Genomic DNA, 72,089 nt, shown 5'->3' on the forward strand with positions numbered 1-72,089 from the left:
TCAAAGCAAAGGTGCAACAGTTTCTTGTGACAAAATGCTTGCTATCGCCCTGAACATGCTGCAGGTCTCCTACCTCTGTTGCTTGCAAAAGGCAGCGCTTGGACAGAAACTATTCCAGTATTGGCAAGTGCTTCTGGAGAAGGCTGATAGGGAAACATTTCCTCAGAAACTCTTACATTCTCCATCAGCACCTACAAATGAGGCCACCATGCAAGCGTGTTGCTGAGGGGGAGCAAGAAAGTTAAGGAAACTCACAAGAAATCTGGAAATTTCAGATAAAGGATGTTTATTGTATTCCAGGTTAGTAAGTGTTTATTTTATTTATTTAGTGTATGGCCTCTACAGAGGTGATGCAATCATTGATATAAAAATTTAGTTTAAATAAAGTATCAGCAAATATACTGCAGATGATAGGTAGGTAGGTAGGTAGGTAGGTAGGTAGGTAGGTAGGTAGATAGATGCACAGAACAATTTACAGTGAACTATGCATGTGCAGTCATTAAAATCTAAAATGGCGGCGGCTCAGCAGCAGCAAGAAAACTGGTTGGGGGGCATGCAGAGGTGGGTTCCTACCAGTTTGCAACTATTCGGTAGAACCGGTTCATCAAATCTACCGAACCAGTTAGAAGAGGTTCCACCAGTGGACCCGGAAAGCAGGCCACACCTACAGAAGAGGTTCCAAATTTTTTTGAAACCCACCAATGCATAGATAACATTCCGCAGTTATCTATGCATTAATAATGATCTAGTAATATTTCCTTATACATTTTAGGGACCTTTCCTTACATAATTGGTGTTTTCTTTCATACTTTTGGATTTCTAATTTCTGTTTCCGTTAGTTGGCAATTGCTAAAACCAATCCCAGGTGAAAAGGTATTCAAAGCCTTCTTGATTTTAATTATCAATTTATTTATTCCTGCAAATTGTAATATTTATTCATTTACATATCTCTGTTTTTCCACTGTTGTGCAAACACAATTCCAGCAATTGTTAACATGTGTAAAATTAAATATATATTATACTCCCTTTCAAATAGGCAACAAAATATTTCTGGTTTTAATTCCATATCTTGCTTTACGATTGCTTCTAACAAGTAACTTCTGAATAGCTACTTGGACCGACCTAAGTACTAATTCATAATTTCATATCCGGTCACATGGGCAGCAAGCCACTCCCATCCAGTCACATGGGTGGCAAGCCATTCCTACAAAGGAGGCCACACCCACAGAGTAGGTTCCAACAATTTTTGAAACCCACCACTGGGGGCATGACAGGCCTGGGTCGCTGCCGGTTCTATGAACCCAGGCCTGAATTTCATTACCGGCTCAGCCAAACTGGGCTGAACTTTGAACAACCCACCTCTGCCCCAAATATAAATATGCAAAGAAAATATTTAAGAAAAGCTAAAGTAGAAGTAAAATTCAACTCGGAGGGGGGGAGTGAATTTTAGTTCAGGAGCTATGCAGATTTCCTGTACCAAATCTATAGTGTGTGTGTGTGCGCGTGCGTGCGTGCGTGCATACCTGAGTGCTCAACTCATCTCTTCATTTGGTCTATAGGACAGAATGCTACCTTCAAACACATTAAGTATGATGTCACTTACAGGACATATATTTCAGCTATTATCTTTGCTTTTTTGACATGAGCAGAATTCAGAAATGTTTAACTAGGTAATACCCGGGTAGAACTTGTGATTGAAGTTAAAATAGTAATGCTGAGCTGTAAGGCACAGCAGGCTCATTTTTTTATGGTCATAGTCTTTGAAATTATTAATCCAGGCCTCATATTTAAGGGAAAAGACTCCTGAAGCTGCTCTTCAACCATAAAGCAACTTTAGCTCCTAGAAGGCTCAGCTCCTGAAGTTTCTGTGTACACATGGGCGTTGCTATATTGAATGCTTATAGTAATAATAATAGCACTTAGACTTATATATCACTCTACAGGGCTTTACAGCCCTTTTCAAGCAGTTTACAGAGTCAGCATAATGCCCCCACCAGTCTGGGTCCTCATTTTACTAATCCTGGAGGGATGAAATGCTGAGTAAACCTCGAACCCTGTCAAGATCAAACTTTAGGCTGCAGGCAGAACTTTAGGCTGTTAGCCATCACTGCCCTAGACAATACTTTATAGTTTTTAGGGGGGTAGCTACTACTGTACCATGCTGGCTCTTTTAAGATTTCACTCCTGTGCTGGCTCTTTCCTATTATAGACCTTGGTCCTGGGTCAAAGAAGGAAAAATGGCATATAAGAGAAGCCCGTAATCACACCAAAGTTCTCCGAATCTAATTCTTTGTTTTCTTTTCATCTTTCCCAAAATAGGTGAGTCATTTCAAAATTGTAATTAGTTTTGAAGGAAGGCTTAATTAATATGTGGTAGGCAATAGCTATATAAAGAAAGCAATCAGGGATAGTGATTAGCCCATTGATAAGTTCTGTTTCAAATCAGGATTCAAAACTAGACATTAATTCCAGGTAAGACAGGTGTGCATAACCTGTGTCCCATAATGTTTTTTAACTGAATTCTGAGTCCCTGAAAAGGGACTCTTGAAAATTGAGGTTGATTGATGGGGTATGTTCTCATATGGTGAATAGTTTTCTTTATGAGCCTGTTATTATTTATTTAGTGTATGATGAGAATATGACAGAACAGTAGTGAATACACACACACACACACACACAGTTCATGTAATTATAAGTAAAACTCCTATGGGGGTATGGCAGTGGTATGGGTTTGTGTACTTATTAACATAAACATATAAAAAAATCTCCCAAATAGCAAAGGCTGTGTTGGAAATGACTAGGAAACAGTCAATTTAAATTGGGGTACCTGGCACAGTTAACTGCTCTCTGTATAAATATGTATTCCTATGTATTCTTTATATTGTATGCAGTATGATATGCCATTTTTACACAAGTGATCATCTGCCTCTAGCATCCTCTTACATTACTGCTACCCAATATAGGTGTCTGCTTGCTGTATCTAGTTACCTGGATTCGGCCAAACTGGTCTGAATCAGTAGGAACTTACCACTGGTATATATATTCTTGCTCTCCTGATATTCTTTATTCAACATTTTCAGGAACTGCTCAATCAGAGCAAGATCTGGTTAAGGCGTGTCTTTTCAAGACTAAAACTCAGCAGATTATGAAGTATTGGGGTCCACCTATCTTGATCAATTTGTAAACTGGTGGGCCACCAGTTTGACACCCCCTGCTCTATGGCTTCGATTGGTAGATTCAGACTGGAGTTTCATTCCCAAGAGAAGCACTTGATCAAGCCATTTTCCCAGGTCTGTAATTGGTGTTCCATTTATCTGGACAATTTATTACAGAATGTATAGAAGTAAAAGTGCTGGACCATAACTGGAGATACTTAGATTGAGGTCTTGACGCAACCATCAAGCTTGTACGTCTAGTTTTGAATTGTTTATATTTAGCATAAGGGTAAAATACATTTTTAGAAGTAGTATTGTTTATAGTTTAACAATGTTTTCTAGTCAATCAGGTGCATACATAGTTGTCTCAAAAATGTTGAATTTCATGTTACACTATAAACCTATTCAACCATTATTTTAACTTTGCTTTCTGCAGTCATTCATTACATATTTTCCGTCTAAAACTTACTTGTCTGTGAGACTGGTGGACTATATAAATATTATGACTAAACAAAAAGTTAAATCAATAAAAACTTTTTGAAGACTGCCTGGAAGAAATTGCTTTGAAAAGTAATATATATATTTTTAAATAGTTATAAAAAGAAAAAGAAAACTGATACTCAGAGAACTTACTAGGCACTTTGGTTCCATTGCTGTGAATTTTATTATTTATATTCCTAATGTATTTGATGAGTATTAAGTCATAATAGGCTATGATAAAGAATATATTTGTAACTTTAATGTATTCAAATCTAATACTTGCTTTACAATGCAAACTAAGTTAATTAGTTATGTTAACATTCCTTTTCCCAAACCAAACCAAACCAAACTTCGCTTACTTACTCTGATGTGGGACTCCAGTCATAAACTCGTTCATTTGAACTCTGTGTTGTGAACTATTTGATATAATAATGCTATAACATAGCTCTGCTCATAGATAAAACTACTCCACCAAGTTAACCATGGTTTGTTGAAGTATTAACTAAACTATAATTAGGGATAGATAAATCAGGACAAACCAAAAACAAATAAACCTTATTATAAATTATGCTAAGTGTTGTCCAAGTACTGGTATCACATTCTTTCTCAAAAAATTATGCAAGTGTAGCATAATGCGTAGCATATAAAGTAAACATTTGTAGATTGTTCTTTTTTAAAGTGCTACACTCACTTTTTATCATTTTACAGCTTCCTGAATAACTGCAAGAGTACTGTTTTCTTTTTCAGCAAAACAAATGCTGTGCTGTGTAATTTATTGATTTGTTTTCACAAAGTGCTTTTGCAAAAGGACTCTAGCTTGCGAAGGAGATGACTGTGAGGGTTGTGCTGTCATCTTCATTTTCTTCCCAGGCAGCAATTATATTCGCTAGCATGTTTTATTTTCACAGCACACTAATGCTTTTAAAGCTTTTTCATGAGCGCTGCAACTGGCTTAATAATGCACAGAGGGGTAACTGGGAGGTACTATAGTAGAAGGGATGATATGACCAGACTGATGGGATGAAGTCGGTTTTTATGTTAGCTGGCCTGGAACTCAGGTATGATCTATGATGCATGGCCTCACACTTCAATATGCTGTCTGAACAGTAGGCTACACCATCTGTGACACTTTGTTTTGCCACCACAGTAGTTTATTTTCATTCTCTCCTGAACAGACATGGGTGTTCATAAGCAAGTTGTACAACTCTGGAACATATGGCAAGAAGGTCCAAAAAGTCCTAGGAAACATAAAAAATCTGCTTGGGATGAACTTAAAGACCAGAATGATTGACAATGCCTGATCTTAACTCAGTCAAGCTAGATAATAGCTCCTAGCCAACTTTGGCTGTTTTTCAAAAGCTTAATTAAATCAATCTAAGTGTTTGGACCAGAGGCCGTGAGGAAATAATGAAAATATAGATATACCAGGAAGTCAAAATTACCTCCTAAAAGCAAACAATTGCCATACAGTTTTGGAAAATTATATGGATGTGCCCATGAAATCAAGATTGGCTTGAAAAATTGCTTATTTAGGATTGGCTTCTAATCCTTATTTAGGATTGGCTATTTATTTAGTCACACACACACACACACACACACACACACACACACACATATTAATACTCTAGGGCAGGGGTGTCAAACTCAATTTCATTGAGGGCTGCATCAGGGTTGTGTTTGATCTGAGGGGGCCAAGGTGGGTGTGGCCAGCTCTACATCACTCATGTCGGGGGTGCCTGCGGTGGCCCGAGCGCTCTGCCAGTGAAAACGGGCTCCTGATCTCCATTTTTATCTGTGACGGCAACCTGCAACCCTCTGCCAGTGAAAACGGACCTTGGGAGGACTGCCTGTGACCCTCCCAAGCTCTGTTTTTGCTGACAGGAGCACTGTGGGCTGGTCCTTTGCTCCTTCCCGTGGGCCAGATCTATGCATCCCATGGGCTGAATCCGCCCCCTGGGCCTTGAGTTTAACACCCCTGCTCTAGAGGAATAGTGCACTTTCGGGAGCTCATCTGGGATTGGGAGTAGAAGGAGATCTAAGAGGAATGGAGGAGAGTTCTTTGTGTTAATAAAAGTCAGCATGTCTGCTACAGCCAATTTGTTTGATATATAGTCTTCAAAGAAATTAGAAGCTTGAATCAGCATAGAAAGTATCACAGACACAGAAAAGAAGCAAGATTCAAGCATACATGTAGTCGAGACCCAGAAATAGAGCTACTAGACTAAACTCATGAAGAACAAGACACATCACTGCAATAAATGACATACTATTGCAGTTAATATTGCTAGGCAGATTGTACATCTTTTTAAAGGACCCCTGTGCTATGAATGTGAGTGGCATGAATATTATTGAAAGTGAAAAGAAACAGACCACTTTTTTTGATAATGCTAGCACTGAACATGAATGGTCCTATGATATGTTTCTTACTTTTTATTTGAAGATCTGTAACATCAACATATGACATGAAAAATATTAGAGAAAATAATAATGCATGTTATTTGTAAGCATCCTGAAGACACTATTGCTGTCAATATTGCTGAAAGTCAGCATGTCTTCGCCAAAAGTGTGAGAAATAACTGCTGTGGAATTCTATAGGTATCATCTATCTTGATTTCAGGAAAACATTTGACAGGTTTCAGCAAAGCAATCTTAGTGATAAACTCTTAACATGCAATTGGATGGTACTGCAGTAAGGTCAATCCAAAACTACACCCAGATCAGATCAGATCAGATCTTCATTATGCTCATAAACTAGCATAAACTACACTTGAAGTGTCAGCATTAATAGCCATTAATAGAACTATATTAAGTTGGATAATAGTGTTATAGTGTATTGTATCTCTTTGACATAATCCAGAGGTGAACCAGATATAGAAATATATAAAGGGCTGTACAATTTAGATTTCCTACTGTTGAGACTCTAGAAAGAGTACAGAGAAGAGCAACTAAGATGATTGGGGGACTGGAGGCTAAAACATATAAAGAATGATTGCTGGAATTGAGCATGTCTAGTTTAATGAAAAGAAGGACTTGGGATGACATGATAGCAGTGTTCCAATATCTCAGGGGCTGCCACGAAGAAGAGAGAGTCAAAGCACCTGAAGAAGAGGGATTCTCCAATGCACCTGATAGCAGAACAAGAAGCAATGTAGGGAAACTAATCAAGGAGAGAAGCAACCTAGAACTAAGAAGAAATTTCCTGACAGTTAGAACAATTAATCAGTGGAACAACCTGCCTCCAGAAGTTGTGAATGCTCCAACACTGGAGGTTTTGAAGAAGAGAATGGACAATTATTTGTCTGAAATGGTATGGGGTTTCCTCCATGGGCAGGGGATTGGACTAGAAGACCTCCAAGGTCCCTTCCAACTCTGTTATTCTATATATTCTAATCTCATTCTCCACTGTCCCTTTCTCCTTTTACCTTCAATCTTTCCCAACACCAGGGTTTTAGGTGGTGAAAATATTCTCTTTAGGTGGTGAAAATATTTGAGCTTCAGCTTCAGCATCTGTCCTTCCAGGATCAATCTAATTTAGGATTGACTGATTTGATTTCCTTGCAGTCGAAGGGACTTTTAAGGGTCTTCTCTAGAAGCACAATAACCCTACTCTTAAATATACTATATGCATTCATTTTCAAAGCATGAGCTTCAACAATTCTCCCTAAGTTAATTACAGTCTCTCTCTCTCTCCCTCCCTCCCTCCCTCCTTCCCTCCCTCCCTCCCTCTCTCTCTCTTTCAATTTTATCAGAATTAGCTAGTTTTCAGTTCTACTCCTTAACATAAATTGTTGGGTAATAGTGCTGAGGGCTCTTAAACAGCTGTTAGATTTCACTTCAGAGCATGTAGCACCTCTGCGTAAGGTGAAGTGGTTTTCACATTTGAAGACACTAGGTGTTTTGGGACAATTGGAAATGAAAAAATGCAATATATATTCAAACTTCTTATATGACTCGTGGTAAAATTATATTATGCAATCAATGAAAACATCTGCTGTATTTTAAGACTCAGTGCACTTTATAGACATAGAAGCTGAAAAATAGTTAGTTACAGCTGGTGAAGAATTCTGTTAAAAATCTAAGGGTTTATATATGTGTGTGTATACAGTCTTCCTCACCCTCTCGATAAAATGGTTTTACCTGAGGAAAATTTAACATTTAAATGACTTCCTACAGATTGGCAAAATTATTAAAATAATATTAAAACATTAAAAAAGCCTTTGCCAATAGAAGCACACCAATAAAAATGCCATGTTTTATACGTAGCTATGGGGACAATATAAAGCAATCCAATAAATGTATCTAGATTTTATGCATTAAAATGTATAAATGGCTGGAGATTGAAGTGTGTTTTTGTCTGTGTGCATGGACACATGTGAATGTTCCTGAGAGCAGGAATCTGATCTGAGAAATTAGTAGAGAACCAGATTTTATAATTATAGGAGAAAAGAAATTTATATACAGGACATACACTAGGTAAAGTCTAATATCTAACTAACTACATCCTATCCAATGTTTAGGGTCCAAACAGCATGTACTGTATTGGTGCCTGGAAAAGTAGGTAGGACACGATCTCAGTTTAGCATCTTTTAGATGCAGAAGATGTGGAGTAATAAACAAAGAGTATGGACTTTTGGGTCAATAGGTCATGAGATGCTAAAAGAGTCACTGCTATTATTGGATTGGAACTCCAAACATAAATGAATAAATAAATATTTCAAATTCCTTTATGTGCCTCATCTGTTTATAAATCTCTAAAACCGACATCTAAAATCAGTCTCCAGACTAAGGCTGGGCAATATTTCTATGGGCCGGGATCAGCTATCAAACTGTTGCTTGGATATTTAGGGAAATGTTTTACGGGTAGGGACTTTCCTCATCCTAGAATTTCACCTCTGGGAGGGACTGAACTCCCTTTTCAGAATATAGAATAACAGAGTTGGAAAGGACCTTGGAGGTCTTCTAGTCCAATTCCCTGCTCAAGCCGGAGACTCAATACTATTTCAGACAAGTGATTGTCCAATCTAGTCTTAGAAACCTCTAGTGATGGCGCACCCACAACTTCTGTAGGTAGATATTGTTCTAACTATCAATAAATTTCTCCTTAGTTCTAGGTTGCTTCTTTCCTTGATTAGTTTCCGTCCATTACTTCTTGTCCTACTTTCAGGTGCTTCGGAGAATAGGTTGACCCTCTCTTCTTTATGACAGCCCCTGAGATATTGGGAACATTGCTATCATGTCACCCTTAGTCCTTCTTTTCATTAAATCAAGGGTAGTCAACCTTTTTATACCTACCGCCCACTTTTATCTCTGTTAGTAGTAAACATTTCTAAACGCCCACCAGTTCCACAGTAATGGTGATTTATAAAAGTAGGGAAGTAATTTTACTTTATAAAATTTATAAAGCAGAGTTACAGCAAACCCCTACCGCCCACCTTGAAAGCTGGAACGCCCACTAGTGGGCGCTAGGGACCAGGTTGACTACCACTGCATTAAATTAAACATACCCAATTCCTGCAATCAGTCTTCATATGTTTTAGCCTCCAGCCCTCTAAAGAAAGAATTGAGATTTTTTTTCTTTGCTGTAGTTTAAAGCTTAAATGTCAGCACTAAAATCTAACTATTTTACTACTTCAGGAATTTGGAGCAGCACTGGTTGGATGGGCATTATGTTCAGTTCAAGACCACAGAGTCTCCCTAGCAATAGTATTATGACTCAATATAATTGGTTTTTTTATTGCAAATGAAGAAACTGAGATACAAAGTAATTTTAAGGCAGAAATATAATCCATCCTGCCTTCCTCACTCTAGGATCAGGATGAATTTTGCTTGTCCTTCTCTGATCTTACCTCGCAATACACTATGAAGTAATTGTTAATAGTTAAACCTAACTACCCAATCATTCTTGCATTATATTAAACTGAATGTTCCTCATTTTTTATCCATGTATTTTCCCACACCTCCTTCTCTTAGCTGTTCTCTTTCCCTTTTCCTAATAACCATTATGCTAAGATTTATGTTTGTGCAGTCCTTACCACAAAACATTTTAACCAAGTGCCTTCTCCTATCCTGTGTTTCAAATGAGTTCACAAATCCTACTTAAGTGGAACTGACATTAACCATTGCTGAGATTGATACAAACATAAAGTCTGCAAAATAATAACTGGAGTACATGTAGTGCCACAGATAATTCGTGTGGACAAAGGAAGAGGCTTAAGAAATACAACACAGGGTTCCCAGCTGGTTGGCAAACTCTTTAACTTTTGTTTAAATACCTAGAATGCTGAGCCTTAAATTCACCGCAATAATGTGTTGTTATTCATTAAATGCTATTTTTAAAACCGAATGAGTTTTAAGAGTATGCACTAATACAAAGCAAAGACCATCCCTTTCATTTACCAGCCTTCTATTTATGTAATTTAACTAGAGGTGAATTTAGACTTTCATTGATTTCTTTTATATATTTTTTCCTTGTCTTTTTTCAATCTCTTGGGCTAAGTCCTTACAGGCGGGCTGCAAATTTTTATAGTTGAGTTATAACTCACTGAAAAACGGGGGTCTTTAAAATGGAAGGCCTGACAAAACTTTAAACTACAGTGTTGCAAATGGCATCACAATAATTTATAATCTACAGGCAGCTCTTGGGTTTATTATCGCAATGACAAATGCACTGTCACTGTTAATAGGATATTCCCAGCAAGGGCTTCTTGTTATGCAAGCCAGGTTCACTATGTCATGCAGCATGATAGCAATAAAGCCTACAAGAATTGGTAATGAACTTCAATTACTAATAGATTATGGTTAATGGGAAATATGTGCAATAAAGATATGGGTTTTTATATGTGCCTTCTGCTACTCTACAAGGCAAAGATTTATGCTACAATTTATGTTAACATTCTCCAGACCGGAAAGAAGGAGAGCGAAAGGAAGCAGGAGCCTAAATTGGTAGAAAGCTCCTCCATCCAGAACAAAATATTTAAGATAATTTTGGCACATTGTACAAATGAAGATATAAAATTAGATATTCATCCTTTTCATGAGATTGTGTATATTCTTATGAAACATTAAAGCTCCACCCTACTAATATATTGATATAGGGTGGAGCCTATGAAATAAAAACATGGTTATAATTAAATGAGTGCTGCTAGGTTCAGGGAAGAAAAAAGGGATTGGAGAAACCAGTTAATTTTCCTCAATATGCTTCTAGGACTTATTCAGTGGAAGAATAGGTGTGATAGGTCAAAGTTTAGGATGAGTAACTTAACGATTTCCAGTCAAATGAAAGGAGCATGGAGGGAAAATCTTGGATACCACTAACGACTCTGCAGCTTGATAAATTGAAAACAAAGTTATTTGGTGGACAATCCACGAGGGCTAGATCCAGGGGGAATTGTTGAGATAAAGGGAAAAGGCTGGGGTTCAGGAAAGAAGCCTGAGGCTAGTGATATGTCTAGCTTGCCTTCCACTTAACCACCCCATGGACAACATGCTCCACCATTAGGTAAAATTAATCCACCTCAAGTGGGTCCAAGAAAGTGTTATTTGTCCAAATATTGGCTTTTGAGGGCAACATCTTCAGGGTTAATACATTCTCCAGTTCCCAATCTAGCCAGGCTTTGTAGAGGGAATAGAAGGAGATCTGTCCTCTTATTCTTTGCTTCAGGCTGTAAAATATCTTAGGCTATTCTACACAAGTGTTCATCATAGCCTGAAGACATCTAGAGCATTATATCCAGTTTTGGGCATTGCCTTTTAAGAAGAATATTCACACACTGGAATGGAACCAAGAGAACAGAAACCATTATGATGGGAAAGTTGATGCATTCCTGTTAATAGTTGAAATATTGGCATCTATTTAAGCCAGGGAATGTAAATTAAAGGACAGATATCAGATATCTGGAATGGAGAAGATGAGTTGTGTTCTAGGGTTCAAAAGTACAAGTTTATTTCATGCTACCTATACGCAAGAATCTGAACTACTAACGTAGTTAGTACTAAACTAAACTACTAAATTGGTGGTAGATAAGAGTCAATGAAATTCACATGGGGGCTAGACTTAGATCTCTTGTGGGAGTGTAGTGACTCCAAACTGATGACTCATTTGACCCCACCCTTGGGCTCAGCCTGGTCATCTCCTATACACAGCTTCAAAAAGGGTGGATGGATTTTTTGTTAGCCAGCTCTCCAAAGGCTGCTAAACTATAACTCCCAGGATCTCTTAACATTGGCCATGCATGCTGGGGCTTTCAGGAGTTATCACTCAACAACTTCTAGATATCTCCTTTGCATGCAGAAGCAATAACTATTCACTTAAGGTTTTATTGCAAGGCAAAAGAAGAAAATAACAATAGTGCAACATTAGACAGCAATTAAAAAATAATCATGAGTATTGAAGAATATATATAATAAGAAAAAGAAAGATCCTGTGGCCCTTCTGCCAGTCAGGAAACCCAAGAGAAGCACCCACTCACACATGCACTTCAAGGTCTGCATCGAACTTCCATCCCATGGAGGCTTCTCACTAGGACAGTTCTATCTTATTTTGGCATGCTTTGTCCTCTTGCCAAGAATGACACCATCATGGCTGAAGAGTCCTTGTTTATATGAGGGGAGGAAAATGAGATTATGTTAAATCTGTTTCTCCAGATTAATTGGATTGAAGATGAGAAAGATCATCCTATTCTACACAGATGTCTCATCAAGGATAGGGCAAAACAAAATATTACTTTTAATGGCTAAAATAAATCTTTGCTTAATTCTGCAGTATATATTCAACAATTGTATGAGAATATCAAGATCTGTGTACTTTGTGCTTAAGGGAATGATGCGTACACTGTTATCCAATGCTCCCTCACCAATGGAACCGGCAGCACTACACTTTCAGATTTCTATTAATGAGAGAAATTTACAATGAAAAAGAACTATGAAAGTGGCCAACAGAATTTAACTGGAAGCAGAATTAGTAACTCTTCCTCTGTGTGTTTTGTGCTCATGTGTCCACATTCTTTTGCATCCATAGCAATAGCGAAACATTAAAGGTGGGAAATCAATCATAAAAGATTTTTTTTAATCCAGAAAAAAAGAGAAGAAATTACCCTCTCCTCCAGTAGACCATAAATGTCTTGTTGAAGGAATGCTTATTGTGTGGCTAAACAAATACTTTGTTCCCCACCTCCCTTGCCTGGGAATTTCCAAGATAGAAAATGTCAGCCACTTAGGAAACATCACCTATCAATGAATGGCAGAGCATGCAAATTGGCATACAGTCAAAATTTTCCTTTCTGGAAGAAGAACAACCCCTCCCCTTTCTTTGTGAACTAATCCATTTTGCCAAATCCTCCAAACAATTGAAGAATTTTGTATGCCCTTTAGGACACAACTGTTTCTACAGGAAGGCTTTCAAAAGTATAAACCTTCCCCTGACGATTTTAAAAATGTATCCTTTGAAGCTAATGTTGACTGCTCCACTGGTGGGCCTCATGATCTCAGATCACAAGATTCATATGTCCCACGATGAAGCTGAACCTGAATGGGTGGTTAGGCATTCTTATCTATCTCAGAACACAACGTCCTCCATAAAGGAAGGAATTATTCCTTTGACCAGACATCTAAGGAAACAGAATAACTTCAAGGTGGAAAAAAGCAGCCCAAGAACACAAGAAAATGATCAAACTATCATTGTCCTCCCAACAGCCCAACCACAGTTCTCATAAGAAAAAACACATTACATCCCAAAAGTAAAAGAATGACAAGGAAACCTACTATTTCATAAATACAAACCCTAAACAGAAACTAAACAACCAAATCAGAAAAACCCTCAACCACTTAATCATAATGTAACAAGTCATAAAATAAGAACAATAGCTCATGAAAAGAAAACAGATCCATGAACGTCAATTGAGAGTTAAAAGAAAACTCCTTGGTTTCACAGCACACTGATAATTTCAGCCGTATTTTCAATTGGGAAGCTAGACAACTTAGACCAAAAATGCAAGAAAATTCCTAGATGTTTTATGCTCTGTGAGTCAGCCATTAAGAGACATGTTGAGATAAGCTTAAGGTGACCAGACGTCCCACTTTTGGCGGGACACACCCGCTTTCCAATGCATTTTCCCGCGTCCCGCCCGCCTTTTTAAAAGGCAAGCTTCTTTTGGCGCTCGCAGCTCCCGCCCATCAGCTGCTAGCTTGCTGGGCTGGCTCATCGTTCTGTTGTCTATCCTACCAGATGAGCCAGCCCAGCAACCTAGCAGCTGATGGGCGGGAGCTGCGAGCGCCAAAAAAAGCGTGCTTTTAGCCTTTTACCTACTACCTACAAATTTAAGCCAGCCCAGCCTGCCGCTCACTGATTGGATTGGCCTGGACTCCAGCCAATCAGTGAGCTGGCTGGGATGGGAAATTTTCAGCACGCTTGCGCGAGTCTCCATTTCCTTTCGACAAAAGACGAAAGAGGTTGCAGCTGCGCTGACTGGTGAGTAATCTAATTCTAATCGAATTTTCTGCTCGCCGCGGCAGGAGGAGAGGGTGGGGGCAGCTGCAGCCGCCCACGGCAAAGAAGTTCCACGCGCTTCCGGGGCTCCCGCCGCTCGGCAGAAGCCCCTGAAGCACGTGGAAGTTGTCTGCGGGGCAGCTGCCAGCGCACCCACCTCTCCTCCTGCCTCTTCGTGAATGGGATCACCGCCTCCGAGAGCGTGGGAGCGGCCGCGAGGAGTCCGTTCGTGCAGCGCCCCCACCTTTCCTCCTGCCTCTTCGTGAATGGGATCGCCGCCTCCGAGAGCGTGGACGCAGCGGCAGCTGCCCGCAGACAACTTCCACGCTCTTCCGGGGCTCCTGCCGCTCGGCAGAAGCCCCTGAAGCGTGTGGAAGTTGTCTGTGGGGCAGCTGCCAGCGCACCCACCTCTCCTCCTGCCTCTTCGTGAATGGGATCGCTGCCTCCGAGAGCGTGGGAGCGGCCGCGAGGAGTCTGTTCGTGCAGCGCCCCCACCTCTCCTCCTGCCTCTTCGTGAATGGGATCGCCGCCTCCGAGAGCGTGGGAGCGGCCGCGAGGAGTCCGTTCGTGCAGCGCCCCCACCTCTCCTCCTGCCTCTTCGTGAATGGGATCGCCGCCTCCGAGAGTGTGGACGCAGCGGCAGCTGCCCGCAGACAACTTCCACGCGCTTCCGGGGCTCCTGCCGCTCGGCAGAAGCCCCTGAAGCGTGTGGAAGTTGTCTGCGGGGCAGCTGCCAGCGCACCCACCTCTCCTCCTGCCTCTTCGTGAATGGGATCACTGCCTCCAAGAGCGTGGGAGCGGCCGCGAGGAGTCCGTTCGTGCAGCGCCCCCACCTCTCCTCCTGCCTCTTCGTGAATGGGATCGCCGCCTCCGAGAGCGTGGGAGCGGCCGCGAGGAGTCCGTTCGTGCAGCGCCCCCACCTCTCCTCCTGCCTCTTCGTGAATGGGATCGCCGCCTCCGAGAGCGTGGACGCAGCGGCAGCTGCCCGCAGACAACTTCCACGCACTTCCGGGGCTCCTGCCGCTCGGCAGAAGCCCCTGAAGCTTGTGGAAGTTGTCTGCGGGGCAGCTGCCAGCGCACCCACCTCTCCTCCTGCCTCTTCGTGAATGGGATCGCTGCCTCCGAGAGCGTGGGAGCGGCCGCGAGGAGTCCGTTCGTGCAGCGCCCCCACCTCTCCTCCTGCCTCTTCATGAATGGGATCGCCGCCTCCGAGAGCGTGGACGCAGCGGCAGCTGCCCGCAGACAACTTCTACGCTCTTCCGGGGCGCCTGCCGCTCGGCAGCTGCCCGAGAAGTTGTCTGCGGGCAGCTGCCAGCGCACCCACCTCTCCTCCTGCCTCTTCGTGAATGGGATCGCTGCCTCCGAGAGCGTGGGAGCGGCCGCGAGGAGTCCGTTCGTGCAGCGCCCCCACCTCTCCTCCTGCCTCTTCATGAATGGGATTGCCGCCTCCGAGAGCGTCTCTTTGGTTCCCTTCTCCTCCTCCTCCTCCTCCTCCTCCTCCTTTCTGGCGCCCCTTCCTTAAAGATTTGGTACCAAAGCAATGGCGGTGAGGTCGTGAGGAAGTTGTGTCTTTTGGATTTTGCTGCACTGTTGTCTTTTCAATGGTTCTCAGACTGGTTGAACCTTTAGCAGTTGGGGTGATATTCTTTACTGTTAAGGTTACAATTGGATGTGTTGGACGAATCTTAAAAGATGAAACTTTTATTAAAACGTTTGACTTAACTAAAAACGTCTTCCTTTTTCTTCTTCTTCTTAAATATGATTTATTTATTTATTTTTACTTCAGAAGTTTGATGACTGTTGTACAAACTAATCCAACCTAAATGTAGAGGAGGAGAAGAAGGGGGGGGATTTAAAAAGAGCAGAGGAAAAAGAAAAGAAAGCATGAAGAAAACATAAAGAAAACATAAAGAAAGAGATGGGAGGGAGGGAAGGAAGGAAGGCACTTTATGTTGAAACAGAAAATATTATATAAGGAAGAAAATGGAAATAACTTAGGAAGGAAGGAAGGAAGGAAGGAAGGAAGGAAGGAAGGAAGGAAGGAAGGAAGGAAGGAAGGAAGGAAGGAAGGAATTGCACTTAATATTGAAGGAAAAGAGAATGAAGAAAAAGTATTGGAAGGATTGAAAGAAGGAAGGAGGAACAAAGAATTACACTTAATATTGAAATGGAAAAGAAAATATAATGAATGAAAGAAGAAGTATAGGAAGGAAGGGAAGGAAGGAAGGAGGGAAGGAAGGAAGAAACAAAGACTGTTGAAACAGAAAAGATAATATAAGGAAGAAAATGGAAAGACGTATAGGAAGGAAGGAAGGAAAAAAGGAAGACAATGTTGAAATGGAAAAGAATATAAGGAAGAAAATGGAAAAAATTATAGGAAGAAAGGAAGAAATGTACTTAATATTGAAACAGACAAGGGAATGAAGGAAAAAAATATTGGAAGGATTGAAAGAACAAGGTTTTCCTTGTATGGGATTGATAGTGTCATTCTTAAATTTATTCCCCAAAATTTTTCCCATTTGTCTAGTTCAATGTTATAGCCAAAGTTCTGTGCCCATTTTATCATTGGTTCTTTTACAGTTTCCAATTTCCTCTTCAAGAGGAATTTGTATATTTTCCCTATCATCTTTCTGTCCAGACTTTGAATAATTTTATTCAATTTGTGTAATTCTGTTTCAATACCATATATTTTAGTGTCTTTATTGTATTTAGTTTTAATTTGGAGGTAGGTTAGCCAGTCACCTTTCATATTCTGATCTGCCAATTCTTCAATTGTTTTTAAATTTCCCTGTCTGTCAATTAGATCTCTGTATCTTAGAATTTTGTTCCAATCTGTAAAATTTGGGTGTGTCGTTCTTTCTGTTGGTGATAGCCAATTTGGGGTTTTCACATAGTGGATTTTTTTAATTTTGAGCCATTGTTGCAGTAAAGTTCTAATTAAATGATTTTGAAAGTATTTGTGCGTTTTATGTTTGTCATTCATTCCATAAGAAATTATGCCAGCCTGCCTGCAGGTCATGGCCTTCTAAGATCAGAATTCTTTTATTCTTTAACTCAATCCAATCCTTCATCATTGTCATTGTTAGTGCAGTTGCGTATATATAGGCTCCCTGTGTGCTTCCATCCATCCCTACGAAGATCTGCTGACTCTGCCTGCCTGCTGGTAAGTGAGCTGGGTTTTTTCTTTTATTTTTTTAATGTATTTTAAAATAATATTTTATTTATTGTGCATATGATTTTTAAAAATAGTGTTATTCTGTGTTGATTCTTTTTTTAAATTGTCTTAAACTATTTAAAAAAAGATTCTATCCAAAATAAATTGAAACAAGCCATTTTAAAAATTTCTATGCACAATACTTTGAAATGGACTCAGGAGTCATGATTGACACTGAGTGAATTTGCACTTTTAATAATTAGGAAGATACAATAGCATTGAAAAAAGTGACTGATGACCATTTTTCACACTTAGCGACCGTTGCAGCATCCTCATGGTCACGTGATCAAAATTTTGTTTGGCAACAGATTCGTATTTATGCTGGTTTCAGTGTCCTGGGGTGACCATTTGACAAAAAAAAATTTTTTTTTAATCAAGCCCCTCCCCCCTCCCCCCCCCCGGTCAAGGGCGTCCCTCTTTTCCAATCTGAAAATCTGGTCACCTTAGATAAGCTCCAACCACAAACCATTCAAGAAAAGAAGTGAAGAAAAGTCAAGGAAAGAAGCAAATATCTACATATCTATCTATCTATGTTACATGAGAGGGATAGTGATTCACATGTATGTGATAATAAGAGCCATAAGAATCCATTGTCTTTGTTTTAAAAAATAATATAAGTATCTTTCAGAAAATACTTCTCTTTTGGTATTCAAAAATGGCTGACATGTTGCAAACACAGAGGGACTGGTAAGGGGACAGCCTTACCCCAGCAACCTGCAATCTTCGTTGCAGGTTTCCCCACTGATTTTCTGGGGAAGCTGGCAGGAAAAGTTACAAATATGATTACATGAAAGTTATAAATGGTGTTTAAACATGGTGATTACGTGATTGAGGGCACTGCAAATGCAAACTGGTTGTCAACCACACTTTCTTCATCAACCAGATGAATATAGATTTCTGTCTTTTCAAGACCTGATTCATCATCTCAACATAGGACCTTCACATAGGAATAATGATAGACATCCCAATAAAGTAACTTTTAATTTATTAATAAGGTGTCTATTTGCAAACACATACTGGTATTGATACTCTTAACAATGATAACTTGAGGCACAAAATATCCCACTTGGGTGTTTCTGTCTGTATTTGTCTCAGGTTTCACATACAACACAGTTATTAAAATATTAAACAAGTTCATAGAGATATTAGGTTTGTAAGTAAGTCTCTCCATTTTAATGTTCAATCATTATTGCGCTCAGGGTGTTATTAAAAAAATACTTGTCACCTCTCCTTTCACTGTATTCAGGCTTTTTAAGATCTTCAGTGAGTTCATTTTTTAGATCAAGAGGGGCAGTTTTACTGAAATTATAGGTTTCTGTCAAAAAATCAAGCAAAAGTTCCCCAGTTTTGTTCCCTTCAGTAAAACAATCTGTAATATCCATGTCTGATGGAAGTTCATAAGTCTGATACTTCAGTCCAGAACCGTCAAGCATCTCTTCAACGTCAACAGAAGAAATATATAAACACAGATCATTCGGAGGTAAACGAGGACCATATTTCCTCCACAATTTGGCCCAGCCACTGTGTCCTGTCAAATAAACAATATCACAAACATGTAAGTGATAAATCATTTGTATAATGCATGTTCCAATAGAAGAGAATATCTATAGCTCAGGATTGAACTGTCAGGTCCTTGGCTCTCTCTGAGCTTGCTGGTTTTTTTTCAGGCATTTCATAACCCAACTAGGTAATGTTAGATTCGCGGAAAGAACCAGGCGGGAGGTAACTGTAAGTCAACCAACGTTTTATTTACAGGCAATGCTAAACATCAGAAGTAGACCGGCACCCCCTCCCTGTCTGACAGCTATTTATACAGGAGCTGTCAGACAGGGAGCCAATGACCACGCGTCTGACAGCCCGGCAACCGCAGGTCGCGCCTGATTGGCTGCGGCGCGCCTGGCTGTTGCTGAGCTGTCAGTCGTAAGTCCGAGGACTTTACAGGTAACATCATAAGTTCTAGCAAGAAGTGGGAGTTTGCTCTCTGTTTGTATACTAGGAGCTTGCCCTGTCAGTGTTGATGGAAATAATGTTGGTGGTTCCTTGATTAAGCTGTTGTTTAATGTTTGTTTGTCTGGGTTATATAATTTGCAATGAATTGATTTCCTATATTTTAAACACAGGGCTTGAAATAGGACTAAAAATCAAAACAGTGAAATTTCATTCCATCAAATTCAATTTAGGTTCATTTTCCCCATGTTGTTCCCTTCAGATGTATTTGTATTGTAAGTCCCTAAATTGTTGGCAACCTTGTTCAGTGGCCATGCTCTTTGGAGATCTTTAAGAGTGATTATAATCCCACAGAAGAGAGAAAAACTGAGAAGCTAGTAAATAGTGTTGGGTTAGGCAGGTATACTAATTCTTAACTCGAAAAGATCGATTTTGGGGAGAAATCTGAGGAAAATCAATTCACCGCATTGGTTCAGGAGTGTCAGTGACAGTATGCACAGATTTAACATGAGGCAAAAATATGGGCAGAATGACAAGAAAAAGACTTTGGCAACTAGATATCAAGAAAAAAGAATGTGCCAGGCTGAACACATAGATGGTCTCAAATAAGAAAGTTGCCACATGCCTTGCCTTTTTGACACTTTTGCAGGCCACAAAAATCCCAAATCTAGGTCCAAGTTGGTTCAACACACAAACCAATTAGAGAGGCCATCTTTATGAACATTATCCATAGTAAACAGGGGTGGGATTATATATTTTGCAATTGGGGTGGTTATATATTTTAAAGGAGACCTCTTACTCTTTTCAATCTCTCTCAGTGCTGTTGTAGCTTTGTACATAATTTAGAAACTGAAGATCATTTCCAACCATGAATGGAAACATCACTGAGGCCAGAGCTGATCTCATGATTGACTCCTCACCACCCATACAAATAAATCAGAAACCGGTTGATAAATCTCCAAATCGTCTAGAAGAGCAGGTTTAGAGCTGGGCTGAAGAGCCACTTTGGAAGCAATTGCCCAAGGGGCTAGTGAAATCATTCTAGCAATGGAAGGCTATGATCACCACACGTAACTTTACATTTAAAATAAAATGTTTTTATTGGAAGAGGGAGAAGGATTTGGGCGTTTTCACAGTAATCTATCTCCTCTCTCTCTCTCTCTTTCTTTCTCTCTCTCTCTCTCTCTCTGTGTGTGGTGTGTGTGTGTCCTCTCCCCTCTCTTGACTTTGCCAAAGATAAATAACTATAGTTTACATTTATTCAAGTTTAAAGTCATCCTTTGAATCTGCAATCAGACAGACGTTCAGGGAAAGATATTGAGATAAGTGATTATGTAAATAATGATTGCCTTTTCTTAGGTATCTCATCATATAGTATCAAAATATATCCTTTCTGAAGGATGGGAAATTAATTTCTTACAATGATGGCTATTTATGTGTCTGGTAGAACAACAAGGACATGTGGAAATGTGTGTGTGTGTGTGTGTGTGTGTGTTTACCGAAGATATCCTGAACTTCAAAGCTGCATTCTCATTTCTACCTATTGGAAATACAGGTAGTCCTCGACTTACAATCAGTTACTTGAAGACTACAATGGACCTTCCTGGGGGTACTTACAATCCAGATTCAAAATTCCAATGTTTTGCTCTCCCATCACATGACTGTACCTCAGACACTTGGCCACCAGATTGCATTCACATGATCACATTTTACAATGGTTTTGCAAAAAACCAACATTTATGTCTGTTTTTGACAAAACTGCACCTTTAGTGAACCATTGCTTCACTTCATAATAACTGCAAAAAAAATCATAAAACTGGGTCAATCCCATGAGTCAGCCACTTTATGATTTTCGTGACTTATACCTGTGATGGGCAGGTGCCATTATGGTCATAATTCAAGGACCAGCTGTAATCCCTGTTTAACATACTCTGAATAAATCATTTTTAAAATGGGGTGCCCGTATTGTGTACTATCTTTCAAAATCTGAGGCAGAAATCTTATAAACAAATATTTGGATAGAGACTGTCAGTTTTCTCCCACCTGATGTTTTAGACTTTGATTTCCAAAATTATCAGGCACATCGAAAGTATATTAGAAAGCTAAAGGTTTGCGTAAATCCATTAAAGCAGGAAAATAGTACATTCAGCCTAATCCTGGTTGTTTACTAGAAAGGAAGTCCATTTAGTGCATGTACGCATCTAGGTACAGCTTCAATCATGATTAATTAAAGTCTAATTAACTTTCATATGATTTAGCTGAGAGATCGGCTTATATACTGTATGCTCCCAACATAGGCAATTGTAATTAATTCAGAAGCGTCCACAGAGACTGAGAAGCGAGAAAATACCAGTCTTCTGACAAAGGGTCATCCTGATTTACAGTAGGCCTAAAATAAGCCAGAGCTACATGCTTTATTTGTATTTGTATTTGTATTTTATTATTTGTATGCCGCCCTTCTCCGGGAGGACTCAGGACGGCGAACAATTCAAGGGGGAAAAGGGGGGAACATAAAAAGACAAAATACAAATAATAAAAGTAAACAACAGTCGCACAACCATACATGTCGAGAGGGGAGGGAACTCATCACCCCCAGGCCTGCCGGCAAAACCAGGTTTTGATGGCTTTTCGGAAGGCCTGGAGAGAGGTGAGGGTCCGAATCCCTGTGGGGAGTTCATTCCAGAGGGCCGGAGATGCCACAGAGAAGGCCCTCCCCTGGGTGATAGCCAGGTGGCATTGGCTGGTAGATGGCACCCGGAGGAGGCCAACCGTGTGAGATCTAATGGGTCTGTGGGAGGTAATTGGCAGCAGGCCGTCTCTCAAGTACCCAGATCATGGTATGGTACTTTGTGGTACTTTAATGTACCATAAAGTTGTATTAGAGTGACAGGATGGCAGGATAGGAGGCCTTCATTAGAATCATGAAATTCTAGTATAAAGATGTCCCAAATTATTCAAAATGTTTGGCAATCTTAGGTCACCCAGCTCACATCCCTTGCAGTGAGAAATGTGCTATTTTTATTTAAAAATTGTTTGCATGTTAGCTATACAGATATTACCACAGAGAGTGAGAGAGAGAAAGAGAGAGAAAAATATATTAGCAGGAACAGTAGGAAGGGGCACCAGGCTAATTCATTTATTTGGTACCCTTGGTGGCATGATTCAGCATTTCTGATGTGAATCATTTATAAAAAGCCAAAGCTCCTGGCCCCTTTGGATAGGAAAGCAATAAATTCAGGACTAATGAGGGCCTGCTGAGAAGTATGACTGCAAATCCCCCATGTTAATAAAGCTACTTGTCTGCCCCTTTTTTTTTGGAGGAGGAAAACAGTCAGTCTTTAAAGAGTTTCTTTCGGAAACATAAACATTGTCAGCTTTAAATGGATGCCGCACAACAAATTTGTGTTATTTATTCTTTCCCTGTCTCTCCCTCCCCCAGTGGTGGGAAATGAATGCCGAGCACTAATTGCAAGGAATGCGCTGGTGTCGGTGTTCTGTGACTCAATGCCATTTCTGAAACGGAGCAATTATACACTACCTGACTGGCACATTATTATAATCACTCCCTGTAGATGGAACATATGGTGCCAGACTGGTGTTTTTTAAGACTTTGTGGCAAACTGGCTGTGAGAGGAGGATATTATCTTTAAAAACAACCCTATATCTTTCTTCATAGCTGGCCTGGTTTCACTGACAACTGAAATATGGGCAGATCTGATGTCCCACGTGTTTCTTATCAGATTCCTACTCTCCATTTCACATGATTTTTTTTTTATTAGATGAGGAGGCAATGGCACACTGAGCACAACTCACTGGGAATCCCTCCTTAGGCAGGCTGCACTGCAAAGAACAGGTATGAGTAGCACCAGAGAGCTTTTGACATAAGACTTGGTACCAACGTGCTAGAGGTTGTTTTATTGACTACGTTCAAGAAAGTTTTATTTTAGCAAAGACTCCTTCTGTTCCTCTGCTCGTTCAACTCTTTTGATGTTTATCTACTCTGTTGTACCTCACACTATTCACTCTGAATGATGGAATGTGACATCCTTTCCTTAACTGATTGTCTTTGGTTGTCTTTTTTCTTTTGTTATCTTTTACTCAAGTGAGGAACGGCTGGCAGAAAAGAAATTGCACATGGATGTATCTCAGTTCCAATGGATGCCCCCATAAACATTTTCTGATAGGTGGCCTAGATTCAGTTAGCTTAGAGCAGGGGTGTGCGTGCTGGCTGGGGGATTCTGGGAGTTGAAGTCTACAGGTCTTCAAGTCACCAAGGTTGGACATCCCTGACTTAGCGTTTCTGCATACCTGCCTGTTGCATTCCTTGTGTCTGCTAAGTATGCTGGAGAAGAGATAAATGGTATAAAATTCAAAATGGAATAAGAGTGCCAGACTTGGGACAGAAAAATGTTTTGAGTTTTTAAAAAGTCTATAACTAAAAATATCCAAAATCAGGTCAGAGTAAATTTGCCCGTTTTTTTCTTTGCCCTTTTCTAATTTCTTGTAAATGTCCTCTTTCTCTTCAGATGCTTCAAGATGTACCAGCATAGGGTAGATAATCAATATAAAATTTGGCTTGTTGTATACATATGTTTTGCACCGAGGAACTTATAACTAATTATTCTGAAATACAGCTTTAAGATTATATTTCTCTTGTAAGTGTAAAGTCAGCACTTGATATCTAATATAGTTTTCTCCTTGATTAACTCGCTTTCAATATGCACATATTAAGAGAAAAGGGCATTCGATGATGTATCTTCTTTCCACAAAGATATAGCCCAGGCATATATTTGATGCATGAGATGTCTTGTTTCTTTAGGGTACCTCTTATGTATCCATATCTCTGTGGTTTGAATATAAGAATGCCCTTCATAATTTTTTATTGTATGTATATATGTGTGTTATTTTTTTAAGATTTAAAGAAATGTCCTTACTTTAGCAATAGCACTTAGCCTTATATACCACTTCAAAGTGCTTTACAGGTCTCTTTGAGCAGTTTACAGAGACAACATTTTGCTGCAACAATCTGGGTCCTCATTTTACCAACCTCAGAAGGATGGAAAGCTAAGTCAACCTTGAGCCAGTGAGAATCGAACTGCTGAACTGTTAGCAGTCGGCAGTCAGCAAATTAGCCTGCAATACTGCATTCTAACCACTGCACCTCTAATCATGGCTCCTTTATTTACAAGAATAACCATATTGCTAAAGTTGGTGAGATGAAATGAGAAATAATCCCTAATTTGGTCATTCAAGATTAAAGGGCAATGTTTTGCTACACGCTGAGCATTTGACAAAAATCTTGTTTTTGTTTTCACTGAAAAAATAACCAGATAAATAACTCTTTCAAAAATCTAGAAGGAAGTGTGTATTTGTGTTCATAAGCAGCCAGAAGTCCTATTGAGCTGGTTCTGTATTATTAGGCTGCTATTTTGTGAAAGGTATTTGATAAACCCAACTCTCTTTTCCATCCCTCCCCTTTTTCCTGTGTACATATTGTTCTATCCACAACATAAACCCGAGAGTAACAAATGCAAACTGTGAAATTAATGAAACCTGAAAGTGCTTAACTTTGGCTGCTTGTACCATAAGACTTGCATTAGGTACTAATCCTAAAAATATTATTTGCTTTGCTCACCCAGTGTCAGATAAAAACAAATGCTTCATTTTCGCAATCTTTGGTATTTTATTTTTCAGATAACCTGAATACATCTTTTTTTTTTCAGGTTTCAGACATAACCCTCCTAGTGTGGACTTTTTACCCAGTACCACAATATTGGATGAAATGAGGAGTTGTAACATGGAAAAAAGTCAGCCATATAGCTGGAGAGAACTTTCTAGCTATTTGCTTAATGCCACAGGCAGTCAGGTGTTATGGGTGCCATTCTGAAAAAATTGTAAACACATGAATGAATTCATTAATGGAAATTGGACTCCTTCCTCCTTCCCATGAGTTAAAGTGTTTCAGACCCTGTGCCTTTCCTCTTTTTTACTTCTGTTCAAAATAAATATAGTTTGAGTTCAATGGGACTATTGAATTTTGGGGGGTTATATTTATATTGATTGTCACTCTCTCTATATATTTTTGGTAGATCACTCTTTATATCCATAAAATGAAAAATCAGCAAATAAGTTCTAATATTTTAATATAATCTGTTTTTTTACTATGCACAGGGGGAACACAATTCCTGGTGACATATCTGAGTTTTATTTTCAAAGAAATAGCAACATGACTAAATGTAATATAAGGCAGAGAGCACATGGGGAAAAGCTGGCTGATTTCATATATCAGTTTCTGGATCAAAGTTTAAACAGTTGACAAATAGTTTTTACATATGTGTGTGCGTGCATTCATGCCTATGCACGTTCACAGGCCTATTGCTTCAGCCCTCCACAACAACCCCATGTTCTGATGTGGCCCCTTTGGAAAATGAATTGCTCAATCCTGTCATAGAATAACATCTGGTTATATGCACCTGATGATTCCCAAAGAGGTTGAAAGTGGTCCTACAGTGCCTCCTGGTGGCCAATATAATCTTTTTATAGGGTGGTCCACATTATGGACTACTTCAATACAGGTGGTTCTCAACTTACAACAGTTCATTTAGTGACTGCTCAAAGTTACAATTGTACTGAAAAAATGATTTATGACCATTTTTCACACTTATGACCATTGTAGCATCCCATGGTCACATGATCAAACTTCAGACACTTGGCAACTGACTCATATTGTGTCCTGAGGTCATGTGATCACTTTTTGCAACCATGTGAGAACTGCAATGATTTACCTTAACAACTATGGCAAGAAAGATCATAAAAATGGGGCAAAATTCATTTTAAAATGCCTCACTTAGCTACAGAGATGTTTGGCTGAATTATGGTAGTAAGCTGAGGACTACCTCTGGTACATAAATAATAAAATACTACAAATACACTAATCAGATGTTTTAGGATTCAGCTTTGAACCTACCTGAAACAAGAATAATGAGGAGTTTGGCCCCATCTTCCAAGAGGCTGTGAAAGAATCTAATGGTAGCAGGCATGTCTTTTACGTAATATAGCATCTAAAAATGAGAAGAATCATTTCAAGGTGAAATGGGTTTGCAGATTTCTTGGAATGTTTTGTTAAATCATTCAAATATTTTGCATATTTTGTAATTCAAATGTTTGCAAAATCTTCCTCTCTGTATGTTGAGTTATATCTCCCCCACCTCAGTCACTACAGAGCAGGATAACTATCAGGTCAGGAAGGTAAAACTACAGCGAGAGAAAATAGTTTATAAATAAAAAGAGCAAATTTGTAATATTGAAGTAATACACATGCATGAAAAATAGCCCATTAATGTAATGTCTCAGTAACAGTGATCTGGCCCATAATAATGTGCTTTGTTCTACCTGGATCATGTGGATGAAATTCCATTTTCCCATCTCTTTGCTGTCCATAATTCGATTTTCATATTCCAGGGATGTCTCTTTGTGCCAAGTGAACTTTATGTTCTTGAGATCTGATGCCTTTGCAACACATTCTGAAATGTGATAGCTCCACAGTTTATCTCATTTGCAAATATGGAATACATTTTCATTTCAGTCTTTTTAAAGCAGCTGAAAGCCATATAACTTTTAATATGATGTTGATGCCATTGGTGAGACCAGTTCTCGGATGCTATCCATTGTTCACTTTAATATAAGCGGAGGTACATTTTGCTGCATTTCTGAAATCTGGTCTAGATCTCTGATACTTCAATATAGACCAACAATATATTCATATTATCTCATTTTGGAAAACATGATTTATTTAAGTAAGGGGGGGGGTCCTTGGTGCTCTCTGAGCTGGCTTGTTTTCTTGCAGACTTTCATTACCCTAACTAGGTAACATCATCATCTAGTAAGGAGTGCTGTTTTCTGTCAGTTTATATTCTGGTGTCTTGCCTGTCCGTGTGGGTGGGTGCAGTCTTAAGATTCTTTTGTTGGGCTGTTAACTGATGGCTCTTTGGCAGTTTTTTGATTACTGGTGGGAAGTGCTGGAGTCTTTTTCTCTTTTGAACTGGTTGATTATCTCTTTTGCATAATATGTAGATGTTGTAAATGTCTATTGATGGTTGTCAGAGTGCCAAGCTTCTAGAAATTCCTTGGCATCCATCCATCCATCCATCCATCCATCCATCCATCCATCCATCCATCTATCTATCTATCTATCCATCCATCCATTCATCCATGTATCTATCTATCATCCATCATCCATCTATCCATCCATCCATCTATCCATCCATCTATCCATCCATCCATTCATCTATCATTTATCTACATATCCATCCATCCATCCATCCATCCATCCATCCATCCATCTATGTAGCTATGTATCATCAATCATCCATCTATCCATCCATCCATCTATCCATCTATCCATCTATCCATCTATCCATCCATCCATCTATCATCTATCTATTTATTTATTTATTTATTTATTTATTTATTTATTTATTTATCTATCTATCTATCTATCTATCTATCTATCTATCTATCTATCTATCTATCTATTTATCTATCTATCTATCTATCTTCCATCCACCCACCCATCCATCCATCCATCTACCTACCTACCTACCTGGAGGAGAAAATGGCCAAAATGTTTTGCCATAAAACTGCTATTATTTGAGCTGTGATAAGATTACAGTACTACACTGAACTATGCCTTAAGTATTTTTATATAATCTAAAACTGGTTTTTGATCTATTTAAAAAAAATGGAAGTTTGGTTTAATTCTAGAAGGATGGAAATCTGTACTCTTTGTGTTGTTATGAAATTACAGTACCTAGCATCTTGCACAATTAGCCATCATGGTGTAGGTAATAAAAGTTGTAATTTCATAAAAACCAAAAAGCCACAAGGTTCCCTAATCTTGACCTAGATCTTAATCCCACTGTGGTGTAATTTGACATTTTCTTGTGAAATCACCTCTGATTTCAGGGTCATCTTGAAAACTAAGGGACATTGGAATATTTTCCTGATTACAATATTCTCTTAATTTCCAGTAAAAGGAGACAGTGCCTACTCTGTCACTGAAAACTCATAAAGGATGTGGCTTTCTTCACTCCCCAAAAGCAATAAAGATCTCTGTCACTGATACTGTAAGACTGTCTCAACCACGATTCCATTATTTTGGGTTGTGTTACGTGATCTGAAATCCTGAGTGCATGCTCAGAGCATTCAGAATATCACAGACGCTGATTTAATGCAGAAAAAGAAATATTACTTTTCTCAAGGATCTGATTATGATACCTCCCTGCAAAGATGAGAAATGTTCTCTCTTTGCTTATTCTACTCCTCTAACCTACGCTTTTTAAAAAAAAGTTCCTATTGGACACCAGATTACTGTAGTGTACTTTATATGGACTTGTCTTTGAAGATAGTTCAGAAGGTTATTGCCGCATAGGCTAAGGTTTAAAGGTGCTTTATGGGCTTCAATGAGCTTCTGGATTCAATATAAAATGCTATTTTTTAAACCTATATTTATCTATATATTTAATCTATAAAGGTGGACCAGGTTTTTCCAGGAAACCTCCTTCAGGTACAAGTAGCCAATTCTATTCGCTCATCCCAAGAAGGTTTACTCAAAGTCTCCCATTTGTAAAGGTGGCAAGATGGGCTAGTCTAGAATAATGTTTCTCTATGGAAAAAGGGACATGGTAGCCAGGGGTGGATTCCAGCAGTCACTACTGCCAATTCGCTTGTGGGCACTTTGTGTGTGCTATTGCTGTGCGCGCATGCGCAGTGCAATAAAAATTGCTCTGTGCATGTGTAGAAGCAAAAAACAAGATGGCAGTTCCTATGGCACCGCTGGGAGAATTGGTTTGGGGGCGTGGCAGACCTGGGTCGCTGCCGAATCCAGCAACCCAGGCCGCCAAACCACTACAGGTTTGGCCAAACCGGTCAGAACTGGTAGGAAGCCACCACTGGTGGTGGCTCAGTGGCTAAGACTTTGCTTGTCAGAAGGTTGCAAAACGTGATCACATGATCCCAGGACATTGCAACCCTCATAAATAAGAATCAGTTGCCAAGTGTACAAATTTTGATCAGGTGACCATGGGGCAGGGGTTGGCAACCTTAAACACTCAAAGAGCCATAAAGCCCCCTGTACAATTCTGGAGCCCACCGGAGGTCCATTTCCACCACCATAGAATCTCCTCCTAGTGCGGTCTCCTTTTTCCTCTACCTGTCCTAACTGAAAGCCCTATCAATTGCGGAGCTGACCGTAAAATCCAACCTCTTTCTATAGAGTCTCCTCCTGACATTCCCTTTTCCCCGCTCTCAACCAGAAGCTCCTCTCAAAATTCTGGCACCGACCGGCAATGGAGCCACAGCAGTGGGATGAAAGAGCCACATGCGGCTCCAGGACTGTGGGTTGCTGACCTTGCCATAGGGATATTGCAACTATGTAAGTGTGAAATATGGTCATAAGTCTCTTTTCCAGTGCCATGGTAACCTCAAACGTTCACTAAACAAGTAGTTGTAAGTTGAGGACTACCTATAGTCGAAAGTAGAGTTTTCTCACTCAGAAAGGCTATTAACACTGTATTTGAGACAGCATTAGGGACATTGTCAAGATTCAGCAACAGAGTGATGATTATTTGTTATGTATTTCTGATTTCAGTGGTGCTTTATTATTTTTTCCTGCTCTGTAATAATTATTTTGGTGTGTATTATATACGTGTGCATTGTGTGAGGGGTCTCACTTTTAACTGCCGTAGCTGTTTTTCAGCCCTCTTCCATTATCAGTTCCTAGGCTCTATGACCAAAATGAAACTCTCTGTATTTTAAGGCCAGATAGCATTCTGCAAGTAATCCATACCGACAGTGAAGATACTGTAACATGCCCCAGAACTTCTTTTTATTTCATTGTCAGACAGTTGATACACAGACAATGGGAAAATGAAGAGTGAGAAGAAAGCTAATGTCTATCAATATATCAAAAATTCTGGGCTGCCTACCAAAGACTATTTGAAAACCTACAAGAGGGAAACTCTTTCCCTAAATGGAAATATGAATTATGAAATATGAAGTATGTAGCCAAACTTAACATTGTGTTATGGATAGCCTTGTAAAACAGAGAGAGAGAGAGGGAGGGAGGGAGGGAGGGAGGGAGGGAGGGTTAGTTCATAGTAGAAAAGGAAATGTGATCTTACGGGCACCCACTATATCTGTGGACATCACCCTTGGTATCTACCAGGCTCTGCCATGCAGAGGCCTTTGCAGAAAATAGCATGTGGCAAGCATATGCCAGCTTTTAACTTCACTTTATTTCTAAGGAGGCCTTATAGGCATCCTGTCAAGTTAAACGGGGCATTTTCCTTTCCTACCTACCTGCTTATAAAAAGTTTGAGTGGAGCTGGGAAGGTGGCAACAATAACCAGCTAATTTGTTTTAGCTGGTTAGTCAATAAGTGAGGGTTTTAAGATTGTAGAGAGTACACAATGTCAGAAAGCATAGCAGCTGTTTTGAGGCTTTTCAAACGTCCAAGAACGCCAATAGTCTCAAGAAAGCAGCCTTGTCCTCCTTCAACTCATGGAGAAAAATCAATATTTGTGTCCTGGCTTGAAGTTTCAGAAAGTTAATCCCTAATTATTATTTTTTTCAAACAACAGTGGCAAAATTTCCCCTTTTCATTTCCGTAGCATTAATAGCGCATTGTGTTTGCTGTCACTTAAGCAGGGATTTACACCCTCTGGTTTGCCACCATGCTGAGAAACATCAGGCTGTATCTCTTCCTCCCTTTCAGTGGAAATGTGATAAATGGATGTTTCAGAGAAACATTTCAATAGCACGTTATTTCCATAACGAACTCTAGAACACCGAGGGGCAAACGGATCAGTGACGTGGAGCTCAGCAGAAGCTGCAGCATTAAGCATACCTTTGTAACTGTTTATTTGTTCTGCATTTGGTTCTATCACATCGGTATGAATGATCACGCCAGGGTATTCCGACTGTAATCTTGCAAGAATCTCAAGGTCAATTTCCCCTAGGACACAAAGAAGAACAAAGAAACCAAAAACTAATATCATTTTTTTGCTAGACGTGTTTGTGGGTTTACTTGGTTCATGTGCAAATGTCAAATTAGTTTCCAAATGGCATATAGAGAACGGCAAGATGAAAAGCATTGCTTTATTGCAGGGGTGTCAAACTCGATTTCATTGAGGGCCGCATCAGGGTTGTGTTTGACCTGGGGGGGAGGGCTGGGGGGGCGAGCCTGTGGTGGGCTGAGCACTCTGCCAGCTAAAATGGACTCCCGAGCTTCGTTTTCAGCTGCAACAGCTTCTTGCAACCCTCTGCCAGCAAAAACAGAGCTCGGGAGTGCCACACGCAGCCCTCGTGAGCTCTGTTTTCTCTGTCAAATACCTGGTGGGCTGGTCCTTTGTTGTTTCCAGGGCAACCCCATGGACCAGATCTAAGCAACCCATGGGCCGCATCTGGCCCCCGGGCCTTGAGTTTGACACCCCTGCTCTATTATGATGAAATTACATCCCATCATTATTAGGACCTTGTGACAATTTTACTATGATGGCTGAATATTAGAACAATTAGATTGGGCTAGATGTAGCTAGTATTCTTTTGACAACTCGTATGAACATGAGTAAAATAGTACTCTATCACTGGTGTTACACCAGCAAATGGAATTGATAAGCAATCTGCTTCTGAACCTGATGGTGATGAAGAGCCACCATGACTACTACTCATTAGTTTTATACTTAATAGTTTTATACTCATTAATTTGTTTTAACGTACTTTAAAACTGTCCCAATTCTGCTGCCATCACATATGCGGCAAATATATATTTATTATATTTTGTGTATAGAAGTATTACCTTTGTTCTACTTTAACCTCTTGCCATGTGCTTTATCGCCATGTGCTTTTTCCAAACCAGATATAGGATCTTTTTTTCCTATCTTGTCCTCATTTACTTGCCTGTTTTTATTCCTGGACAAATTATTATTCATCATCTTATATGTATTCTTAGCTCTATAATATCTTTTCCAAAACATTGTGATCAAATTTGTTTATGATATTCCAATCTATAATTGTTACACCATGGATACTACAAAGGCTTAACAAAATCTATCATTTGTATCACTTTTAGAAGATACTTTACACTATGGTCCTTCGATAGGGATCCATCCATCTGTCCATTATCTCAACTTATGTATACGATCCTTTACAAAGAAATAAAATGGATCTATCATACCCAGAGGCTGAAATAGATAGACAGATAGACCTACTCATAATTGGCAGCTATTCAGTGCTAGCCAATTCTAAACAGAGACTTAAGGTCACAATGCAAAAACAATTCATTATAATAGAAAAAGAAGGAAAAAGAAACAAAATGCTAATGGTATTGCATGTCATAGCATTGTATTTATGTTGGATTTGATCAAAGAGCCTCTTAAACTTACATGCAGAAGATGGAAGGAAATGCCAGATTCAATCATTATTGAACTATCTTAAGGTAGCCTAGTGCTCTTCCAGTGCACCATTCCTAGCCAATATGGTCAAGCTGGTTGGGATAACTAGAGCTGTTATTGACTCATCTGGAGATCTTGTATTTTTATTGATCAAATGGGTAATGTATCCATCCCCATTCACAAGAAACCAATCCATTGCCCTCGGTTATTTTAAAAGCTCCTCTTCACCTCAAACTCCTGATTTGTAATTTAATCATCTACCTTAATTGAGTTCATTTAGTTATTTATATGCAAACAAGGGCTTTGGGGCATTTCGGAGCCAGTTCTCTGGCAGCCTGAAAATCAATTGACAACTATCAGTTAAAGCTCTAGAAATTATTTAAGGACTCTGATGCAATTACCTTTAAAGGGCTACCACTATGTTTGCCATTAAATTACCAATTAAACTTTTCAAGGAAATAGATTGTTCAAAGTAGAGTCACTATTTTACCACACAATAAATGTCTTCAGCGATTAGAAGGAGATGGAGTTGTCCACATTAATAAGATATAAAGCTATAAGCAGAACACACTTTCTTATAGATGGGAAGGACACCACTTCATTATTCAAATGACCATTTAAAGGTAGACCGCCTACATCAGAGGTGGTATTCAGCAGGTTCTGACCAGTTCTGGAGAACCGGTAACGGAAATTTTGGGTAGTTTGGAGAACCGTTAAATACCATCTCTGATGGTCCCACCCCATCTTTTCTCTGCCTCCTGAGTCCCAGCTGATTGGGAGGAAATGGGGATTTTGTAGTATCCTTTCCCCTGGAGTGGGGAGGGAATGGAGATTTTACAGTATCCTTCCCCTGACACACCTACCAATCCACACCCACCAACCCACGCCCACTGAACCAGTAGTAAAAAAAAAATTGAATCCCACCACTATCCTACATTCCTAGTTTTGATAATGTAGCATTTTACTCTCACAAGCTTTTCCATACCAAAGTTAACACTAGTATAATGAACAGCCGGGAAGGTTTCTTCAGTAGCAGAATTGGAATGTTTTTTTAAAAATCATTCACATTAATAAGAGTTGTGTCAAAACTTTGGAGCACATTGAGCAACTAGCATTCTACATGTGACCCTCAATTTTCTTCTTTCTTGCCCAGACTTTGCCACTAAAAAATAAATACTGAACAAAGGACCTAGGAGCTGGGCTAAATCATCAGATGCAGGTCCCGTTACTCTTAGCATGACTTTTGCTGCATACCAGTAGTCTACCACAGACACTAATAGCTGAATGGGGATCAGATAATGGAGCTCATCTGGTCCTATAAAATAGCCAATTCTGGCCAGTTTCTTAATCATTTGAAATCGTATTACTTGCCTCTTACTTTTCAGCTATCAGCCACCAGTGCTATAAATAAGTATCACTGTCTTCATGAGTCGTGCAATCTTTCTGCTTGGTGGTATCCAGTGAATAACATAACAAAATTGAATTGGTATGGCATGGCATGATAACACTTTGAATGTATTACTTTGCAGAAAGAATAGTGGAAACTTGGAACCAACTTCCAAGAGAGGTAGTAGGTCAATCATCAGTAAATGAGTTAAAATACTTGGAATAAACACGTATCTATCACCCAACAAAAACTTAACAAATAAAATTAAAATTAAAAAACCCTCAAAGGGCAGATTTAATCGATCACTAGGACTTTTTCCATTGTTGGTTTTTTTTTGTTTCATGGTATGGTATGGTATGGTATGGTATGGTATGGTATGGTAGTATGGTATTTAAACAGTCCACTTCAGTGATTATCATTGATTAAATGATTCTCAATTATTAGAGTTATTGATTTTAAGACAGCAGGACAAATATTTGGTTCATAGCAAGAGAGGTTTGGAGTTTTTCTTCATTATTGATTTACACGAGTGAAAAATAGAGTGGCCTGTCCTGATCAATATGGCAGCTCTCCAAAAGATTGAGCCCCCTTTTGGTGCTATTTTGAAGAGAGAGGCTAATGGGCAAAAGTCTTGCAGAGTCTTCAGGTATGCATTACATTCCTTAACACACACACACATACCTGTGTCCTGGCTCTACCACTTTCAGAATGAGATCCTTGATCTATTACACAACATGTAGTGTAGCTCTTGAGCCAAGAAAATGTATGCATAGAATTATGTTATCCATAGGTAAAGGTAAAGCTAAAGGCTCCCCTCACAATTATGTGCTAGTCATTCCCAACTCTAGGGGGTGCTGCTCATCTCCGTTTAAAAGCCGAAGAGCCAGTGCTGTCCGAAAATGTCTCCATGGTCATGTGGCCAGCATGACTAAACACCAAAGGCACATGTAACACTATTATCTTGATACCAAGGTGGACCCTATTTTTCTACTTGCATTTTTACATGCTTTCGAACTGTTAGGTTGGCAGAAGCTGGGACAAGTAAAACAGGAGCTCACTCCGTTACTCTGTGCTAGGGATTCAAACTGCCAAACTGCTGACATTTCTGATCGACAAGCTCAGTGTTTTAGCCACTGAGCCACCACATCCCTTATGTTATCCATAGAAACCAGTTAACACCCCTTCTCCATTTTGCCCCATGTCTTCGTCTCAGCCCTACATTTAAGCATCCTTTCTTGCTCTTTTTAACCACAAAACCCATACCATTCCAAAAACAGAAGAAAAAAGCCAGGTCAATAAATAAGGATGCCAGCACCTCTTTTTACTGCTACAGCATGGGCTGAGTTCTTCATTGTGACTAAGGCAAGACATTTTAAGGTTGAATTGCTCCTATTCCGGGGTTGTTGTTGTTTTGGTTTTAAATGTTTCCATAGTAATTTATGACTTAAGTCGTAATGAGTCAATCACTTGAAAATGAAATAAAATAAAAATAAATTCTGGTAGTAAAATAGATAGCAAACTCAAGCATCTCTGAATTTCCAATAAATCCAAAAGTTTGGGAGAAAATGTAATTAAAAACAAAACAAAAACAAAAACCCCTCACCTAATATCAGTACTGCTCAAACCCCTGTCAGAACAAGAATGTTTACACTGTTTGGAAAGCCTGCAAGATGAGGGCTAAATGAACTTCAGGGAGTATTTTGTTTCAAAGTGTTGGGGCTACCACTAAGAAGATCCACTTCCAAACTCTACCCCAGTTAGTTAGTTAGTTAGTTAGTTAGTTAGTTAGTTAGTTAGTTAGTTAGTTAGTTAGTTAGTGGGCTTGGGTCCCTAACGTTCACTCTTGGGATGATAGTCCGGAATAGGAATATTCCAGTTAGAAGAAAGGGGCCTGCATGTAAACAGGAGCTGGGGTATGTAGGTGAACACCAGATGGTTGCTTAGAAACCTATTGGCAGACAATATCATTGGGGCTATATGTTAAAGTGACTCATTATCTTCACCATCTGGATCCTTATCTTTTATACAATTGCACTTTGCTTTCTAGACTTTATTCAAAGGAGCAACCCTGCATAAAGTGTGCTACATTCGTCTAAACCTGAAGTCATAAGGGTATAAATCACTGTTATAAAGTTACCCTAAGTCAAAAAGGATTGTAACAGAGGTGGTATTCAACAGATTCTGACCAGTTCTGGAGAACCAGTAGCGGAAATTTTGAGTAGTTCAGAGAACCAGTAAATACCACCTCTGACTGGCCCCACCCCCATCTATTCTCTGCCTCCCAGGTCCCAGCTGATCTGGAGGAAATGGGGATTTTGCAGTAACCTTCCACTGCCACGCCCATCAAAGTACGCCCACCAAGCTATGCCATGCCCACCAAGCCACAGCCACAGAACTGGTAGTAAAAAAAAATTAATCCTACCACTGGGTTGTAACTATTGTATCGACTGAAGATGAGCAAAAGCTCCCACACACTTGGCCTTCACCAGTGAAAATGTGAGTCCTGGAGAAGCTGCAAGTCCCACAGAATCTGGCTGGGTATCATGAGAATCAAAATGCTAGACTAAGATGAGTCTTGGCCTTATCCAGAAGGCCTTTCTTATATGCTCAAAAAGTCATTTGTCACAAAGAAAATGAAACACAGAATAAGAAATTGAAAAGCCCCATCCCATTCTTTCTTTTGCGCGGAGGGGCTAGCCAACATTCCAGTCTTCTGCAGAATTATATGAAACAAACACAGTATCTGAGAGTATCTGATTCTATATATAGGTTTAATTTTCACATTATTCTCATTATCTGATTCTTTTTTGCCCATTCATCCCCACATTGCAGAACATCCTTTTGCCAGGAGGTATATTTTCAATTATTTCTAAATTCCTCCAAGTACATGAATGCAATATAATACCCTACATATGTAACAGCATTCATAATTCAGATTGCTAAATAATACCTTTGTGTTTTCGACTCACCTGAACCACCACCGACACTTAGAATGTTGATTTCAGTTTTTCCATTACTGATGCTAGGAGGGAAGGACAAATTCATAACATCAAAAGCTGTTCAAAAAGTTCAGGGACTTTTTGAGCACATTTCTAGATGTGCTCTAGGCACACACATACCCCAGTCTTTTATTCCAGCCTGATGTGGCTCATTAAGGGTGCTCGGGATGGGGCTATGTAGATGGACTGCAGACTTGTGGTTAGGAACAAGTTTAAGTCTCAGTGACATTGAACTATCAGAGAGAGATAAGTAAGATAAAGGTAAAGGTTCCCCCACATATGTGTGCTAGTTGTTCCTGACTCTAGGAGGCGGTGCTCATTTCCATTTCAAAGCTGAAGAGCCAGCCCTGTCTGAAGATGTCTCCAAGGTCATGTGACTGGCATGACTAAACGGCAAAAGCACATGGGGCACTGTTACCTTCCCACCAAAGTGGTCCCTATTTTCTATTTATAGTTTTTACATGCTTTCGAACTGCTAGGTTGGCAGAAGTGGGGACAAGTAATGGGACCTCACCCTGTTATGCGGCATTATGCTAGGGATTCAAACCGCTGAACTGCCGACCTTCTGATTGACAAGATCAGCGTCTTAGCCACTGATCCACTGCGTCCCCCCATCCCCAAAGTCTCAGTGACTTTGGTCTATCAGAGAGAGATAAGCATGTACTGCTTAAACCTAAACTGAACTACGTACCAGACAAACAAGAGCAGTAAGTCTTTTCAGCTCCTTTAAATGAACATGTCAACCAGCAAAAAAAGTAAAAAAATAAAATAAAATGCTAATGGGATATATTGATGGAAATTTCAAATAGTGTTAGAGAGATCCACTATTTTTTTTAAAAAAAAAGAAGGAAAAGAAGTGGGTTGGATGAAGTGGAATGAAAGGTTAAATTGCACACAACTAAATACATTAAAAGATCACTCAGATTGACTTATATAGCCAGTCACCTTTCAATTAACTCAGGGCACCTCCCAGTCAAAAATTAAAAGACATATAAAATCATATTTTATTATAAAACTCAACCAATTGAAAACTTAAACACAACAAAAATTTGGAACCAAACCAGTTCTAATCTGGGATTATCTAATCTCGTGATGGCGAACCTATGCCATGCATGCCATCACCAGTTGCTCTTCTGGTTTCATGCATGCTGGCCAGCTGGTCTTTGTGGGTGCTGAAGTGTTGGAAAACAGCCTGAAAAATGCCCAAAAATCAGGCTGTTTTTTTGGGCCATTTGTGGGCTGGTTTTGGCCCCAAAAGCAACCCAAATGTGTCGTGTAAATGGCCTGGAAAATGCCCTGAAAATACCTCCAAAGCACCATGAAAACAGTCTGAAAATGGCCTGAAAACCAGTCCAAAAAACAGCCTGAAATCAGCCTGAAAAATGGCCTGAAAACACCCCAAAAACAGGCATACATGTGCCAGCCAGCTCGTCTTCAGGTTTCCTGTGCTCCAGCACGTGTGAAGATCAGCTGGCTGGCGCGCATGCACATGCAATGCCAGAAACCTGAAGACCAGCTTGTCAGCATGTGCAATTGTGCATGCTCACCGGCCAGCTGGTCTTCAGGTTTCTAGCACTCTGGCGCATGCACATGCATGCACCTGAATGTGTGTTCCTGTTTGGGCACTCGGTGCTGAAAAGGTTTGCCATAACTGATCTAGTCTTTTTCCATCAATCTCATGTATGAAAGCATCTATCAAATATTTCTAAGAACATGACTATCGTATATTTTACCTGGATATTAATTGGGGCAGCTTTTTCTGAATGAAGTCCAGCATGCACTGATGTTCTGTTGACTTCTTGAGGAAGATGTGAAAAGCTTCAAAATAATGACTGTGATTCAAGAACAAGCTTCTCATGGCCATGGTGATCACCAACCTGCTTAAAGATAGATGTCAAAGAAACAGAAAGTACACTTATTTGGCTCACATTTTGGAAAGGCAGGAGACAAGGAAGAGGGATGGAAAAAGTAAGAACAGCTTCAATCCAACCTCTGAGAGCGTTACAAGGCTTAAGGCCTTACTTAAGGCAAGTAAAGCAAGTAAGGAAAGCATTTGATCAAACAGCATGTTGTCATTTTTGCCAGATTTTGCCACAAGATCTTGGCTGCCTGCAGAACAAAGTGCCCAGCATGGCTCTTTTGAAAACAGAATCAGAATCTAAGTAATAATAAGGAATTTCTACCCAGAAATGTTTTGGAACATACAGTAGCTCTGTGTCTCTAAGGGGATATTGTAGGACCAGTTTAAGATTAGCTCAAATTCTGTTTTATCCTGGCAATCCCTTGGGCATTTGAAAAAGCATAATAGGTTCATCTTAGGAGGGGAAAGTTAAATTTACAATAGTGTACATTTTTGAGAAGGGGAAAAAACTCAATTAAAAAGTTTTAGTGGTGCCTGAGGCATTGTTCTGAAGTGATTGCTGCCCATCCTATCAGAATATTATACTGTAGACCACTGGATACAGAGGTGTCAAATTCAAATAGAAACAGGGACCACTAAATCCTGCTTAAAGAGGCTGGTGAGAGAAGAGGGAGGAGCTAAATGCCAGAAAGCTAAGGAGAAAGATCAAAGGGAGCTGGAGAAAGAACAGGAAGAGAAAGCATTAAGAGAAGGAGCAAGGAGCAAGGAGCAAGGACCAAGGAGATGAAGGAGCAGAGGGAGCTAAGAATGACTAGATCAACTAAATCTATAAATCAATAAGGCATGGAGGAAGAAATAAAAGTAATCTCCATCAATATAAACAGACTAAATTCAGCAAAAAGAAGAACATTTAATAAATTAGAGAAATTGAAATTGAACATTATATGTTTACAGGACGTACATATTAGAAAGCAACATAGAAAATTTCTGGAACAGGTAAAACTAGGCAATTTATATACGACATTGGCTGACCAAAACAAAAAGGAAATAGCATTATAGAAAGATGATACAAGAAAACTTAATTTTTGAAGATGGGAAGGGGAGAATACTGATGGTGGAGATAATGATCAATTTGAGAAATATATTATTAGTTGCAATATACACTCCAAAAGGACGCTTCATGTTGTATTTTAATGTAGGAAACCACACAGGTATATTTGCTTATATATCTGGGTTTGGAATAATTAAAATGAAATGAAAGCCAGCTGGGTGGTCTTGACCCAGTCCCTCTCTTTCACCCACCCCACCTTGCAGGGTTGTTGTTGTAGGGAAAATAGGAGGAGTGTTAGGTATGTTGGATGCCTTGAGTTATATATCTAAGGAATGGTAGGAGAAAAATCAAATGATAATAATAATCTATTTTTATATTAATACATCAACACAACAGGAGATAACCAATACATTAGAGGAAACTTATCATTGCATTTATTATTACAAATGGACCGTTTGTTTTCAGCGCTTATGTATATTTATAGGCCCTTGAATTTTTTACAATGTGTTTGTGTCTGGGTGTTTGCCTATTCACACACACAGTTAGATATATAGATTATCTTCTTCCCACTCTCAGCTTCCTCCCAGCCTACCGTTAAATTATCATGCAAATTATATTCTTCACCTTACAGCCAGGCTTTTCACCTCCCTGAAATGTCCCTTCTAATTTATGATACGTATACGTATACGATTTCCCACGTATAAGGGAAAAAAATGTTGTTGCTTTTTTAATGGCTTTTCCCAAACCAAGTTAAAATGTGTGGGCTACAAAATGAAAATAGTTAAAAAAAAGAAAAGAAAGAAAAGCATTACAGTCAATCCTCAACTTAAACCACTCATTCAGCATTGTTTTTTTAAAGTTATGATACCACTGAAAACAATGATGACTGGTCCTCTCACTTATGACCCTCATAGTGTCAGCCTTTGTGATTTTCTCAGCCAACTTTGACTAGCAAAGTCATTGGGGAAGGTGGCAGGAAAAGTCGCAAGTCCCAATCATGCGATGTCTCACTTAATCAATGGTGATTCGCTTAACAACTGCATCAGAAATAGGTTGTAAAATCGAGTGTGGTCACATGTTGCCTAACATAACAACCACAATGCTTAACGATGAATTCTCTGGCGCCCATTGTAGTTATAAGTCAAGAACTACTTGTGTAACAAAAGTCATTTGAATCACCCCCTCACTTTCATTGCCCCCTGTATTTTTTATGTATTTTGCCTTATTTATAATTTCTGAATTATGAATGATTGCAAAACTTTTCAACTTTAGAAAGTTAGTAATGATCATGGACCTTAAGCAGCCTGAAACTCAACAGGTACATAAATTCAACCTCTTTTGGAGGGAGGACATTCAATCTTTTTTTTTTTTTAAGGAAGGAGAGGAATTCATTCCACCTGATTTGGAGAGAGATAGTCCTTCATGCGCTGGAAACTCTGAAGTACGGAGCAGGTCACCTAACAGTGCAAGGCCACCTGCCTGCCGGTCACTTGGGGAAAAGGTACAGGTAGGTCACAATTAGTGCAAGTTTGAGTAATGCAACATTCAATTTAGTGTGGACTGCTCCTTTCCAATTATCCATGACCTCTTTTGCCTGTTCGGAAATCTAGTATCTTGCATCTTGTTAGCCCTATCTTTTCTGCTGCAATTTAACTTAGGAAACAAGTTTGTGCAAGACTTTTCCTGAGTCACAAGCCTGAAGTTTGGGAGATTGGTCATTAAATGTATGCTTATTGAATAAGTTTCCAAAATAATATCATTTCTATTTTATTGTATTTTTATTTTATTTTTCTAATAAAATTAGGAATACATTTTAATCTGGTCTGGGACACACCTGGGAATGTTGTGGGATTCATGTCTGAACACTGGAGTGGGTGCCATAAAAATACTGATGATGCTTAGACTACTTTATCTTTATTTAACTCTAAGCAAGCAGTCATTACTCTTCATCATTCACTAAGCTTGATGATAGACTACAAGCCACCCACCTCCAACAAAATGAAGATCCAATAGGAATGAGATCACTTTCTCATAGCTTGGGAAGGCCCCTTAATCCTCAACCATTATTGGATTCCAAGAATCCGGAGGGCCATCATAGCAAACAATCCATTTCCACCATTATAACTACTCGGCCAACTGTTCATGGGCTCATAGTTACCAATTATTCACACTTCAGCAAAGAGTAGCATCCAGTTGATTTTGAAAAAGGGAAGCAGGGATGTACCTGATGTATGAAACCAATTTAATGGATAATAATATCATATTTTTCGGACTATAAAATGTACCAGAGTATAAGCCGCAACATGATTTTGAAGAGGTAAATTTAAAAAAAAAAGTTTTTGCACTCTGCAGGCCTTCTAAATCCTCTGCACGTCTCGGTTTTTTTGCCCCACCCCCCAAAAAAGGGCATGCATAATTTTGGGAGGCTTGAAGAATGCTCCTGGGGTCTGGGAGGGGGCAAAAACGAGCAAAACCAGCCTGTTTTGTACTCGTTTTTGCCTTTCCCAGCCCCCCAGGAGCACCATGCAAGCCTCCCAAACCATCTGCACGTCCATTTTTGCACAGGGGGTGGGGTTTTGGTAGGCCAAAAATGCTGTATTCAGTGTATAAGATACACCTAGATTTTCACCCTCTTTTTGGGGGGAAAAGGTGCATCTTATACTCCGAAAAATATGGTAGTAGGGAACCTGGCTTAAGAGAACTTTTTAAGTCACTCTTATTATATCATAAACGTCTGATATAATTGCTTCCTATGGAGCTATTATTTAAAGTATTTAAGAGCCAGGTTGGTGTAGTGGTTCAGCTCGTGACCTAGAAACTAGGAGACTGTGAGTTCTAGTCCCCTTTTAGCAATGAAAGCCAGTTGAGCAACCTTGGACCAATCACTCACTCTTTCTCAGCCCTACTCACTTCACAGGGTTGTTGGAGGGGAGGAAGAGGAGGACAAAGAAGTATTATAAAGGTTTGCTGCCTTGTTAAAAAGTAATAAAGGCAGTATAAAATTAATTTTTAAAAAACTCTGAAAAGCTTCACTCTGAAATTCCTTAGTTCTCTATTTCTTTCAACCAGCCCAAGAAAAAAAGAAAACCCCATGCCTTTTTAATCCAGTACATTCTATGATACACATTCTTGGCAGAGGTGGCTTCCTACAAGTTTGGACCAGTTCAACTGAGTAGATAGTAACTTGGCCAGACACTCCTCTGAAACGGTTCTATCAGCGGCACCATTGCCATTTTGTTTTTTACTACTGCGCATGTGTGTATACCATGCATCAAGCACGCCCACACCCGCAGCAAACCAGCAGTAACACAAGCCCGAACCCGCCCCTGATTCTCAGTGATCCTTTCACTTCGATCTCAGTCAGTCAGGACTATTGTTTCTTTTCTCTGCTTTTACTGATAAAATATACCTATCCGTACTGTATTTCTTGAGATCTTGAGTGAGATTATCCCTCATCTTCCATCCCCTTGGGCCTTCTGCTACCAGTCCTTTTCAGTCAGCAGGTTCGTTGCTCATCTAACATTTCTGAGGCCCATGTCAGCATTTTCCTCTGAACCTTCAACTTAATAATTGCCTTGCCAGCAGATTCTGTCTGAGAAGTCACAAATACTGAACTCAATATTCACAACAGCTTGGACAATGGCTAAGGCAGATTCAAAGCAAAAGTGGCAAGATTAATTACATTTCCATTTGCATGCCCGGAATTCCTCATGCAGTTTAAACAATACACACACCAAATGCAACCAAAGAACACAGTATTATTATCTGTCTCAATCTTCTCTGACTAAATGTCCATCATCTATGTGGGGACTACAATATAATCTCCTTGATCCCTAGTCACCATGGCAATAGTGCAGGGGTGGAATTCTACCGGTTCGGGTGAACTGGTAGTTCTGAAGGTCAGCTGGGAGTGAACCAGTTTGCTCCCACGAGCAAGTGGGCCCACCCGCCCTGTGCTTTACCTATCTTTATTTTCTCAGCTGAGTCGCACGGCAGACTGAATTGCCACGCCTCAGCTGTTTTCCTTCCCAAACAGTAATCCAGAAGGTAAATCTTCTTTAAACTGTGCATGCACGCACAACACACGCAAAGCACACACTCAGCAAACTGGTTGTTAAACCGGTAGTATCTCACATCTGCAATGGTGTAACTGGCTGGGAATTTGGAAATCTATACCATTAGTACATCTGAAGGTAGGGTTGCCAGATATCCAAACAGGCAAATGAGGACATAGAAAATTGGAAAAGAGGACAAATGGTGGGACACATTAAAGAGGACAGTTTAACTATTTAACCTTGTCAGCATCCCAGACAAAAATTACAGCAAAAAACTGCAAAAAAATTAAATAAATACTGAAGTCTATACGTACAGTATATGAAACTACTTTTCCTGGCATCAGAAAGACGAGTTTTTCAGTCACAGAAATGTGCTAGAGGCTTAGAATGCAAAGGCCTTCAGAGTATAACTGATTATGGCCTTTGGTACTTTCTAAAATTTGATCATTTTCTTGCAGATGTTTCATTACCCAAGTAACATCATCAGTGCTAGAAGGGAATGGACTTTGTTCTCTGTTTATATACAAGTGGCTTGCTCTGTCTATTGATGGAAGTAGTTTGGTGATTCCTTGATTAGATTGTTGTTTACTGTTTGTTTGTTTGTTTGTTTGTTTGTTTGTTTGAATTGGTAGTTTCTTGATTTTTGTTTCCTTCCTATTGTTTTAAGTCTAGTGGTAGACTATTAGTCTAGTGTCAATCCTGGTGTTAATCTCTGCTTATCTGGGTGCTGATTGCTGGTGAGGAGATGTTTTGTTTCCTTTTTTAGTTTTTTGATTGTCTTTTTTGAAAGGTATGCAAATGTTCTTTATCTGTAGGTGCCTGTTGATGGCTGATTTGTCTGAGTTCCTGCTTCCAGAAATTACCTGGTGTTTTTCTATTTTCGCTTGGTTTAGGATGCTCACAGTTTACCAGTTGAAACTATGCTTAAATCTGTCCATTCCCATGGCAATTATGGAGTTTCCATCATGTCTTCTGACTGCTAGTTGGTGTTTATTCAAAGCCTTTGTTGTCATTATATATCATGTATGCAATGAAATTGTTTGCTAGTTTTTGCACACACACTCCACTGTGACACCAGGAGCTCAAAGCTGCAGCATCTACGCATGCCACCATCTTGGGGGAAAGTGTTCATAGATGATTATGGCTTTGTCAATTTCTGGTAGCAGCCAAGCCAGCCCAAAGGTAGTAATCCATTATTTGTTATTTATTTATTAAATTTATTTGCCTGCCAGATATGAAGACAAAAAAAAATATTTTGCCGGATGTCTGGTAACCCTGTCTGAAAGGCGCAGGTTGTATCTTGTCTTTCTAGCATCCCAATATGAAGCCACCTTGACAGTTAACATTCCTGCAAATTGATTAAAGAATTGTTGGGCAAATTAATGCAGGAAAGAAGTGACTAGGATGGTCCAATTGAAGTCAGTTTAGAATTCATAATGTGAATTCTAGAAGCATATTTAGAGACAGTTGCTCTTGTAACCAAGGTTAGATCTTCCTTAAATATTCCTAATTCATGGTGATGCAATCACTAACATGAAGAAATTAAAGGATTAAACCAGGGATGGGTTTTGGCTGCTGCTACTGCCAGTTCGCTCAGGGATGTGCTGTGTATGTGCACATGCTTGATGCGCGCTATGCACGCGTGCACAGTACTAAAAAATGTTTTCGCACATGCGCAGAAACAAAAAACAAGATGGCAGCACCTACGGCACCACTGAGAGAACTGGTTCAAGGGCATGGCAGGCCGAGTTACTACCTACTCATCTGAACCGGGCCAAACCAGTTGGAATCCACCTCTGGATTAAACCAAATCCAAGAGGAAGAGGATATTTTGTAGAAATTGCAGCTGAGTAAGTTCTACTACTTCACAGGACACTTTCTCAGGGATCAGACAGATAAATGCAAAACAGACCACCAAGCTAGAGGTACTTCAATTTTCCATCTTTATGCAGTTTCCAATGATAGCTACTGTCTAGCTATTGGAGGATCATTGCTCTTGGCTAGGGTTAGGGTTAGGGTTAGGCTCAGGGGTGGGTTCCTCCCGGTTCGCACTGGTTCGTGCAAACCGGTTCATCAGTGAACCTGGAAGTAATTAACTTCCGGGTTCCTAGCTCCTAGCCCCTGTCGCTGGGTATCTGCAGGGTTTTTCTTTTTAAAAAACGCCTCTCCAGATGATCTTGAAAACCTGCAAGGTTGCTTTGGAAGGGGACATATGGGCAGCATTTCCCCCTGCCCCCCTCCCCGGGAGCCTGCAGTTTTAAAGTAAAGACTTTGCACAGTAAAGAAAATCTCACGAGCGAGAGAAGTTCTTAATTTCTTTTACTGTGAAGTTGCGGAAGCTTCCGAGCCTGCAGGCAACCAGAAATGGGGTGGGGGAATGCCTCGCAGGTTTTCAAGATCGTCTGCAGAGAGGCGTTTTAAAAAGAAAATCCTGAAAAGGATTTGGAGAGATGGGCAACTGGTCTTTTTTGGGGGGAGGGGAATCCCCAGAACCAGGAGCGCAGCCCATTCCCCCTCCCAAGAAGACTGTTTTCTTTTTAAAAACACCTCTGCAGAAGCTTCTCTGTGGAAGCTTCCAAGGCTACAGGCAACCAGAAATGGGGTGGGGGAATGCCTCGCAGGTTTTCAAGATCGTCTGCAGAGAGGCGTTTTAAAAAGAAAATCCTGAAAAGGATTTGGAGAGATGGGCAACTGGTCTTTTTTGGGGGGAGGGGAATCCCCAGAACCAGGAGCGCAGCGCATTCCCCCTCCCAAGAAGACTGTTTTCTTTTTAAAAACACCTCTGCAGAAGCTTCTCTGTGGAAGCTTCCAAGGCTACAGGCAACCAGAAATGGGGTGGGGGAATGCCTCGCAGGTTTTCAAGATCGTCTGCAGAGAGGCGTTTTTAAAAAGAAAATCCTGAAAAGGATTTGGAGAGATGGGCAACTGGTCTTTTTTTGGGGAGGGAATCCCCAGAACCAGGAGCGCAGCCCATTCCCCCTCCCAAGAAGACCGTTTTCTTTTTAAAAATGCCTCTGCAGAAGCTTCTCTGTGGAAGCTTCCAACGCTACAGGCAACCAGAAATGGGGTGGGGGAATGCCTCGCAGGTTTTCAAGATCGTCTGCAAAGAGGCATTTTTAAAAAGAAAATCCTGAAAAAGATTTGGAGAGATAGGCAACTGGTCTTTTTTTGGGGGGGATCCCCAGAACCAGGAGCGCAGCCCATTCCCCCTCCCAAGAAGACCGTTTTCTTTTTAAAAATGCCTCTGCAGAAGCTTCTCTGTGGAAGCTTCCAACGCTACAGGCAACCAGAAATGGGGTGGGGGAATGCCTCGCAGGTTTTCAAGATCGTCTGCAGAGGCGTTTTTAAAAAGAAAACGATCTTCTTGGGAAGGGGAATGGGCTACACTCAGAGGATCCTGCGCTTTGGGTGCCCTGAAACAATGCATCCCCGCCGCCTCGTTCTACTCAGCAAGCGGGGACATCCCATCTGTGCCCACTTCTGCTGCCACCACCTCCGCTCCCAAATGCAACTGTCAGCTGCGAGCAGGTGACTGAAGCTGCTGCTTGCAGTCATTTACAGCTGCAGATAGATTGTGCCTGTAGCGGGAAGCTCTTCACCCTGTGAGAGCTCCTCTCCAGCACTCCTAGTTTGGTAACATCATCAGTGCTAGAAGAGAGTGGGGTTGGGGGGCGGGGAGGAGGAGAAAGTTAGGACAAAAAAGAAAAAGATAAGGAGGGAGAGGACTGTGGGGTCCTTTGGTGTTCTCTGAACGTGGTAGTTTTTAATTAGTTTAGGGAATTTTTATTTATTTATTGTTTATAGAATGTTTATTACAAGAAATGTTATTCCTTTTTGCAAATGTTTTATTTGTGATGCAATATGTTGCTTTTAAGTGTTTAGACCAGGTTTATGTGTCTCAAAGTGGCTGCTTTTCTATGGGCAGGCCAGGTTTGTTGCAAGGCAGTGTGTTTCACCCTCCTTGTTTAGGTAATTCTGAGGTGGTTGATGGTTCTGTGAGTGCCTGTCCTTTATAATTTTCCACATTGCCTTGATGGTTTTTATTCCAGTGACTTTGTCTTTCTTGTTCTTAGGCTTAGGAAAAAAAAACTGGTTTCATTGGCAGTCTTTTTTTTGGGGGGGGGGGGGTATTTTTTTGGTGTTTTCCTAGCACTGTCATAGTTTGTGGGTGTGGGTGTGGGTGGGTGTGTAATGTCCCGCAGTTATCTATGCATTAATAATGATCTAGTAATATTAATAATATCTAGTAATTAGTAATATCTAGTAATAACATCAACTTGGCCACTCCCACCAGGTCACATGAGTGGCAGGCCACTCCCATCTGGTCACATGGGTGGCAAGCCACTCCCATCCAGTCACATGGGCAGCAAGCCACTCCCACAAAGGAGGCCACGCCCACAGAGTAGGTTCGAACAATTTTTGAAACCCACCCCTGGTTAGGCTTTTACAATGGAAAAGTTCCTGGAGAAATGAAATGGATGAAATAGCACGTGAGAACATTTCACACACACACACACACACACACACACACACACACACACACACACACACACATCACAATTATATGATACCCTAAGGCAATGTTTCTCAACCTTGGCAACTTTAAGATATATAGACTTCAATTTCCAAAATTGGCAATTGGGAGTTGAAATCTGCATATTTTAAAGTTGCCAAGATTCAGAAACACTGCACTAAGGAGTTCAAATATATGAGAAGCAAACTTCATAGCCTACACAATACATGGTGAATAAATAGCCCTTCTAAACAATGATACTGCCCATGTTTACACATTCTTTTACTAAGTAGTCTCTGGGAAGACTCAAGTGAATGACATTTGAAATGGTTTTGATTATTTTAATATATGATTCAGAGTTTGAATATTTCTTGATTTGAGGCAAAAGAAATGAACAAAGCTTCTTTTTTTTTTTACATCTTTGCACATTTAATCTAGTCTGCCACAGTTTACATTTAAAAATCGGGCTGCATGTATTATTAATAGCAACAATAATTTTACTTGCAGACTTCTTGTCTTTGCTTCCTAACTTTAGCCACATGGAGCACATGTCTGATGTGTTATATAAATGCAAGGTAATATAGCACTAACAGACTTATATACTGCTTCACAGTACTTTACAACCCTCTCTAAGTGGTTTACAAATGTCAGAATTTTGCCCCCCAACCATCTGGATCCTCCTTTGATTGATCTCTGAAGGATTAAATGCTGAGTCAATCTTGAGCCCCGTCAGGATCAAACTGCTGACAGTCAGCAGAATTAGCCTGCAATACTACATTCTCACCACTGCACCACCATGCTTCTTCTGTGCCATTAGGGCTCTTATAAATATAAATGTAAACATGCAAAACAATATTTAGCAATGATCTCTAATGGCAAGGATGGCAATGAATATTATATTTTGTTAATCCAAATGTATACCAAATATTTTACAGCCAGGCCATATTCAAATTAGCTCAGAACTAAATCACTGGATAATTGTAATCCAGTAGTCATGGACTGAAATATGCAACATTGATTTTTTGGTCCAAAGGAACACTAGGAGTCTTAATTTAGAAGAATTTTGCAGCTGTTGCTGTGTTTCATTTCCAAGCACAGGATTATAGCTCAAAGTACAGAACACAAAATACGGAGTTAGATCTGATTCCCTATTTATAGAAATGTAGGCAAGAAAGCAGAGAAAGAAAAAGAGAGTTTTAGGAAAAAATGCATTGTTGGTTTCAGTTTAGTTTTTTATCTTTTAAAACCAACATTTGCAAACATTAGTACTTACCTGTAGAAGTCTCGTCCTTACAGAGCTGCTAGTTTCAATTTGTTGAAACGTCACAATAGTTTGCAGGAAATGAATTCTGTGTCAGACAAAGTACATTTTTACAGGCTAAATCTATCTCCACCCACAGAAGCCCAGTCTTGGCAAGTACTGGATTTCTGCTTTGAACAACAACAACACACACAAAAAACAATTGGTGACAAACTGGCTGGTCTTGAATGGAGCTGAACACTGAAAACTCTTGCTCCACTTTCATTTTTGAATTGGGTTAATCCTGACATTGCTTGTTTTTATGACTGTATGAAGAGAATACAGCTTCGGGCATTTAATTTCAAAAGTAAAATGTGCTTACTTTCACAGCAGAATATGGGTTTATTTTTTCCCCCGACCTTGTAACATTCTGCTGTCCAGGCAAAAAGTAAAATGAAAAAAAAAAAAAGCCGCATATCAGAATGCTTAAATAGTTTCAAAAAGTGTAAACATTAACTTTCTGCTCTGTTACTTCCATCTACAGCCCTTCCCTCTCCCCAATACCTTGTTTCAAGTAAGAGTTTACATGATTCAGTGTTTTTTCGTAGAGAACAATTAAAAGTACAGTGAAAAATAAAACCTATCTATATAAATATTCAGGTAGTGGTTAAGGCATCAGTCAACAAACCGGGAGACTATGAGTTCTAGTTCTGTTTAAGCTATGAAAGCCAACTAGGTGACCTTGGGCAAGTCATTGTCCAACCCACCTCACAGGGTTGTCATTGTGGAAAAAATAGGAAGAGGAAGGAATATTAGATATGTCCACAACCTTGAGCTATTTGTAAAAATAATGAAGGTGAGATTAAAAAAAGATCTAAATAAATAAATAAATGTGTTACCTGTCAAGAAAATAACTGAAGGCAAACTACTAGATCCTTAATCCAAAATAGCCCATCTGACAGATCAAAGCAGCAGGGAAAGGGCAGGAGATGCAGCAGTCAGTAAAGAGTGGGAACCAAATTGAGCAGATTCCAGCCTCTGATCATGTCATTTACACTTGGTGAGTGAAATGTGCTGGATCACCATCTAAAGCAGCAGGGCTGTCAAACTCCCAGCCCACAGGCCGGATGTGTCATGCCCTGGCCACACCCACACCCAGTTTAGCAAAGGGGGGAAGTCCCAAATTTTATACGGAGCAACAAAAATTTTCATATAACGCAAAAATAGTATTGTAATTTTTTTTATTTCAACATAACTACAATTTACAAATATAAATTGTAACTGTTGCCAAACATCAAAATTTTGATCACATGACCATGAGGATGCTGCAACGGTCGCTAAGTGTGAAAATGGTCGCTAAGTGTGAAAAATGGTCATCAGTCACTTTTTACAATGCCATTGTTGTCACTAAGCCCATTATACCACCTTTCTTGCCACAGTTCTTAAGTGAATAACTGCAGCTGATAAGTTAGTAACATAAGTGATCTGTGATAAGAGCCTGGAGGAAACACTTTGTGGCTTTGAGGTGGATAGAAGCTACTTGAGATCGACCAATCAATCAGTCTCAAGACGTGGAGACTCTGGAAAGAGTGCAGAGAAAAGCAAGAAAGATGATTAGGGGATCAGAGGATAAAATATATGAAGAACAGTTGTAGGAATTGTGGATTTCTAGTCTATAGAAAAGAAGATCTAGGAGTGACATGATGGCAGTCTTCCAATATTTTAGGGGCTGCCCCAAAGAAGAAGGGGTCAACCTATTCTCCAAAGCCCCTGAAGGACAAGAAGCAATTGATGGAAACTAACCAGGGAGAGAAGCAACCTAGAACTAAGGAGAAATTTCCTGACAGTGAGGACAATTAACCAGTGGAATGGCTTCCCTCCAGAAGTTGTGGGTGATCCATCACAGGAGGTTTTGAAAAAGATAATGTACAACAGTTTGCCTGAAATGGTATCAGGTCTCCTGCTTGAGCAGGGGGTTGGACTAGATGACCTCCAGCTCCGGCATTCTGCATTCTTCTCTAAGAAAGACAACAGGGGCTGGAAAGTCCATTTAGTGGCTTGCAATGGCCATTGCAACCTTCATTCCACAATGTCGGTGTTGCAACTGTTGACCAGGGCTCTGGTCAAATCAGAATTGAGCTGGAGGGGACCTTGGAGATCTTCTAGTCCTCCACCCCCTCCAGCAGGAGATCCTATCCATTTTAGACAAGCAGCTGTCCAGTGCCTCTTCTTAAAATTTGCTGACCGACGCTGCGGCTGAGCTGAAGCTGGCAAAGCTGAGCACCCCTGCCTGCCCAGCTGAGGTGTTCCTAGCGGAGGAGGGGGAGGGGGAGGCACCGCCGCTATAACTCATTAATATATCATAAATTCTCAAGCACGGCGGCTATAACCACAACAAACCCCACAAATCAAGCCCTCCAAGATACAAACCCACATGAGTTATTACTTTGTACATTTGTTCTCAGGATGCTACCCTAATGCCCCAGACTATGAGCTGTTAAATTATGGGGCCGGCAGATCCATGGATGGATCCTATAGAGATCCAGGCAACATGCACGCCGGCTCTTACGGGGGATACAAATACAATGGAATGGATCTGAGCATCAGCGGATCAGCCACCACCACCTCCTCCTCCTCCTCCAGCCAATTTGGAGCGGTTGGGGAGAACTCTCGCGTCTTTTCTGCCCAGGCAGCGCTCGAAAGCAGGTTAAGAGAGGCGTTCAGCTGCTCCTTGTCCTGTCCCGAATCCCTCCCTTGCACAAGCAGCACCAGTAGTGGCGGTGTCAACGAAAGCCATGGAGGCAAGACAGCCGGGTCCTCCCATGCCAACCAGTAGTTTCTGTCGGCGCAGTTAGCGTCACCGCGTTTGCCGAAATAGACGAAACCAGCGCGTCCTCGCGAACCGAAGAGAGCGGTTCTCAAGCCAACAACGGCTCCCGAGTTCAGACGGAGCCGAACACCACCTCCATGCCGGCCGCATAAAGCCTGCCCCCTTCTTGTCTCCCACCCAACATGTTTCACTGAATGGCGGCTGAGTTCTAAACTGCCGGCCATGACTTTGAAGGGCTGGATTGCCTTCCGCACGGGCCGACGTGGAAGGCAAGTGACAAGCCAGCCCTTCAAAGTCATGCCGGCACTTTAGCGTGCCCCTTGGCCGCCATTCAGTGAAAGATGTTTCGCTGAACAGCGGCCGAGTTCCAAACTGCCGGCATGACTTTGAAGGGCTGGATTGCCTTCCGTGCGGGCCGACGTGGAAGGCAAGTGGCAAGCCAGCCCTTCAAAGTCATGCCGGCACTTTAACGTGCTGGTAGGCAGGGCTGGAGCAAGCGAGCGAGCGTGCTCCGTCCCCGTGGGTGCATGAGCAGAGCACTTTTCCAGCGCTCCTGTCCCTGGAGAGCTCCGTCTGCATATGAGCCTGGGATACGCTGCTTGCGCTCCCTTGCTCCGCCCCACCGCCTGCCTTCCCTATCTAGGGGCTCCTCCAGCAGAAGTAGCAGAGTCGCATTGAGCGCCGCTCTGCCTTCCTCCGTGCTCTTCCTGCCCGGATGCCCAAAGCCTCCCAGCCAGCCCGGCCCGGGGTGAGTCAGCTGCAGTGCAGCGGGTGGCGATCCCACCACCATCTGCCCGCTCACTCGCCCCACCCGTCACTTACTCTGAGTTCAGAGAAGAAGCGGCGGCCCCAGGTGGCTCTTTTTGCGGAGGCTTTCCCACAGTTTGTCCAGAAGTGGAGATGGAAAGGCGAGCTCACTCCCCCACCCATCCACCCGCTCACTCACTATGCTACCCCGCCCATGCGAGCGGCAACGGATGGGCGGGGGAGCGAGTCGAAGAAGGCGCCAAAATTAAGTGGAATCTTTTGGGAATGGCCCGGGACGCGGGAAAAATTATGAGAAGGCGTGCCTGTCCCTCCAAATGCGGGATTTCTGGTCACCCTACCAATACGTCATGTGATGCCGCCGTGATATCGCGAGTTTGACACTCTGATCTAGAGCTTCCAATTTTAATGACAGATGGCAACTACACATGTATGTTGGCATTATGTTCCTGGCAACTCCTCCGGTGTTTGAAGAGAAGCTGCCAACAAAATGAAGTGTTTTCCCTTCCTTCTCTTTAAATCTGATCTGTGAGACTCTGCTTCAAAAGGTTACTGTAGAAACAGTAACATAACTGCAAACCACTCTCATTTTTTGCAGAGAATAAAAGTGCCAGAAAGGGCTAGCAAAGGAATTCTAAGCAAGCAAAGAAAATCTTTTTCCAGAGTCATTATGTAGGGGAAAAAACAGGGAATCGGGAATACATTGAGCTCATATATTCCCTTTATTGCCTATTACAACCAGTTTATATAAGTGATATGGTGGATTCGCAAAAGATAGCATCAACCATTCAAAATGTCACTCTCAATCTTAAACATGTTGAAATATACACTGCTGATGAAAACTGCTACCTCAAAACCATCAGTTCACAGCAGTGGTGGGTTCCTTATCCCGTTGCAACCGGTACAGTGCAACAGGGCCCGGCGTCCATTACATGAATGCGTGCAGCACCTGCACACACAGCGCAGTGTGCACAAGCGTTCTTACCTCCTACGACGCTCCATGACGCCTCCGCGACATCTCTGTGACATCTCCATGCTGCCTCTGTGACGCTCCAGCTGCTGAGCAGAGTTTCACGCAGGCACCGTACACTCCATGTGCATGCATGGGAGTGCTGAAGAGCTCAAATACAGGTAAGAAGGGCGGGGGGGCAGGTGGGCCCTGTGGAGCACCATACCGGAACGGTACCCAGTGCTCCTGGCAGGCACTGGTACACCCATACCGGGGTGTACCGGCTGCAACCCACCACTGGTTCACAGAGACAGTTTGCTTTGGTCTTTGGAATCATTTGAGTTGGCTGATATACTCAAAAAGGCAACTGGAGGTGTTTGCATAGTATCTCTATGGAAATCCCATTCATATCAACTATGTTTTACGGCTCTTAACATTGCAGTAATTACTTGAGCTGGAGTTATTTCAAGCTGCAATGGCTTTATGTGGACAGACTTAAAAAAAGAGATTGTGTATTGAAATTTACAACTCCAGTCAATGTTTTCAATCATTTTTCTAAAGAGTTCCCAGTCAGTTTTCCTAACAAGAAGTGGCATTCTAAGACTTTCTTGGGCATTTTATTAAATCCTAGTAGGTTTGCTACATATTATGTTTATTGCTCTTATTCTGAAGAACATTCTGGCATCAGAGGAGATGTAAGGAGTTAAAACATGGCCCTGCGCCCTTTCTTCAGAAAGGATCACACAGCTGTGAGCTTGGCTAACACCCTGAAGGCCTGACTCCCAGCTTTTAACAAAGTTTTAACTAATTCTACCCTGGTTTTTAACTTATCCTTGATTTTCAACTTGTATATATAGTTTTTATAGTCTGATTTTTTTTCTACACACAGAGTCCCTTAGGGAGATAGGTGGTTTTTAAAAAACTGATAAATAATAAATAAGCTCACAGCTAGCACTGTATAGCTAGCATAATAGAGTTAAATGTTTATTTACTAAACATCATGAACTTTTTTGTTCATGCAGGATAAAATGCAGGGCAAAGCAGGGAGAGGGAGATGAGAAGAACAAGGTTCTTCTCTAAGTTCTCTAACTTAGTATCACTCTTTTATATTATCTGTATCTCTCTATCTATATCACAAGACACAGAACTTTCCAGAAACAATAGTGTGGTTATATAATTAGCATGGACAGTTTTATAGGAGGGACCTTTGGTTATTCCAACTTTAACCCTTTTGTGCAAATAGCAGGAGACAGAGGTAGAAAATAGAACACAAGTGGATTCCATTCCATTCCATCATGTTTCCCCCAAAATAAGACCTAGCCTGGTTTTTAGCATTCTCTTAATATTATTCCTACCCCAAAAATAATCTCTAGTTCATTCATTCATTCATTTCATTTATTTCATTTGTATGCCGCCCTTTTCCCTGAGGGGGACTCAGGGCGGCTCACAGCTTGAACAAGGGAAAGGGGATACAGACAGTTTGACACCAACACAAAACAATACATAATTTAAAAAGCGCAACAATCATGCCATTCGAGATAGGGGCAACGGTTGTTTAGCCCCAGGCCTGTCGGAACAGCCAGGTTTTAAGGGCTTTGCGGAAGGCCTGGAGGGTGGTGAGGGTGCGAATCTCCATGGGGAGTTCGTTCCAGAGGGTCAGAGCAGCCACAGAGAAGGCCCTCCTCTGGGTAGTCGCCAGTCGACACTGGCCGGCGGATGGAATTCGGAGGAGGCCTACTCTGTGGGATCTAATCGGTCTGGTGGAGGTAATTGGCAGCAGGCCAATTACCCAGGTCCAATACCATGAAGGGCTTTATAAGTGACGACTGGCGCCTTGAAGCGTATCCGGAGACCAATAGGCAGCCAGTGCAGCTCGCGGAGGATAGGTGTTACTTGGGTGAACCGAGGTGCACCCACGATCGCTCGCGCGGCCGCATTCTGGACAAGCTGAAGTCGCCGAATGCTCTTCAAGGGCTGCCCCATGTAGGGCACGTTGCAGTAGTCCAGTCTAGAGGTCACAAGGGCGCGAGTGACTGTTGTGAGGGCCTCCCAGTTCAGGTAGGGACGCAACTGGTGCACCAGGCGAACCTGGGCAAATGCCCCCCTGGTCACAGCTGACAAGTGGTGTTCAAAAGTCAGCTGTGGGTCCAGGAGGACTCCCAAATTGCGGACCCTGTCTGAGGGGCGTACTGTTTGACCCCCTAGCCTGAGAGATGGAACACTTGGCCAATTAGTAGGAGGGAAACACACCAGCCACTCGGTCTTATCTGGATTGAGTACAAGCTTGTTAACCCCCATCCAGTCCCTAACAGCCTCGAGGCCCTGGCACATCACGTCAACCGCTTCATTGCGTTGGCACTGGGCGGACAGATACAGCTGCGTATCATCCGCATACTGGTGGTATTTTATCCCGTGCCGTCGGATGATCTCACCCAGCGGTTTCATGTAGATATTAAACAGGAGGGGGGACAGGACCGAACCCTGTTAAGGTCAACATCAGCTGGGCAGGGTGTGGATGGGTGTTGCCAGCACAGGGAGCAGTGAGGGCATGGGAGCCAACGGTATCCGGCCATAGCCCGCACTAGGCAAATGAGTTGATTATCTGTCCAAGCAGCAGGCAGAGGTGGGTAGGAGGCACATGATCCAGATGCGCTATGTGGGTGATAGAAAAACCAAGAGTTGGTGGGCTGTAGTGGGCAGCTGACCATGGGAGGCTTATCTTTATGCAACTGCACTGGAAGCAGATGGAGGCAGAGGTGCGGGGGGAAAGCAGGAGATCTCGATGCTCCATGTGAGACACAGGCAAGCCGAAAGATGTTTGGACCCACCCACCCACACACCTCTGCCTCCATCTGCTGCTTGGAGATGTAATCAACTCACCTGCTCTGCATGGGCTGCACAGCCCCAAAGTGTGCTGAACAAGTGGCCAGAAGGTAGCAGCTGCTGCCAGACACCGTTGGCTTCTGCGTGCTTATCACCCTTGTGTACGCATCAGGGGGTGGGGCATCCAGCTGGGATAATCACCCTGATGCCTTGTTTTGCAGAAAATAAGCCCTAATGCTTATGTTGGAGCCAAAAAAATATAAGACCAGGTCTATTCCTCTACTCTACTGCATTTGTAGCCTAGCTTCTCTTTATTCTGATCCAGGCTTCCTTAGAAAGCAAGAAGTACAATCTTGGTCGTGACAAAAACTCTTTTATTTACACGACTGTGAATTCCTTTCATTCACAGCCAGCAAGGCTTTAGCAAACAGTCTTTCAGAGGAGTGTTTATCCACACCCACCTTATCTCATTTAGAGCGCTGCAGATAACTAGTTTCCAAATATAGGGCAAAGCAAAACTTGGCATAGAGTCTCTTATAATCACAAATAGAACTTTCCAGACCGAATGAACGAATTGTTTCCTGCAAAAACCCTCTCCCTGTTCATTCCTCTTTTGTTTCCTGGGAGGGGTCAATCACCTGCAAGGTGTGGCTTTACTCTTAAGTCAACCCTGCTTTCTTAGTTGTTCTAGGAGCCAAGGTGGCGCAGTGGTTAAATGCAGCACTGCAGGCTGACTGCTAGATCAGCAGTTCAGTGGTTCAAATCTCACCGGCTCAGGGTTGACTCAGCCTTCCATCCTTCCGAGGTGGGTAAAATGAGGACCCGGATTGTTGTTGGGGGCAATATGCTGACTCTGTAAACCGCTTAGAGAGGCCTGAAAGGCCTATGAAGCGGTATATAAGTCTACTGTTATTATTATTGCTATTGCTATTCTTATCTTCTGGCAGTTCTGTGCATGCACACACTGGGAACAGGCTCCAGCTGTTGTTCTGCCTCACTGCTATCTAACTCCCTCTCTGCCTCCAATGCAGAATCTTCATCTGAGCATTCCTCAACCCCCAGAACTGGCCTATGTTCCTCCCCAACCTCCTCACTGTCCGACTCTGTGGCCAGCTCTGCTAGCCCCCAGTGGGCCACAACACTATTCTCTTCTCTTCTCTTCTCTTCTCTTCTCTTCTCTTCTCTTCTCTTCTCTTCTCTTCTCTTCTCTTCTCTTCTCTTCTCTTCTCCTCCCCTCCTTTCCTTTCCTTTCATCCCATGCCATGCCATGCTATGCCATTCCATCCCATCCCATCCCATTCTATTCTCTTCATTTGGTGGATGGGACGATGTCTTCAACTGCAAAAAGAAGAGCTGCCTACTGGCATGTGAAACCAAGAGGCAGAACTAGTACGGCTTTTTTCTTCTAACCTTTATTTTTCTCATTTCAATCCACCTCTGTACATTGTAGTATTCTCCATGTATCATTACTTTGTTCAAGCACCATATCCTCCCCTAAGAAACTGCCTGAAGGTATCTCATCATTTTCAAGCACTCCTCTGGGCACGCTTTGAACTGCAGCTAAAGAAATAAACAGCCATTTATATTTTGCATTAAATAAACCATAGAAGAACAACTTCAAAGTTATCATTGCTCACACTTGTTGGCTTCCTTGGATATGTATTTATCCTTATTGTTTCCAAACAGCATTTTTCACGATGTTTTCTTTAAGTTGCAGTGATTTTCACCAAGATTGCATTTATACTTAGCTCTTTATTCTTCAGATTGCCAGTGAAACTAAAGGAACTTTCACTGAACTGAAATTTTGTAAATAATACTACAATACCATAATTACAAAATAATGAAATCATCAGCAGATAATGATTTTGTTCACTATTTACTGTCACTGGACTCTGCCCAGAGTCACTTGGAGAATTATCTTCATTTGTTTTTTTTGAATAAACCTTTATTATATTTGTAAATAACTCATGGCAGCATCATATTCAACACACCTTCCTCCTCCTATTTTTCCCACAACAACCCTGTGAGGTGAGGTGAGGTGGGCTGAAAAAGAATGATTGGTCCAAGGTCATACAACTGGCTTTTATGGCTAAAGCAGGATTAGAATTCAGTGCCTCCCATTTCCTAGCCTGGTGCCTTAACCACACCACCAAACTGGCTTTCAAATTATGATTTTACAACCTAGATAATTTGTTGCTGAACTTTGTTGCTGTATGATTTTTGGAACTCTTTGAGGAGGACAAATCCAGGAGTTAATTAATTAATTAATTAAACATATTCACAATTGAGAGAAATAACACAAATCCTACTGAAAAATGGCTGTGTACCTATGGCTATTTCCAACTTTGTTCTCTAGATTGTAACGAACTTGTGTATTTTCTTGACCAAACCAACTGTAAGATAGGATTTAATCAAGTACTCGGGAAAACAGGTGATTCTTAAGGTTTTGAGAATCTAAATCTAGATCTCCTCCAAGCCAGTGCTACACATTTAACTCCTTACTTAAATAGCTATTGTTCTTTGCTGTTCAAAGCACGAGTGGATGTAACTGTCTCTGTAACAAGGACAGATAAGGATGAAAAAGAACAGCAAAGCTGGTTTAATTTTTCATTGCTCATAGTGCACCATAGTATTATGTTCGCACATTCATTTTATATCATAATGGTTTCTCTTTCAACCCAATCCATTGCAATTCCTAGTCATGTTATTCTGAAAACAGAGAATAAACTTTAATCCAGATATAAAACTTGATTTTGTTCGGTAAGCCTATGATAAATGTTTATATTGGGACTGGGTTCATATATGGTGTTATGCTGTGGCTTCTTTAATTATGTTATCTGTGTTCATTGAATAGCTCACTATTGGCTGAATTTACATACTAAGGAATAAACCATAGCTTGTTCAATGACTGATTCCAAAAATGATCAAAAGCAGATTTTAGGTTTTGCATGTTGTGTGAATAAAGTCTTATTGGGTTATTTACAGTCCAGATTTTTTTCCAAGGGACTCAGACAACATCCCCAATCAATAATTCTCTTCCTTCACCATTATATACTCATAGTAACACTGTAAAGTAAGCTAAGAAATTAGTCATAATTAACTGATTAGCCAATGGCCTTATTTCATCTTCTGAAAATAGTTTCCCAATCCACTCCTAGCATTCTAATTAGTATACTAAGACCATAGTTTAAAGAGTTAAGGTGGGAGATCAAAAGAAAGGCATGGCCATATTTGAAATGTCTTTGAATATTAGTAGCTTGGGGCTTCGAGGGGAGGAGCTGCCGCCGTCGGGAGCTCAATAAAGCTCCTGCCAGGACTCTGGTTCGTATATCTTATAAGATCTATAGATATCTCCCCTTTCTGGCAGAAAGGGGCAGGGAGAAGGTCAGTCGTTAGGATCTCTTTGTAATTCATAGCTTTTCTTTTTGCTGTGAATGGAGAAGAGGTTCAACATTAGCTGAGCCTTTACTCCGGCCAGTTTTCCGCGCTGCCTTTTTTGCAGCCTAGGCAGATTGCCTCCCCCCCCAGGACAAAGCTAAGCTATTTAAAAGCCAATCCGGGCGGGGACTATTCCCGAGGAACTTCTTCTATTACCATTTAAAATACCAGCTTCAATTTCGCAAAAGGCTCCCTTTCTTTTTTTAGCTGCGTCACAAGATGGCGATCTCGTAGCTTTTGTGTTTGATCTGACGCAGCTAGCTGACCCTACCCTCCTGAAAGCTTCTCCGTACTAATTGCTAAAAGATTAACTGAGGGGAGCACAGACTTTGATTTTTGGCTCGCTTGATTGCTTGTCTTTTATTTTTATTCTGGAATGGCTCCCAAACCTAAACAGAAGCGCTTCCTTAATAATAAAACTGCTATGAAGCCGCTACCCTTGTCTCCTACACCCTCCACGGGAGACTTGCTAACACAAGAATTCCTTCTCAAAACGCTTAATGATTTCAGACAGGAGATTAATCAACTGATTTCGGATTTATCTGATCAATTTGATGCTAAAATTGCTCAGGCAAAGCAGGATATGATCGGAGTAATGACAGTCATGACAGATTATATTGCTGAAACGGAGGACAAATTGGAACTTTTGGAAGAAACTAACCTTAATCTGATATCAAAAATTCAAACGTTAGAACAGGAAATTGAATCTGCCCAAAAAGAACTTGTCAAATTAAATTATAACAAGACTGCCTTTGCTATACGTGTTAGAGGACTGCGTGAAAACCAACAGGAGAATTTGAAACAGACATTTTTTGAGGCTTTCAGTCGCTTGGTGGGAAGTCCGGGACTTAATTTTGATTGGCAGATTCAAAGAATTTACCGCCAGAACTCTTGGGTAGCAAAACAGCGACAGCTTCCGAGGGACATAATAATATACTTTACCACAAGGGAATCTAGAAATGAGATAACACAGAGGCTCTACGGAAAGAGGTTGAGAATTGATGGGGACGACTTGATTGTTTTTAAGGAGATACCATTTCAAATGTTAAGAACAAGAAGACAGTATGCTTTCTTAACCGAAGAACTCAGAAACTCTCAGATTTCATACAGATGGGAAGTCCCAGCTGGTATTACAGTTACATTTGGTAACCAAAAATACCGCATTAACTCCGTCTGTGAAGCCCGAAAATTTTACTACGAGACTCTGAAGGCGGGACTTCCTGATTCATCCGGATCTGGGGAGAGACAGGGAGAAGGAGAAGACAAACAGCGAGACACGTGGCTACAAGGCGGAGCGTGTTGCTTTCCTCTTCCGGAAGGGCAGAAGACTAAAGAATAAAGACTAAGCGATGTTTTTAAAGCTTTATGATTTCCGTCTGGGATAAAATGGAAAAGTGGCATATCGATGATGAGACATGGAGACTGAAAGAAGCGTTGCTGATTGTGGACATATATTGTACAGAAGTTTTGTCTGAACTCTAACTCTAATCGTGCATGAACTATTTTCTTAGACGAAGAGAGTGGAAATTGTGATCTTTTTGAGTTGCGGTTTGGAACGAACGGAGTTGGGAGGTGTGTGGGAGAGGGAAGGGCAGCGAAAGTGTAATTAGATTACTTGGGGCTAGAACGCAAGCTGATGTTTGTTTGAGCTGCTATATCAATATAAGGTTAAGAAAGATTGGTCGGAGAATCTTCAGGAAAGTGGAGTAAACATGGGAGGAGCAAGGAATGTGGACAAAATATATATGTGGATATGGATAAAGGCAGGGTGGAAGGTAAAAAATTTATATGTGGAGGTGGGTAAGGATAGAAAGGGAGGTGTTGGAAATGAAAAATGAAAGAAGTATTTGAGTTAATGGTGTTATAGAAAGGTTTGGATACCTGGATAAAAAAGAGATAAAGTAAAGGTTTGAATAGATAGACAAAGCAAGGAGATTTTTAGTTGGGGAATTCTAATTGATCAACTTACCTGGTTCTAATATAGTTTGAAACCCTGCAAGTAGCAAAATAATCGAAATTTGGAATGAATTACATTGTTTAAGATTTACAGATAATGGGAAGCTGTGTTAACGTAGTGGGTTTATTGACCCTTTTTGTTTCTTTCTTCTTTTTGTGTGTGAGTGTGGGTGTTTCTTTTTTGTTTCTTATTTTTTATTTTCTATTATTTTTCCTTTTTCTTTTTGGCTTCATTTTTATCTTATTTTTTTAATTTTAAAGTTAGCTGACCTTATTATACTCAAATGCTTGTTAAAGAACTATGCCGGGCATGGGACCTGCGAAGCCGTAAGGGGGTTAGGGAGGGGGGATTATAGAGGGGAGGGGGGAGGGGGGAATTACAGTTTCAATCCTTAGAACAATAAGAATTCACTTGTATACTGTGGCTCGTTTTTCTTTTTTTTTTCTTTTTTTCTTTCTCTACTTTTATTGTAAAAAACAAATTGAATTGTATGAATACACCAAAGTGAGGAGAAGAGGGAAAGAGAAGGGAGAAGTAAAGAGGGAGTGAGAGGGAATGTGAGGAGGGTGAAATGGAGGGAGGGGGAGATGTCTGAGGGGGTAGGGAAGTAGGAGGGGAATGCTGGAGGGGTGAAAGGAAAGTTGGAGGGGGAGAGGAGAGGGTGTATGGGGGAATGAAGTGTTATGTGGGGTTTTTTTTTGTTTTTTTTTTTTTTTTTCCTTTTTTCTTTTTTTTTATGCACAGTATATAAGTGATTGTATAAAATGAAAATGAAAATGAAATAAAAATAAAATATAAAAAAAAAAAAAAAGAATATTAGTAGCTTGGGTTAGTAGTTATGTTGTTCATTTGAGCTTCGAGCTTGGTCATTTGGTTGCAAACGTTTCATCCCCATTCAAGGAGACATCTTCAGTGCACTTTGGATTGCATTTGTCTGGGAGAGCACTGGCCTTTAAATACTTTTCTAAGTCCTGGTCTGATTTCAGATTATATGATTGGCTGGCTGTAGTTTCTGAGTCATAGTCCTTGGTTTTAAATAACGTCTGTGTGATGTAAATTGGGGCTGGTGTTGTTCGGAGATCTTCTGATGTCATGGTCTGTTTCGGATTGATTTGATTGGCTGCATGTGATGTGGTCTGATTTCTTGTGATCTGTTGAGGTATAACTTGGTTTGCGGTGTGGCTGTGTGCTTTGTGTGCAGTGTCAAAATTTGAATCCCAGTAAGAAAATATCTCAATTGGTAAAATATTTGTGGCTATCAACTCAAAAGTTCAGAGAGAACAAGATAAGAAATCTAAGGAATGTCTTGCATTATTGTGTGAAAGTACAGAGGGAGAAATATAAACTTCATGAACTGTACAATCTAGAACTAGAGATAAAGGAAATCTTGTGAATGCATACCATGTTTTATAGCATTTTCAATAACATACCAAAATGTTGATGTAATTGCTATAATCCAACCACCTGGGTTTTTGTAGCCTGGATCCACCTTCTGCTCACTGAACTAGCAATTTGTTACTATGTAAATTAGATGATAGATAGATACAATAAGATTAGATTAGATAGATAGATGATAAGAGAGAGGGGGGAGGGAGGGAGAGGGAGAGAGATGAGATAGGAAGATCTCCGATTGACCCCATTATGATTGATTTCACATTAAGAGTTTTTCAGTAAGACATTCTAATCTTTTATACATATTTTAAAATTTTGAATTTTAATATTTTATTCTCACTTTTCACTGTTTTTTAAAATATATAGTTCTTAACACCTATTTATACACTGCCCATAATTGCTGTTTGAGTGAGATGGGTGGTTTCTAAATTTGATATATAAAATATATATTTTGTAAAGTATAACTGTAAATAAAAATGTAAAATATATATTTTGTAAAATGGCAGCCACTCTCTTTAGATCATATCAGGGCAGACACCCATTAAATGACAGCTAAGAGACAGAGGGGACCTTGAAGGTCTTCTAGTCTAACCCCCTGCTCAAGCAGGACACCCTCCACCATTCTGAACAAGTTGCTGGAATATCTGGGCCTTTGCACCACAGTCGCTCCTTCTGCCTAATGGAGTAGCAACTTGGTAATTCCTGCTCCCACTATCTGCACTTTGCCTGGCATCTTTCCCCTTAACCTGGTGTGTGAGGGCAGTATCATCCTGTGTTACCTTTTGGAAATGACTAGGAAAACGTGGAAAAAAGAAGAAAATAAAATCATTGCTACACTGCCACCTTCTGGCCATAACTTGATATTCTCTAACGCAGTGTTTCTCAACCTTGGCAACTTGAAGATGACTGGACTTCAACTCCCAGAATTCCCCAGCCAGCGAATGCATTCGCTGGCTGGGGAATTCGCTGGCTGGGGAATTCTGGGAGTTGAAGTCCAGTTATCTTCAAGTTGCCAAGGTTGAGAAACACTGCTCTAACGGTTTTGCATTGCTGCTTCCATCAGCTCAAGCCAAAGAGCAAATAGTAGAAGATAGTTGTCCAAAGCATCTGAGTACCCCCATCTAGTCTCATGTGTCCTCGGGTTCTACTGGTGGTGGGAAACCAACTGAAAATTTGACAAAATATACTTGCTGAACTTCTGAAGAATTGGCCTTATTGACTTCTGGGTCAATAAGGCCCAGAGGACCTTCTGTTATTCTATGTCCTGCTATATATGACTTAGCAACCACAATCCTAACATGTTCAAAAGACTGGACTGCATTCCTTCATGAAGTTCAATTGCTGAACCACAAGCAGCTTTAAAGGGGATTTAAATGGATTAAACATTTTTGGGGTTCTAGTCTTGATTCCCCCCCCCAACTTTTGTCAGTTGGCTATTTTAAGAAAACAGGATCCCCCCCCCCAAGATTAGAAGTATTTATTGCTCTATTGTAAAATCTAAGTATTAGTAGAATGTGCAAAAAGATGTAGTCCAACTTTCTGAAATTATTACTAATTGTGTATTCTTTCCAGAGCACTTTCAAACCAGAGAGATGTTTCAGAACTATATAGATTAAGCTCAGTCTATACTCATTTATTGGGGATATATATTCTAGCTGAAGGATTTGTTTCTAGCAGAGGGGTTATTCAAGGGCAATAATGAAAATATACTAGTTTCATTTTCCATTCCTCTTTTACAAAAGAGAAGGCACCTATTAAATATCTCACAAGTAATTGTTAATGGAGAAAAAGAGGAACTGGGAGAGAAAACACTGTTATGATTTCGGAAAGATGGCGAAAGCACAGTTTATGAGTTGAACATTATTGAATGGTAAAGATGTGGGTACAGTTTCGCTTCAGAAAGATTCCCTTTACCAAGATTTAATTAAGAGATTTAATTTGACCAGAGAAGGAAGATTAAGAAGATCCTAGGAGCTGAATATCTCAAGTATCTCCTTCCCACTTCTACCACCTGACCCATTTCTTATTTTTGCTGTGTAAACAGGATGCAATGGCTCAGTGGCCCAAGATGCAGAGCTTGTCGATCAGAAAGGTCGGCAGTTCGGTGGTTTGAATCCCTAGTGCTGCGTAACAGAGACAGCTCCCATTCTTGTCCCAGCTTCTGCCAACCTAGCAGTTTGAAAGCATGTAAGAATGCAAGTAGAAAAACAGGGACCACCTTGGTGGGAAGGTAACAGCGTTCTGTGCGCCTTTGCTGTTTAGTCATGCCAGCCACATGACCATGGAGACGTCTTTGGACAGCACTGGCTCTTTAGTTTTAAAACAGAGATGAGTACCACCCCCTAGAGTCAGGAATGACTAGCACATATGTATGAGGGGAAGTTTACCTTTTTCACCTATGTCAATAATATTTTATTCCTTATGGAGACAAAAGCCTTCGTCTGGTGCGCTCTGGTATAAATTAAAGGGATGCTAAACACCTTCATTCAAGAGAAATTGGATGGAATTTCAGTATGATTTGGAAATAAAGATGTCATAGAAAAATTGCTTTCTGGAGTACATTTTTTAAACAGCTTTGCCAGTTATGTACATAAAAATAAATAATTTTCAAGAAGCATCTAATCCAGCATTTTTATTTCTACAGCAGCTCCCAAACAGATGTCGTAAGAGTAAAGTGGATTTCTTTTTATTTACCTCAAACTTGTAATTCAGCATTTACATGATGCATTTATTATGAGTAGTGTAAATTATTATTTTACGATAGAACTCTTTCCTAGGCACCATTCACAGTGTTTGCAAATTCAGTACAAGACAGTCCAAAAAGGTTAAAGCCATAATACTAATATGAATAAAAGCATTCACATTAAAACATTCTTAACAAAAGCCCTAAAATCTGATATATACCTGTCTGCAGATGTTTAAATACCCCTAATCCAACTCCAGCCAATACCCCTGCCAACAAAAGTGTGTATAGTCAAGGCTATAGTTTTCCCATTTGCAATGTATGGCTGTGAAAGTTGGACTGCAAAGTGATCAAACCAGTCAGTCCTAGAGGGGATCAACTCTGATTGCTCTTTGGAAGGCCAGATCCTGAAGATGAAACTCAAATACTTTGGCCACCTAATGAGAAGGAAGGACTCACTGGAGAAGAGCCTAATGCTGGGAAAGATTGAGGGCAAAAGAAGAAGGGAACGACAGAGAATGAGGTGGCTGGATGGAGTCACTGAAACAGTAGGCATGACCTTAAATGGACTCCAGAGGATGGTAGAGGACAGGAAGGCCTGGAGGAACGTTGTCCATGGGGTTGCAATGAGTCAGACACAACTTTGCAACTAACAACAACAATCCAACTGTATATTTCAATGAGTCTATAAGGGAAGAGACACTGACACAATTTCTACATAGAACAGAAATAAACATATATTGTGTTTGAATACATATTTATGTTTTATGTATGGTTGCTTATGATTCAAAATGAGCATATTTTTGAAATAAATCAACCAAGAATATGGCAGGTATCAAAATATGGTCACCCCTGCAGTCAATGCTTTACAATATTTCTTTTAGTAGAAATAACAGCTTCATTTTCTGCTAGTTGCTAACATCTAAGAATCTTCCTAATCTTGCTTTTGGACTGTTCCTCATCATTCTTGGCAGAAGTAATCTAGCTCACAAATATTCTGAGGGCGCTTTATGCTTATTTTTCTCTCTCATATGGCCATAGCAGGGGTGTCAAACACACAGCCCACAGCCCAGATGAGTCACATGCTGGCCACACCCACCTCCGGTTTAGCGAAAGGGAAAAGTTGCAATAGGTCACGTGATGACAATGTGACACCACAAATTTGACACCCCTGGTCTACAGTTATAGGTTGAGAGCACAATTTGATACTCTAGAGAGGAAGTAAACAGCTCTCTGCTGATGCCTCTTGCAATTTACGTATGTGTGTCAACTTTGAAAATTAAAGGATAACTTAAACATGGGAGACCAAAAAGATATACTGTATTTAGCATCGCAGATACATTTATTTTTATTTTGATCTACTCCAGGTAGGTAAATTCCATTATTCCCAGCTGACATAGTGCTTTACATGTTGACTTTGGTGAGTCGTCAGCACAATAGGATTGAGTGAAAATAAAAACACAAGACACATGGTTTCCCAAATGTAATGTAATCTGCATGCAAGTTGTCCAAATATAATGTGATCTTTTAAAATAAGGATTTTATTTGTGCCTTCAATATTATGTCCAGTTTCCCAGCAAAGTACAAGGCATCAGTGAAAAATTCAATAACTGAGCCCTGTTCTCTGGCTCAGTCTATATTTGTACGGATGAGCCAACACTGTTGAAAGAAACAGCCTGTCAAATGTCATAATGTTAGATTTTAATTTCCCCCAAAAAATGAACCTTGAAAATGTCTGTAATTACATGCCTCCTCCTTTAACTTTCCAGCTTTTACCAGTGAAGTGAGAGATGGCAGCCTGATACTTACCGGTACTGATTATTTAAAGTAATGGGCTGCAACTGATTTAATCTAGCTGTGCAACAATGGGGTGTTTAAATGATATTAGTTCTCAGTGGAAAAGTGTCAGGGAGGAGGCAGCCCACACCCACAATGTCACACAGTTTTGGACATAGCAGTCAACCTTTGTCCCTGCAGCAGAACCACGCCTTGGAGAACACTTCCACTATTACTCACAGGCAGCAAGGTTCTCATTCAGAGTAGGCCAAACCAAGAAACTGTCCCAAGAAGCCATAGGATTGTCTCATTGATGTCCTAGTTAACTGTGGACTGAGTCCTCAACTGTGAGATTCTGTTGTGGCCCTCCAGCAGCCAATGGAGCTGGTGGCAGACTCAGACAGTGAGGAGGTTGGGGAGGAACAAGGGCCAGTCCTGCAGTCTGAGGAAGGCTCTGATGAGTGCTCTGCATCAGAGGCAGAGATGGGGCCAGAGCTGTCCGACAGTTATCCACTGCCTTCCAAGTTGGATATCAGTGAAGCAGAAGAAAAAGCTGGAGCCTGTTCCCGATGTGCGCATGCACAGAGCTGCCAGGAGAATGGAACAGCTAAGGAACAAGGACCGACTTGGGAGTAAAGACACAGGTGGATGGTGAATGGCCCCTCCCAAAGAGGAGAGAAAGGAAAGGGGAGTTTGCAGGAGACAATTAGTTCAATTCATTAGGGTGAAGATCTGTTCCTGACTTCTTGCCAAGTAATTGTTGCTACAGCTTGGCGTTTGGAAGATATCAGCCTGGCAACTCTCCAAGCCTGATAAAGGTCTGTAGTTGTGAAATCTCATGAAAGACTGTTTGCCGGGACTTTGCTGGAGAGGAATTCCCTTTTACCTAAATAAAAGATGTTTTATTGGGACAAGGAGTCTGCTTCATGATCTTGGTAAGCCTAGGTTAGAACAGATTTAGTTGACAAATTTTTATTAGTTTATCAAAGTATAAAATACAAAGAGGAATTAATTTGAATCCCAGTAAGAAAATATCTCAATTGGTAATATTAGTGGCTAGCAACTCACTTATGTTCAAAGAGAACAAGATAAGAAATCTAAGAAATGTCTGGCATTGCGTGAAAGCAGAGAGGGAGAAATATAAACTCCACGAACTCTACAATCTAGACCTAGAGATAAAGGAAATCTTGTGAATGCATACCATGTTTTTACAGAATTTTCAATAACAAACCAAAATGTTGATGTAATTGCTATAGTCCAACCATCAGGGTTTTTGTACACTGGCTCCACCTTCTGCTCACTAAAGAAGCAACTTGTTACTATGTAAATTAGGGGAGAGAGAGAGAGAGAGAGAGAGAGGGAGGGAGGGAGGGAGGGAGGGAGGGAGGGAGGGAGGGAGGGAGAGTTAACCTCAGCACCAATATGATTGATTACCTATTATTATTATTTATGAATTAATTATGAGAAATCAAAATATCGGGAGAGTAAGGAAAGAAAAAAGGGAAGAGGAAAAAGGGGGAAGAAAGAAAAGCATTGATTTCTGACTCTTTTAGTGCAGTAGAATAAGGTAATAATATAGAGCCTCAACTTTTTACTTTTACATAAAGTTGAGTCTCAATATTATTACCTTATTCTACTGCACTAAAGAGAATCAGAAATCAATGCTTTTCTTTCTTTCCCCCCTTTTTTCCTAGCTTGTAATATATATAAGCCATTTTTATAACAACAAACCTATCTAAGCAGCAAAACCCAAATTCAATGTTTCATTTCCGCCCCGCCACCTCAAGCACAAAGTCCAGAAGTGGTTTCCAAGTAGAAACAAATTTGGTTGTAATCTTTTATTTAATTAAAGCAGTCAATGTAGCCATCTCTGCTAACTCCATCAGCTCTTGCAGCCAATTAACCATTGGGGAAAATTAAGGGATCTTTCTTCCTGCATAGTCAACATATAAACAGTGAGATTCCACAATGAGAAAAATCAAGGCGTGTATATTTTGACACAGGTACTGACTCCTGGATAAACAACTACACAGTCTGAATTAAGAGTGAGAAAAAATGCAAAGTGGTGCATTGCTTACCCTTTCCAAAAGCCAAGTTGGCACGAATTATTGGTTTGTTTTTGTAATAATCCTGGATGTGTATGTTTCCCTTCTCCCAACACTTTCCTGCCATGGAGGGCAGATTAATTATGCTAAACGAAAAAGATTTGGGAAAGAAAAACAAAATCACTCTGCCCTGGAATCAACAGTTCGTACTAGGCCCTGCATGGACAATTGTTTTCCGTGCTAGGTGATATCTCAAACCAGTGATGTGTGGTGAGGTTTATGGCTGGTGAGGCAAAAAGAAAGAAAGTGGCTTTGGCCGCTCTGCTGCTCTGGCGCTATGTCCGACGGGACATCTCTATGTCGGACATAGCGGCAGGGCAGCTTTTGCCTCTTGAAAACAGTAGATTTGAAAATGGTAGATTTAGCAATAGCAATAGCAGTTAGACTTATATACCGCTTCATAGGGCTTTCAGCCCTTTCTAAGCGGTTTACAGAGTCAGCATATTGCCCCCACAATCTGGGTCCTCATTTTACCCACCTTGGAAGGATGGAAGGCTGAGTCAACCTTGAGCCGGTGAGATTTGAACCGCCGAACTGCAGCTAGCAGTCAGCTGAAGTGGCCTGCAGTACTGCACTCTACCTACTGTGCCACTTCGGCTTTGCCTCTGCACTCGTCTCCTACTCTTTCCATTATTATTTGGCTCTGATCTCACTATTATGCTGCTTTCCCCCCTCCCTTTTTATCCTGGTTTTGAGTAGAAAAGAAACAGGCCTCACCTATTTCTGCCCTAAAGATTGTTCCCACCCCCATAACATTTTTCTAAGAGTAAACTGATTATATTATTTTATGCTACAACATAGTACAAAAAACTCTTGAATTCTAAATGGCTGGTTTTGTTTTCATGTGCTAATTAGCCACAATACTTAAAGCAGGAAAGGATTCCTGAGTTATCCACATTGCTTCATTGTCCTGTCACCAGAATGAGTTACAGCCATCTTTTGAGAAGCTGAAATGGACAAATCTCTCTTGCCACCCACCCACTCATTACACAGGTGGCCCCCAGGAACTTTTTCCAGCTGTGATTTGAAAGTACTCATTTCCCAGTCATGATTTAGAAACCACAATGACAAGATTCAGAAGACAGGCTAACCCACAAATAAGCCGACCGTTTCTTCAGCACCATCTGTGAAGTTTCTGCAATGTTTACTTCCTGATGTTTTTGAAGAATGGTTTTCAACTTTCTTCTGTTAGCATTGGTGGCAGATGAAGCTACCTTTTTACTACAGATGTTTTGATACCTGTGGGATTCAGAAGAAGCCACTTCCTTTGGCTTTTCTTATACTAAACTTCCCACAGGTATTTATGGCTTCAGGGAGAAGACAAATGAGCTTTATTGCTTCTGACAAGGCAATCTATAACCCTGCTGACAGTTGGAAAGGCAGACAAATGATTTAGAGGGAGACAGGAAGTGAAGGATTGCAATCTCTCATAAAGGCATAATTGTGTGTGCTCCAAAGTAGTTCCCGCAGTCATTTATATTTTGTCATGTTCTAAGCCCAAATGCTTTCAGGAATTCTAAGTTCGACCAAGGTTT

At 40.7% G+C, this 72,089-nt stretch overlaps 1 protein-coding gene and 1 pseudogene across 3 annotated transcripts; one reads left to right on the plus strand and one right to left on the minus strand.

Moving 5' to 3' along the window:
- Positions 1-18,394: 18,394 nt before the first annotated feature.
- Positions 18,395-50,303, minus strand: HNMT (histamine N-methyltransferase). 3 transcript variants are annotated; one of them, XM_014076399.2, is made up of 8 exons: positions 50,219-50,303; positions 49,870-49,945; positions 38,850-38,993; positions 37,087-37,139; positions 31,185-31,292; positions 26,672-26,802; positions 26,247-26,340; positions 18,395-18,860 (listed from the first exon to the last, which is right to left on the minus strand). In XM_014076399.2, the coding sequence occupies exons 3-8, from the start codon at positions 38,978-38,980 to the stop codon at positions 18,505-18,507; spliced, it is 873 nt and encodes a 290-aa protein (XP_013931874.2). In that variant the 5' UTR covers positions 38,981-38,993; positions 49,870-49,945; positions 50,219-50,303; the 3' UTR covers positions 18,395-18,504. The 3 variants fall into 3 exon arrangements, with proteins under 3 accessions (XP_013931874.2, XP_013931875.2, XP_013931876.2); XM_014076400.2 differs by having other exon boundaries at positions 38,850-38,996; XM_014076401.2 differs by lacking the exon at positions 49,870-49,945 and having other exon boundaries at positions 50,219-50,279.
- Positions 50,304-52,270: 1,967 nt separating this feature from the next.
- On the plus strand, positions 52,271-52,818 carry LOC148049385 (homeobox protein Hox-B5 pseudogene; annotated as a pseudogene).
- Positions 52,819-72,089: the final 19,271 nt, after the last annotated feature.

Source organism: Thamnophis sirtalis, unplaced genomic scaffold, assembly GCF_051295495.1.
Source record: "Thamnophis sirtalis isolate CommonGarterSnake01/CBP01778 unplaced genomic scaffold, rThaSir2_p1.2 scaffold_1, whole genome shotgun sequence".
NCBI classification, from domain to species: Eukaryota; Metazoa; Chordata; class Lepidosauria; order Squamata; family Natricidae; genus Thamnophis; species Thamnophis sirtalis.

Bases quoted from the DNA above. Each gene is read 5' to 3' on its own strand.
- HNMT (XM_014076399.2), bottom strand. From the start codon at position 38,980: ATGGCCATGAGAAGCTTGTTCTTGAATCACAGTCATTATTTTGAAGCT. The intron at 37,140-38,849 runs GTAAAATATACG...CTTCCCTCCTAG, and splicing joins CTGCCCCAATTAATATCCAG to CATCAGTAATGGAAAAACTG. The intron at 26,803-31,184 runs GTATGCTTAATG...ATCACATTTCAG, and splicing joins ACAAATAAACAGTTACAAAG to AATGTGTTGCAAAGGCATCA.